The sequence below is a fragment of the Lactuca sativa genome, chromosome 9, assembly GCF_002870075.4.
Source record: "Lactuca sativa cultivar Salinas chromosome 9, Lsat_Salinas_v11, whole genome shotgun sequence".
NCBI lineage: Eukaryota > Viridiplantae > Streptophyta > Magnoliopsida > Asterales > Asteraceae > Lactuca > Lactuca sativa.
In genome coordinates this window covers 47,982,327-48,054,415 of record NC_056631.2, presented here as the reverse complement: position 1 = coordinate 48,054,415, position 72,089 = coordinate 47,982,327, and the positions used below count along the sequence as shown (strand labels likewise).

General features: G+C 35.5%; 4 protein-coding genes and 1 long non-coding RNA gene across 7 annotated transcripts; 3 read left to right on the top strand and 2 right to left on the bottom strand.

Annotated features, from left to right (window-relative positions):
• Positions 1–7,952: 7,952 nt before the first annotated feature.
• Positions 7,953–12,419, top strand: LOC122195973 (probable WRKY transcription factor 50). Of its 2 annotated transcripts, none has more exons than XR_006187139.1 (2): positions 7,953–8,620; positions 8,784–9,381. XR_006187139.1 is itself a non-coding variant. In XM_042898259.1 (2 exons), exons 1-2 carry the CDS (start codon positions 8,493–8,495, stop codon positions 12,135–12,137), a joined length of 252 nt encoding a protein of 83 aa, XP_042754193.1. In that variant the 5' UTR covers positions 7,953–8,492; the 3' UTR covers positions 12,138–12,419. The 2 variants fall into 2 exon arrangements, 1 of the variants encoding a protein (XP_042754193.1); XM_042898259.1 differs by lacking the exon at positions 8,784–9,381 and adding an exon at positions 12,014–12,419.
• Positions 12,420–27,522: 15,103 nt separating this feature from the next.
• LOC122196030 (uncharacterized) lies at positions 27,523–28,782 on the bottom strand. The gene is made up of 3 exons (XR_006187294.2): positions 28,623–28,782; positions 28,169–28,452; positions 27,523–27,835 (listed from the first exon to the last, which is right to left on the bottom strand). It is a non-coding gene; the product is annotated as an uncharacterized LOC122196030 (long non-coding RNA).
• Positions 28,783–44,431: 15,649 nt separating this feature from the next.
• LOC111919541 (co-chaperone protein p23-1) lies at positions 44,432–46,315 on the top strand. The gene is made up of 5 exons (XM_023915108.2): positions 44,432–44,607; positions 45,346–45,532; positions 45,624–45,783; positions 45,853–45,890; positions 45,996–46,315. The coding sequence occupies exons 1-5, from the start codon at positions 44,603–44,605 to the stop codon at positions 46,143–46,145; spliced, it is 540 nt and encodes a 179-aa protein (XP_023770876.1). The 5' UTR covers positions 44,432–44,602; the 3' UTR covers positions 46,146–46,315.
• Positions 46,261–48,283, bottom strand: LOC111919540 (probable F-actin-capping protein subunit beta). Of its 2 annotated transcripts, XM_052767481.1 has the most exons (8): positions 48,133–48,283; positions 47,962–48,087; positions 47,456–47,526; positions 47,258–47,371; positions 47,053–47,138; positions 46,771–46,964; positions 46,550–46,645; positions 46,261–46,477 (listed from the first exon to the last, which is right to left on the bottom strand). In XM_052767481.1, exons 1-8 carry the CDS (start codon positions 48,133–48,135, stop codon positions 46,385–46,387), a joined length of 783 nt encoding a protein of 260 aa, XP_052623441.1. In that variant the 5' UTR covers positions 48,136–48,283; the 3' UTR covers positions 46,261–46,384. The 2 variants fall into 2 exon arrangements, with proteins under 2 accessions (XP_052623441.1, XP_023770874.1); XM_023915106.3 differs by having other exon boundaries at positions 47,962–48,266.
• Positions 48,284–54,011: 5,728 nt separating this feature from the next.
• LOC128128941 (uncharacterized) lies at positions 54,012–67,094 on the top strand. The gene is made up of 3 exons (XM_052767678.1): positions 54,012–54,651; positions 54,735–55,112; positions 66,817–67,094. Exons 1-3 carry the CDS (start codon positions 54,090–54,092, stop codon positions 67,092–67,094), a joined length of 1,218 nt encoding a protein of 405 aa, XP_052623638.1. The 5' UTR covers positions 54,012–54,089.
• Positions 67,095–72,089: the final 4,995 nt, after the last annotated feature.

The following is a 72,089-nucleotide window of genomic DNA, read 5'->3' as shown; positions in this document are numbered from 1 at the left end:
CTCTATCATGTATGCTATGACTTGTACTCGCCCTGATGTGGCCTTCGCTTTAAGCATGGTCAGCAGATATCAGGGGAATCCTGGTAGAGCACATTGGATTGCAGTTAAGAATATTCTTAAGTACCTTCGGAGGACCAAGGAATGGTTTCTAGTCCTCGGTGGGAGTGATGACTTAAGGGTACGAGGGTACAGTGATGCTAGTTTTCAGACGGATCGGGATAACTTCCGATCACAGTCGGGCTGGGTCTTTACCCTAAATGGAGGAGCAGTGACTTGGAAAAGTTCCAAGCAAGAGACCGTAGCTGATTCAACGTGCGAATCAGAGTATATTGCGGCGAGCGAAGCGTCAAAGGAGGCTATATGGTTGAAGAACTTCATTGGAGACCTTGGAGTTGTGCCATCCATAAAGGAGCCCGTGGAAATTTTCTGTGATAATGAAGGAGCGGTTGCCTTAACCAAGGAACCAAGGGATCATGGCAGATCTCGACATATGGACAGGAAATACCACTTTATTAGACATCGGGTAGAAGAGGGACTCCTCGTTGTGAAGAGGGTATCGTCAGAAGATAACCCAGCAGATCCCCTTACGAAGGGACTGAGTAGGGTCAAGCATTTGCAGCACGCTAGGAGCGTAGGGCTGAAGGACGATATTAGTTTAGATTAGATAGGTAGGAAACTTGTAATAGATAATGTCATATTCAACTAATGATGATTAAATAAAGGTGTGTTATTTATAAGAAAGGTTCTATCTTGTGTTGATTATTTATCTATTGTGTCGATTTTGCATGTTTTGACTTCCTGAATAATAAGATTATTCGAACAGTTCACAATCGCTCATATGTTGGAAGTAGATATGAAGGAAGATTGTCATAAATTTGTTTGTAGATTGTTTGAAAGGTTTTAGACATAGCAAAGGTTTGCTGCAAAGTTTATGAGTGCTTATGAAATTTGTATTGAGCATTGAAATAGACCCACACTTGCTGGTATTACTTCATGAATGTTATCACAAGTGATCGAAAGATGATAATATCATATAATCTTTAAACCTAGAGATATGGTTATTGTTTGCTGGTTGATTATACATTGATAATGCGAAAACGCATCAGTAACTTGATGTTATAAAACGTATTATTGTGTGTGGTTTAACTAGTAAATGATAAAGGCATATTAGTCGACGTTTTTCTGTTCCTTTTATTCTATGAGGATAAAAGCGATATCTCGGCCACTTGATGATTTGGTTTGACTTATGTGCCGGGCCCGGTCAAGATAAAGTTGATGTGTTCAACTGAGTTCTATGTCGAACAAATCAGAGATCAAGAAATAAAATGCTAGACAATAAGTATTGTTAGCATGATATCTAGAACAGAGGATTATACGATCCCTTATCTAAAGGACAGATTATTGGTCAGGGTTGACAGCGGCTATTGAAAGCTACGATTGCTATCGGGTACGAAAGTAATACGTGAGATATAGTTACTAGACTTATCCAAGTGGGAGACTGTTGGATTAATGTCTAAGTCAGTAACCATATTTGGTATATACTTGACCCGAGTGTGCATGGTCCTTTTGGGTTGCCTTCACCAAAGCAACTTGACAAGGTAATTTGATATGAGAGAGGAGATATTATGATTTATTAATATATTATAAGAATAATATATTAAAGGAGAAATCATATTTATTTAATTAGTATTAGTCATAAATTAATTAGGAATTAATTTGGTGACTAAAAGAGATTAATTAAATAAAGGGGTATAAACTGTCAAATGTGTGATAGTTGAGTTTTGGGCTAGGAAACCTAATGGACTAAGGGGGAACGAAATTATGATGAAGGATCATCATATTTTCGTCCAAGGCCTCATTCCATAAGGTTCCTTGGGCTGCTTGGTGGCTAAGCTGTCCATTAGGGTTTAGACTAAAACCCTAGCACCCTATAGCATAAATACATGCCCTATGCTTCAATTTGAGGCCACTTGATTCCAAGGGAACCCTAGGGCCGAAATTAGCATCATTCCCTTCTCTCTCTTAGTTGCCTTCTTGCTTCAAGGTGTTTGTGAGCCATTAGAGGCACTACAATTGTGGTGCTTGCTTTCAAGAGTTCAAGAGAGTTCAAGAGATCAAGGAAACTAGTTGTTATTGCTATATAACAACAAAGGTATGTCTACTACACTTCTATGTAATTTTCGAAAATTATAGAAGCATGCCAGGGTTTATTTTGTGTTCATAAAGTTGTATGTCTTATAGTGAAAACATAGATCCAACTAGGGTTGCATGCACACATAGGATTGTTTGTATTAAACCTATCAACTTTATGGAGGATTACGGATTGAGTTGAGCAATCGGTTGATAGAGGAGATGTCACTTTCCATGACCAGAGTTGTGTTATTTCCGTTTCCTGTGAGAAGCAGGAGGGCCATTGAGTTTCCACTTTCCGAGTTTGAAGGTAAACCCTATGGGGTAGCAATGATTGCGATCTTTTACTAGAGTATTTGGGCAGTATGTCAGCCGCAGGGTAATGTTATTATATGAGAGGGTCATTAGGGTTGACTGAGATGGTCAGGGACAAGAATATACCCTATTTGAGTATAGTAGGGCATGTGTTAGCAGCAGCATCAGGTGGTCAAGAGGAGTAAATTAGGGCAGTGGCTCTCATTGTCTGTGATGGATATTTAATGTGGGAGTAAGGTCTCTGCTATCATGATGATTCTCATGATGGGATGTTGGATGGGGAGTCAAAAATGAGGAGTATGATAGTTCATTAATGTTCAGACTGAGAGTTGTGACAATCACGTGATAGTTGAGATGTCTAGTAGTGTGTCAGTATGAGATTGAATGACATTGGGAGACTGGTCGAGGAATCAGAGACAAGGCACATGATAGTGCATTATTTCTAGATTGAGAGTCAAGATTGTTTCAGAATAGTCGGGGTAACCGGCAGTGCGTCGGTCTGGGGTATTCAATATGACCAGAGGCAGTCACGTTGCGAGGATTCTGAGGTGTTGTTTGAGATGCAGATATTTGGAGTTGCTTGGTCTCCATCGGGAAGATCATTGAATGACTGCGAGGTTGGTTTCAAGAGTCAAGTGAGATATACCTGGCGAAACAGTATATGGGTAGATTGTTAGTATGCCTGTGGTAATGGTTCGAACCCTGAGTGGGGGAGATCCGGGTATTTTATTGAAAGGATCAGGGACTTGTTCAGCGGCAGGTAGAGAAGTCGGATATCGAGACCTGCGTATCGAATGTATGAGACCAGGGTTATTGGTGGACGAGGCGACGTGCAGAGCGAGGTAATGCAAGATGTGCGTGTTCAGGAAAAGATGAGTGTCCCCACGGCAGGTGGCCGTTAGACAGATATCATGTGGTGGTTAGAAATTCTTCAAGGTTGTGATGGTAAATTCGAGACGATTGGTTTGAAAGGATAGCTTCGGCGGTGAAGAACTTTGGGGTTAGTGTTCAGTTTGTTATGTGCATTTTAGAAAGAGTAGAAGTGGATTGGGCAACTAACTTCAGGATCGGTATGGGTATACTTGCATGGGTTTTGAGCAATAGAGGAGGAGGTTTCGGATGTTCGTCAACGTGTTCTGAGTCGTTGAAGATTCGTCCGTGTTTCAAATGGGAGTTGGAATATTCCGAAGTTGTGTGTTGTGTGAAATAAAGATTAGTTATGAGATTCTGAAGGAATGCATTGTTGTATTTGTGTATGATGTCGTAAGTAGGAGATCAGTGGTTGTGGCAGGACATCGTGAGGTTCTGTGATGGTGTACTGAGGTATCCGTGTATGATGTTCTAAATTTCGGGTTATTTTGAGGTTTGAGTAATGAGATGGCGAGTGGTGTATCAGGTGTCTACGGTTCCAGTGGGAGCTCTTTCAGCTAATTAACATCAAGCGAGATTATCTGAGAATGTGAATTGCAGTGAGAAAAGTGTTTTGTTCCGACGGTGGTCGTCAGGAGTAGTGATGCTTAGCCTGGGTGGGTGGGTGTACCTATCTATGTTGGGTCGTAAGGTGTAAGTTAGTGAACGCGGTGAAGTAATAACCTGAGAATGAGATTGTGGGGTGTTAAGAGAAGGTGTTATGATACTGCGGGGTGCCGTAGTACTCACTAGTCAGCAAGTGGGTGTTGTGATACTGCGGGGAGCCGTAGTATTCACTAGTCAGTAAGAGGGTGTAGTGATACTGTGAGGAGCCGTAGTACTCACTAGTCAGCGAAAGGGTGATGTGATACTGCGGGGGGCCGTAGTACTCAATAGCCAGTGAGAAAGTATCGTGGGTTGCGGGGAGCCATGTTATTTGTTAGTCAGTGCATGATGCAGGAGAGTTCTTAGGCTGAAGTAGCCTTACCGAATTGAGTTTTCGGGAAACCGGTGGCCAAACTGGGAAAGAGACGAAGGTCTCCAAAATGGTCGGGGATCATTATATTCTGATTTATGCTATGGAGACCACAATCGGAAGGAATCGAAGAAGTGATGTACGCGTGGGTTGCGGGTCATGGGTCGCGAGTTGAGTATATCGTTGGGACGAGTGGTTCCAATTATGTGTCGGACCAAACTCTCAAGTGAGTTTGATTCTAGTGGTGTATTGAGTTGGCAGAATGAGATTCTGTATTTAGAAATGAATTTCATTATGGAAGGGGTATTGTTTCTCATCGGGTGTCCTAGACCTGAGTGGGTCAGTTCGTTGGTAGGGGAAAACCGCGAGACACATGAAATTAATGGGTAGTTGACGACAGAGGCCGAGGGTGAGATGATTTCAGTTGGGATTATAAGTAGTCAGTTGGAGTAAAGCGAGCTTCGTGATTTGTGTGTCATCGCGGGCCGAGATAGTTATTGTGAGAAGGAAGCCAGTGAGACATTTTGGAACATGCCGGGTAACCTTTGGAGGTTTAATCGCTGGGTTTGGAGATGACCTAGTGCTCAGTATTGAAGGGGATATCTAAGGAGGGAGTTGAGGTTTATGTTTGTTAGATGCCAGAGGATACTGCTGAGCAAGCGCGATCTTTTTCTTGTGTCTGAGGACAGGGTGTTGAGAGCTCATCGTTCAGATGGGTTTTGTTTGCAGTCCAATGGATGGGTCCTTGATGTGATGTGATCCTTTCAATTCTTTGAGTATGATTTGGATTGTTTAATATATCTGGTTTAAGTGATCAGCAACCGGTTTTTGGGCATTGTCTTGGGTTATCTGTCACTACGAGAGAATCAGAGGGGCAGTGAGTTATCGGGGTCGGTTATTCAAGGAGCAAATAACATGGTGATATCTTGAGAGGGCGGTTTGGCGGTGAGACAGGCCACTAGAGTTCCAGAGCCTGGAGAGTCAGAAAGGGTGTCGTAGCAGCAAAAAGGTCCGTCTTATTCCAAGTTTTGAAGTTTCGGTTTGGATTCAGGTGTCCATGGGGAAAGATAGCTGTGTGGTGTGAGATTCTTTAAGTATTGATTTTTGGTTATTGGGTTCGATCTATGTGTTGTTGAGGGGTGATTTCGAGGGCGAAATTAAATTCAAGTGGGGGAGAATTGTAACATCCAAAATTTTCAGGTATATTATTGTGTATTTTAATCGTGAGGTTCATGGAGAGACTCGACGAGTTGAGGGTCCAACTCGCCGAGTCGAGTCGAGTTGCTCGCGTGGATTTAATGAGTGGACTCGATGAGTCAGAGAACCGACTCGCCGAGTAGGTGTTGGGCAGAGAAACCCTAATTCTACGGGGTTGGGGCCTATATAAGGGAACTTATGCCCCCATTTCTGCCTCATTAGTTACCCTACATCCCTGAGAGCAAACCCTAATTGCTATTTGAGCTAGAGAGTGACAGAGAAGCTCATATTGTGGTTCTTGTGCATCATTTGAGGAATAGAATGAGGTTATCAAGCAAGGAGCTGGAGGTGAGGCTGTTGGATCCAGTGATTTCCTGTCTAGAGCTCTTGAGGAAGGTATGAAGTCTTTACATTTCTTCTTATTTTTGATAGATCTTATATCTATGGAGTTTTAGGGCTTTTTTTCCATCTTTTGTGTGGGTTTTTGAGTAGCATGAGTTATCAAAAAGTCTAGACCTCGGATCTGAACCTTGTGAGGTCCTTAGAGTCTAAGTGTCCCAGCTTTATTCACCCATATGAAGGTTTTTGGGCTTAATCATTTATGAAAGGCATGTATTAGCATTTTGGAGCAATAACATCATGCATGAACATAAAGATCGAAGCTTTACGTGATTATTGAGCCTTAGGATAACATATCTATTGTTTGGAGTAATGGATCTGTTTTGAATCGTCTGAATGAGCTTTGGGTCTAAATGAACTCGCCGAGTCGATGAGCCGACTCGACGAGTTGATTAGGGTTTGTCCCGAGGAGTTGAGTCATGCGATCGCTCGACGAGTTGGGAGTCAACTCGACGAGCCGAGTCAACCTCCATGAAACTTCTGAGTAAAACGATGGGACTCGACGAGTCACAAAGGTGCACTCGGCGAGTCAGGTCAAATCCGGACTTTGACTCGAGTGTTGACTTCTGTTGACTTTGGAGTTTTGGTCAACATGAGTAATTGAGACCATGGAGGGGTAAAATGGTGTTTTATCCACTTCAATGAGTTAGAGAGAGAAAGTATAGCCCTCATTTATTTGAGTCGTGAAAAGAGTATTAATTAGAGATATTCATCCTTAGTGTTAGGCGGAGGCTAGTTTGAGATCCGAGTGCGATGTTCTTTGCTCACCTGCTTGCGAGGTGAGTCTTCTCACTATACTTTACCTAGAGTGGTACTTATGTATGACCGGATGGTCTTATGTGCTTACATTGAGTATTATGTTATCCTGCTTTTGTGATATGATGTGCATTATTTCTTTGTGATTTATGTTGTGTATTACTCAGAGTTTACAGTTTTAGGACCGGAGGGTCCACAGAGTTAGGACCAGAGGGTCCATCAGAGTTGTGAGACTAGAGGGTCCCACTGAGACACATTGACCAGAGGGTCTTACAGAGCTATAGCCTTGAGTGACTAATTATATGTGCGTGGTATTTGGGGAACTCGCTAAGCTTCGTGCTTACCGTGTTATGTGTTGTGTTTCAGGTTTTCCTCAGGATCGCGGGAAGACACCGACTTGATTGTACACACCAGTGAAAAAGTTATGCTTTTGAGGATCCTGGATTTTAATCAAACAAATATGGAGTTGCAAATTGTAAATTAAATAAAAGAGATATTTATGAAATGTTTTATGAGGATTTGGCAATTCTAAATGAAAATTTTGTTTCGAAAATTTACGGTGTTACAAAAATTACATTCAAATTTTATTTTTCCCCGACTAAATAGAATATAAAATTGGATTATAATTTCTAATTGATTCTAACTCTTTTATACATTCTAATAAATTTTTTTATAAACATTATGTGAAACAAACATATTAACCAGAAGCTAAGACTTTAAGTAAAGGATTATCATGTAAAATTATTTGTGGTATACCATTCATAAAGAGCAAACAAAATTTAAAAAGAAAATAACTACATGATCATTCATCTATTTAAGCAGTTGATCATAGAAAACCTTATTTTACACACACAATTTCCAACACTAAATGATTTTTAGTTCCATTGTAATTTGTAAGTTTAGTTCATTGTCCTATATTACTTTCATACTTTAGTTCATTTGACAAAATCGATCCTTTCATTTTTGCTCAAAGAACGCACGACCCTAATACTCTTCTTGTATTAACAGTACTTTAAATCATACGAAAGTTGCAGCACTAAGAAATGGAAGTTGGATTGCACTTTGCATCAACATGGGATATATCTTCACGATTTTTAAGGAAGGTGCTAACGAAAGTTCCCAAGCATCTCACATGATTAATTCATGAAAATAATAAACAATATTATATTAAAGCACTCGTACTGTCATGCACAATAAAAAAACATGAAAACGTTATAAAAAGAGCAGGACACCTTAATTAATCAACGTACATGATCTTAAATCTTGACATCTCTCCTAAAACTCCACTATGTTCCCCTCCTTTGCAGCACCAACAAGCCTTTCTCTTTCTCATGATCGAACGGCATATCAAAATCCTTCCTCTAATTCTTTTCAATACCATCCTGTGACCAACGATGATGACACAAATGAACATTTTTTTGAAGATATCTTGGATAATTATCATTCACTAATCGATCAACCAAGTTATCAAGACTCTATTCCTTTGGATTTTGCAGCCCATTTAAGTAGGAGTAATGAGCAAGCTCCAGTCTTGCAAGAAATGACCACAGTCGGAACTAGATATAACCAAGATTATAGTTGTTTGGATTTCGCAGACTATTTTAGAACAAATGACCAAAATATGCACTTCCAAGAAACAATCACAGCTGGTCCTTGTTTTGAAAATACAGACAACTCCATTAAAATTTCCTTCATGCCACGACCCAACAATTTTCACATGCAAGTGTTTTGTTGATTTCTCGCTTGTTATATATATGTATGTATCATATATATCTAACTTTTTTTTTTATCTTGCAACATTAGAGAGGTCATGAGAGAAAGGGTGCATGCCGGATTTAAGGTTGCCCTTCGTATGAAGACCAACCTTGAGGTCGTGGATGATGGATATAAATGGAGAAAGTATGGGAAGAAGAAGGTTAAAAGCAGTCCTTATCCAAGGTAAAGTGACCTAAAACTTCCTGTGTGCTCGCTCTTATCTAAATTAATGCAAAAAAATAGAATATTGATGTTAATACTTTGGTTTCAGTAAATGTTATGATATGGGTGCAGCATTTCCATAAGCAATTACTTATGCAAAACATTTGCTTCTTGATTGAATCAGCCTAGGGATTGAAGTGCGAAATTCCACATACGAAGGTCCATGTTTCAAGTTTTGCAATGCCCAAAATATTATGAGTGCTCCGACCTCCCATATAATGGACCTTGGGGCAGGTTCCGAATAATTTCTTTTGCAAACCATCCAATTAGTTGTTTTTCCTTTTATGGGAGGGAGGAGGAAAAAAAAAAAAAGGAGCAAAAAAAATAAGATACTACCTCATGTTTTTTAATACATAAGAATTATACCATCAATATGATTAATGTATGGATATTAACATATAACTCTTTTAAGCATAATGAGATATTAAAATGCATATCTTGATTCGGTCGAGATATATTCACATCATTAGGTTTTAGCCTTTTAGGTAACAAGTTATTCGGTGTCTTTTAACTGTGTCCAATTATTTCTACATTAGTTCAATCTCAATCTCTTTGAATAGTCCATTTTGCTACATCAATAACTAATTTATATTTTTAATAAATTTTTAATTATTTATAATTAGTAATTATTCGATAAATATATTTATATACCAACCGTCTTTTGTGTTTGAGTATTTTTATTTTTATTTATTGATGTGATTGATGTTAGGAAATAGCCTATGCCTATATTTCTTTTCCTTGTTTGTAACTTTCAATTAAGCTTTATGGTTTACATTTTAATTACATTTATAATAAATAAATTAGTTCAAGAAAATTAACATCAGAAATTTTATATTTTAAATATATAAATACATTTATATAGTAAATAAATTAGTTAAATCAATGTACTAAAGTGAAGAACAATATATATCCTGTCATTATCATTTGCAAGCATTTGGATATTTGCAAGATACAGATCTACATGGCTTGCGAATACATGTTAAATGCCTTGATCTCTTCAATAACTTTGTGATGAGATGCTGTTTTGTTGTTAAGTTGCAAGAGAAATGGTTAATTTGTAGTAGTTTTCTGTGACAAGCTAGGGAGCTGTCTTGTCGTGTTTGGGATTGCTAGAATTTCCAACCGTGGAGCAAAAAATTGGTCGTATATTATATGCTGACTTGACATACGCGTGGAATTAAATTGATGCAAAATCATCACTATTCGGAAATAATAAGTGTTTCTAATAACATAATATTTCAAATAAAATTGCATCTATAATTTAAAGATGTGTTTTTAGTGACCTAATTAAGTGATAAAATAACAAAATAATTAACCGTTAAATAACCTATTTATATGCATATTTAAAAGATAACACAGTTATGAACAATAAATTTATAGTTTTTTTTTTACACTTTTGCCTTAAATGTTTTATTGTTGGTATTTTTTTTCCTAAGCTTTTGTTTTTGACTTTTTTGGCTCAATTCTTTGCTCCTCCGCTTTTGCTTTAAATGGTCTTTAGGTTTTGTTGAATTTGTTTTGGTCCATTTTAGTTTTTTTATACATATTAAAGATTTTTGTAGTGTTTTCTATGAGAGAATTGACTTATTTTACATAAATGGTCTTTAGGTTTTGGTGAATTTGACATTTTAGGTCTATTTTTTGTTTTTTATATATCTTAAAGATTTTTTTAAGGAAATGGCTTTATTTACATGAATGGCACCTAGATATTGTTGAACTTGACACTTTTGGTCCTATTTTTGTTTAAAAAAAAAGTTTTGGGGGAAGCCGGAATCACCTACTAGTTTTATTAAAAATGATGCACCTGAATTTATACTATTAACAACTCTGTTATATTTGTTTAAACACATGCATTAATTGGTTAATGCTAATGCTATCTTCTAATATTTTAATATTATATATAGGGATATATACAGTAAAGTCCCAATATTTTCATCGATTTGACAAGAAAGTCCTAAACTTTATTTTTTTGACAATAAAGTCCAAATTACCGGCAGTTTTTGACACTTTTACCATTTTTTCCCGGTTAGCCGGTAATTAGGACTTTTTTGTCAACAAAATAAAAAGAATAGGACTTTCTTGTCAAATCGTCAATTAGGACTTTACTGTCAAAAAAATAAAGTTTAGGACTTTTTTGTCAAATCGTTGAAAATATTGGGACTTTAGTGTATATATAATTTTTTTGGTTAGAAATTTAATGGTATGATACTCTTTAAGCATAAGAGTTATTGAAACCTTCTCTAATCAGCTAGATCCTATTGAAATCCTTTACGTTTGCTTCTTGATAAATCGTTTTTTTAATCTCAACAAACAGACATTGAAAAAAATTGAGATAATCAAGAAAGAAAGAAAGAACCAGGGTTGTGTTGGCTTTTTGCAGTCTCAAAAATGGAGAAATTAGAAACCTAAAAGAACGAAATTGCCCTGGTTTTATACAAACACAAACAACACATATCTAGTCAAAAGGGTGTGAATGTGGAGAAAGGAAAGAATGACAATTTCGTTTTTTTTTGGTTTCTTATTTCTCCATTTTTTGAGTTGCAAAAAGTCAACACTACCCTGATTCTTTCTTTCTTTCTTTCTTGATTATCTCAATTTTTTTCAATGTCGGTTTCTTGAGATTAAAAAAACGATTTAACAAGAAGCAAAACGTTAAGGATTTCAATACGATCTAGCAGATTAGTAAAGGTTTCAATAACTCTTATGCTTAAAGAGTATCATACCATTAAATTTCTAACCAAAAAAAGTTATATATACACTAAAGTCCCAATATTTTCAACGATTTGACAAAAAAGTCCTAAACTTTATTTTTTTGACAGTAAAGTCCTAATTGACGATTTGACAAAAAAGTCCTAAACTTTATTTTTTTTGACAAAAAAATCCTAATTACCGGATAACCGAGAAAAAAGGGTAAAAGTGTCAAAAACTGCCGGTAATTTGGACTTTACTGTCAAAAAAATAAAGTTTAGGACTTTCTTGTCAAATCGATGAAAATATTGGGACTTTACTGTATATATCCCTTATATATATATATATATATATATTTATCCGTTAATTTTCACACACTATTTATTTGATAAATGAAATTTGAATAAGTCTAATAAAACATGCTAGATATAGAATTATATTATCATCTTTGTATGTTATATATTCACCAAAAACAAAAATCCATTTACAAAGTAGTCTTATGTTAATGTTACTAACAGGTTATTATTAGGGTTTGTACTTTAAATGACATTAAAATAATGCGCACAATTAAACTTTAATAGAAATTTACTGTTGCTTTGCTTGTATTATTTTAGTTTCTTAGAATTGCCAGGTCATAATTTGATTGAGTGGTTGCTGAAAACACAGGAACTATTTCAAATGCTCAAGTGAAGGATGCAGTGTTAAAAAAAGAATAGAAAGAGATAGAGACGATTCCAGCTATGTGATTACAACGTATGATGGGGTGCATCACCACCAAAGTTCCTCCTAAACTAAAGCAACAGTATTGATCGTACCAAGAACTAATTTTTAAGTGTTCATCACTTCATGCAACCATAAAACTTTACAAGACTTGTAAAATATTTGAAACTAGTTTTCACATAAATTAATGGCATGACAGATAAAGTAGAGTATCTTCAATACAAGATTATTCAACAGCTTTTCATTATTTAAAGTAGGGTCTTCGGAAAAATGACCTATAAATTCATTATCTGGTCGGCTGGTGTAATTCTTAAATTTCTTTTACCTTATTCGTGCTCATTTCAAATCTTATCATTTATGATAACAAAGCAAATGGGTTCACTAACCAAACTAACAAATCCATACTGCACGTTTTAATTATAATATCACAATATCTAGACACTGTTTTTGGAACTTCAGTTTTGCATGATCAACTAGAATATTAATAAGGGACACGATATTGAAGAAGAGGATGAAGAATGTTGGTTTAGGCCCTCTTTCACACAGCAAAAACCGAGTAAAAAGAGAGAGGATATGGGGTAATTTTTCTTATTCCAATCTTTCAATCAATCGATTACAAGCATATTTAAATAACATACTTTCAATTACTTATCCTAAAATGACTCACCTACTTCCCATCTAAATCTCTAAAGTCAACCGGCTATTTACTTAGTCATACTTGTAAATTTAGTCATACTCCTAACAAAAGACTAAATTACCCCTGCATAAAACACATGGCTTTGACCTGGTTTTTAACAACAACATTCACCCCCCACTACAAGAATAACCGGTAATAGCAGTGACGCCTTTAGTGGAGACAGAGACTTTTAGCGGTGACAAAAAACAACCGCAATTTTTGTCGCCAATAAAAGTATCATTCGCTGCTAATGGTGTCGCCGCTAAAGGCTTTTGTTAGCAATCTGTGTCATTTTAATCTCATCTATCGATTTAAGAGATGATCCTACAACTAGGATAACATAAGAAATCTCGTGTTGTTTTCCCTCCGGTGTGTTGCCGCTAAAGAGTGAGCGTCGTCGCTAGACGATACACGCCATTTCATTCACATCCGTCATTTTAAGCGATGATCCAATGATGTTGAAAACATGACGTTGTTTCCACTCCCATGTGTCGCCGCCAATTAGTACGCGTCGCCGTTAACGACCGTCGACAATAAAACCCTCTTCGTTCTCACTTTCTTTCCCAATCTTCTGTGTTTTCCCTTTTTCACTCTGTTCACCATCGTCGACCTCATCGGAATTTCACAGAAAACATTGCAATTTCACCCCTCTCTGCTCCATTTTTCTCTTTTTCTTTTCCTTTTCTCTTCTCCCTGCTAAATTTATAGCATTTGAGATGGTTGCCGGAATTTTAAGATCCCTCAACCTTCTCGTCGAAATATACCGCCACCACCACTGTTCTCGTCGAAATATTGATTTTGTAGATGTGTATTTTGTGTTTGTAGATATGGATGTGTATTTGTATGTGCATGTATATGTATATATGTATTTTGAATGTATTTTATGTAGGTATATGTGTTTTTGTATGTACAATTCTATGTATATATGTATTTTTAACTATATGTATGGGTGCATTTTCGTGTGTATATGCGTATTTTGTGTGTGTATTATGTATGTATATGTGAATTTGTATGAATAAAATACATATAAATAACGGCGACACCTTTAGTGGCGATGGAGAGCATTAGTGACAATGCATCTTTAGCAGCGACAGAAAGCAGTAGTGGCGACCGTTGAAGCATTAGCGTCGAACCAACAATGGCGACATGCCGCAACTAATACCTTTAGCGGCGGCATGTTAGACCTTTAGAGGCGACACCCATCGCCACTAAAGATCAAAATTATTGTAGTGCAATTAATCCAAATTGTTCCTGCCAAACTTCGTTCTTTCTGTCGGTCTCTCTTTCTCAGGCAACCCACACCTCCTTCGCTCTTTGTTCTTCAGTCTTCTCCTATTAAAGTGTTGATCGTGATTACTCTCCGGTCACGGTTGGCTTCTTTTATGCCATTCCTTACTCTTCATGCTATTCATGCTCTTCTCTTCTTGCGAACATTTCGAGTTCCAAAAACAAAACCCGAAACTTTTCACTTGCTATTGTTTGTTACTTGCTACAAACTTTTGGTTTGCTACTTGCTACAAACCTCTTTTTTGCTATCCTGCTTTTCTTGCTTGTAACCGGCCCTTGCTTGCTTCTTAATAACTTGTTGCTTGCTTCTTCTTTCTTACATGCTAACAAACAACAGACTTCTGCTGCTCCATCATTCTTCTGATTAACAAACATGATCTGGCTTGCTACTTATCTTTCATTCTTGCTTTCTTTCTTATCTGCTACTTGCTACAGACTACTTGTTTTTCTTGCTTCTTTCTTAATCTCTTTCTTTCCATTGCTGCCAATCAAACATTCTTTCTGTTGCCAACCTGTTACTTCTGATGCTTTCACTACCCTGCTGCCAAAGGCTCCTCCCACCAAAAGTCGACTCTCAAAACAGCCCTCTTCAACTTGCTTTGATACCAAATGTTGGTTCAGGTCCTGTTTCACATAGCAAAAATAGAGTAAAAAGAGAGGATATTGGGAAATTTTCCTGTGTTATTCCAATCTATCAATCAATCGATGACAAGGATATTTAAATAACACACTTCCAACTACTTATCCTAAAACGATTGCACCTACTGCCCATCTAAATCTCTAAAGCCAATGTGGCTATTTACTTAGTCATACTCCTAACAAAAGACTAAATTGCCCATGTATAAAACACATGGCTTTGACATGGTTCAAATTAACACCAACATTCACCGCCTTAATCCAAACTATTCATGCCAAACTTCTTTCTTTCTGTCGGTCTCTGTTTCTCAGGCAACCCACACCTTCTTTGGTCTTTGGTCTTCAGTCTTCTCCTATTGACGTGTCAATCTTGACAACTCTCTGATCATCATTGTTTTCTTCTAGGCCATTCCTTACTCTTCATGTTGTTCGTTCTCTTTTCTTTTGGCTAAAATTTCAAGTTCCAAAATTTCTAACTTCCAAGCAGACAATGTCACCCTCGTACATCAAACATGCTGACCAAAAGTCATTCATTCATTCACACACACACACACACACACACACACACACACATATATATATATATATATATATATATATATATATATATATATATATATATATATATATATATATATATATATATATGGGTTAGGATTAAATGTGGATCACAATTATTGTGTGAATATATAATTAAATTATGACCATTAGATTAAAATAACGAAAGAATATGATCTTAAGGTACATGCTATTAACATGGACTAGCATTTATAATATAATTACACGTAATTAATTATAAATGTAGATATGAGTTTTTATTAAGAGAGAGAAAATAAAATTATTTATATTTTAGCAAAATAAGTTAAGTTAATTAATAAATAAATCAAACAATTAAATATCCTAATCATCATTTTTTTTTAAATTAAACAAGTTATAAGAAAATCATAAAATTTAAACGTATCAGTTCTTCAAAATCTAATCACCGGTTATTAGAGACATTCTTAACGAATATTAGATATCAATTTTTGAGAACGATTATATTTAATTTTTTATTTAAGTAAACATTTTTTTTCAATGATTAAGAATCAATTTTTTTAGTTATAAAATAGTTAAACTTTCATGCTTGTTGAAAAGAATCGTTTAAAATATATTCACGTAAGACGATTTTGAATAATCATAATTTATTCTTTATGAATCAAAGTTAATTCTTTAAGAATACATTGAATGATAAACGTATTTGAACCATTAAACCAACATTTTCATAAGAAAAAGAAATCAAAACATAGCTAGACATCTATGTTTTTACCGTGAAAAACCTCTATATTTTGATACATTCTCAAAGAATAATGCATTGATTGTCAAAAAACAACAAAATTGAACAAAAAAAAACCCTTTACATGATGATGCATTCGAAAAGAATAATAGTGCAGATATTCTTAAAAAATAATTTAACATTCTTGACACAAAACAATTCTTAAATAATTTAGAATTTAGAAAATATAAAATATTCTTAAAGAATTACCTTTTGGTTCTCTAGTAAGAATAAAATATATTTACTATTAGTTTTATTTTTGGAATACAGTAGCAGCTTGAAGAAACACAATAGATTTTTTTGGCATGTATATCCCTTTTCCCCCAACCTATGCTTGTATCTTTTATGAACCATCGTCAACTATAAGAAGGAAAAGCAAAAGGATTTATTGGTTATGATTATGTGGTGCGTGATTCATGAAGGGCGGGGAGAAACCCCTAGCCATTGATTCAAGAAACAAAAATAGAGTGATGTGATTTCTTTCTCGAGGCTGTATCTCGATTTTTTTTAAACTAATTTGGATTTGATTCAAAAAGCAAAAAAAATAGTTATGTGGATGCAACTACTTACCATAATTATAGGTATTTAATTTGAGATGATAAATTAACTTAATTAATAATTTCCTAAATTATCTATATAAAATGATTGTAGCACCTGGTTTCCGGTATGTGAATTTTATTTGTGCATTGCCCTAATTTAGCCTTAGACTCGGCGAGTCATAGGGTCCGACTCGCCGAGTAGGGACGAGACTCAGGACGCGTTTTAAGTAGGCGACTCGACGAGTCCATGTCCTGGACTCGGCGAGTCACCGCTGCGGGATGAAACCCTAAGTTTCAAGGGTTTGCACCCTATTTAAACTCTCATTCCGCCCCAACTCGTCCCCATTCACCCCCAGAACTCCCCCTACATCGTTTTCCCTTGTTTCCTTGAGAGTTTGAGGTGTTTTGGTGTGTCCTTGAAGGTTTTGAAGAGTAAGAAGGGTAGATCAAGAAGAGGAGAAGGAGATCAGCCATCCTTGTGTCATTTCAACATTTCCTTTGAGGTATAACCCGTTTTCCCCTTGATTCTATGCTTAAAACTTCATTTGGGTCCTTCTTGGTCAATTCCCCAAGTTTGCATGTTCATTATATGTTGTAATAAGGCGTTTGGCCTTTGGATCTATGTAAGATTGAGCTCCAGGAGCTCAGATCTGTTAGCTTTTTGGCCTCATGAGGCTTGTTAGCCCTAGATCTACCATTTTGAGACATTTTGAGCCTTATAATCCATATTGGTGAATATCCACACGTAAAGTTGGAAACTTTACGTGTGATTCGTGTCCTAGAAGTCCAGATCTATGAATGGCATGGTCTGGAACCGAGCAAATCGGTATATTTAAGGAGTGCATGGCGGCGACTCGGCGAGTCGCATAGGTGACTCGGCGAGTCTGGTCGCGAGTCACCGAATTGGTCCCTTCTTCATGTGTCGAGTTGAGCCTTGAGTCACAGGGGGGTGACTCGGTGAGTTGGGAGCTGAACTCACCCATGTTAGGACTCGGCGAGTCAATGCCCTGACTCGGCGAGTCCAAGGCAATCTTCATAGCTCAAGAACAGACTCGGCGAGTTGTTCATACAACTCGGTGAGTCTTAGCATAAAGTGTTCATCGGATGAAGATGAACTCGACGAGTTGTTCATACAACTCGGCGAGTAGGATGAAGGTGTTGAATGACAGATAGAAGGTGAACTCGTCGAGTCATAGCCCGACTCGACGAGTAGAACCAGGGACCCAGGACATTGGTTTGCTAGGGACTCGGCGAGTGGTGATCCACTCGGCGAGTCGGGTCAACTGAAAGTTGACTCCAGCTTTGGCTTAGAGTTAATCCAGGGGTAAAATGGTCATTTTACCTAAAGGACAGCTAGCAGTGTTTGATTGAGTATGTCGTGGAAATTGCAGCCGGAGGACTCCCGGAGCAGCAGCAGTCAGTTAGTTCCCGATCAGTTCAGCAGCTACTTTGAGGTGAGTTACCTTCCAGTAGCGGTGGGTCTAAGGCCACAATGCCGACCCACCAGTAGGAGTTGTATGATAGATGATTGTCTTTGTGATATCATCCAAGTTCGCTAGTATCTGACATGTTATATGCTAGCATGATATGCTGTATGTGATAGTAGTAGAGTTTGGTTGTTCGGACCAAAGGGTAGTCAGACACCCCAGATACGTCTGACAGTATGTGACGATATGTATGCATGCTGGCTTGTTATGTTATATGTGATCGTAGTAGTAGGGGTGAAATAGTCCCCGAGGATCGGTTGTTAGGACCGATGGGTAGTCAGCACCCCAGAATGGCTTGACACGGGTAAGACGGCACCCCAGAATGGCCGTATGGGTAGGTCGGCACCCCAGAATGGCCGTACCGGGTAGTTAGGCACCCCAGAATAGCCTGGCAGTATATATGTTATGTGTTCGTATGGTATGCGGTACGTTGGGGGAACTCACTAAGCTTTGTGCTTACGTTTACAGTTTTGTTTTCAGGTACCTCTGCATCGAAGGGGAAGGAGCCGGCGCGGTAGCGGCATGTCATACACACACTCTTCGGTTTCCGCATTTATGAGATTTACTGGGATTGTACTCTGATATTTTGATGGGATGTACGGTTTGGCTTTTGAGAACATGGTTGCAATGTGTTATGGTGTGAACAAACAATGTTTCTTTTTATTTAGACAATGTTTTTATTTATTAATGTTTTTCTAAAGTAATATCAAAAAAAAAAAAATTGGGTCGTTACAGATTGGTTAAGAATTAGTTATACATTCATACAATAGTTAAGGTTTATATATGAACCTAACTCATATATATATATAATCCAACCAAAACTTCCCTGACCTTACATTATCCTACTAATAACTGAAGAATGGAATACACGACCTACTGCTGAAACCAACAACCTCACACACAAACGCACAATAGAACTCCAAACCAAATCCAAACAAACAAAGGATAACCTAGCTTATACATCAACACAGCTCTAAAATCCATAAAGTTTGAACAAAGGAACGACTAAACATACAACAACAGGACTGCTTTAATCCAAGTGAATGTTACGGGCCAAATCGTAGTCTTACATCACTCTCGACCTATTTCAGCCAACGGTCTATTCCAACCACATAAATGATGTGGTCCTCCTACGGTCTTACAACACTTTCGATCTATTTCATTCATATGAATGTTATCTTCCTCCCACAGTCTTACAACATTTCCGCAATTGTCATGGGATCGCTCATGGTCTTCTAAACAAACCTACAAAGAGAGAAACAGAAATTGGCATGATATGGACCCCTAGTCTAATAGACCCTATCAGGTGTTTGATCTGTGCTTCAAAACCGAAAGCCTTTATCAGACAAGAACAAGAAGGGAGTCCTTCACACAACCATCAACCTAAACCTAGACACTAACCCAAACTTACACCATTGCCGATGCTTCAAACCCTCAGACGAGTTAACCTTGAATCCTCAACTTCTATTTCCTTGATCACATATGGCTGCTGAACATCATTCCTTTCATAAGCTTCATTCCTACCAAACACTCGAACCTTCTACCCTTTGTTGTCAAATAAGAAACTTGGGGATGACATGCACCTTCAAATCCTTTAATCCGAGAAATGATTTTCCCCGTTTGGAATTGTCTAGAATCTGATGACTCTAAAACCATTCAAAACTCTAAACTAACTCAAAACATTACCACTTGGTTCTAATAACCACACCTAACATCACCAAGCATAAGGGAATCTAAATTCTTCAAACAAAACTCAAGAGCTCTAGCATATGACTACAACCCATAAAAACAAGACCCAAAGAGTTCCAACACACATTTATAACCTCACTATAACAACAATCCAACCATACATAATCATTCAAGATAGATCCAAAGTTGACATGATCAATACCATTCAACATATCATCTAAGATTACAACTGAAACAACGAAAACATAAATAAAAGCAACTAAAAAACCAAGGATTATTGTATCCTACCGAACTGAAGAATCTTCTACTCAAATCCCGACACTTGGGACTCTAGTTGTCCCCTGTCACCCATCAGGCAGTTGCCAAGCTAAAGGTGTCGAGTCCAAAATTATCCCATCCGATATCAGAGGACAATAAACCATACTATGGTCTAGCCGACTGCGAGAGAAGCATACTCTTTCCTCCCTCGGACTACATTCTTGGTTGTAATAACCCTCCTAACCACATCTGAAACATCCAAAAACTGGCGCCCGACAACTACCCTGATGAGTCTCCAAATCCAACTCTGTTTTCCTGGTTGCCTCCACCAAACCTAAAAGAGTCTTATAACTCGCGATACTCATGTGCTCCTGGATCTCCATCCTCAACATATCATGGTAGCGAGCCATCCTTATTTCCTTTGAAGCCACATACTAAGGAAAAACATCAATCTCTCTATGAACATGGTGTTGATCTCAGCCACAATCTTCGTAGTCTGCTCAAGTGCCAAAAACTCCCGAGCTAGCTATTAAAACTGAATTGACGGCGTAAAATCCCTCTTGGATTTGGTGAGGAAATCCTCCCATGACAAAGACTCAACCGCATCAGGTTTAAGCTCTGGACAACTTCGCACCACTAATCCCTAGCTCTGTCATGAAAAATACATATCACAAATCTGACCTTGGACTTCGTCAGACAAAAGCTGACATGAAAGGCATTCTCTATATTGGCAATCCAATGCATACTGATGATCGACTCCCTACTCCGATAGAAATGAGGAGCTCCACAAGCATCAAACTCCTTGACTCTACGACCCCATGGAAAACTATCCTCTAGGCGCTCGTCCACCACTACGATTAACTTTGACAGTGCCAATCAACATATGCAAATCCTCTCTCATAAACCTCAAAATATTTGCAACTATGTTGTTGCAAAAATGCCTCTCACACAGATATGAACCTTCAACATGAAAGGTCGCCATACTAAATCTAAAAGATAATGAGAACTCATCAAAATCAATGCACACTGCAAACCCACACTATGTATACTCGCCGATTCCAAAAACAACTCGTCGAGTCCCCACGAGCAGATCTCCTGCTCGCTTCCAAATCCTCCCCAGAGCATCTTTTTTTGAGGATTTGGGTTTCTGGGACTATTGCTACACGCTAAATTGCTAATTCTGCATGCAGATACGAAGGGTTGGACCTCCAACACTTTAACCCCTCTCACTCAGTAACAGTTCATCTGACTTGCCGAGTTTGAAGAACAACTCGTCGAGTACCAGGAAATATTCATAGGAATCGCCGAGTTGTTCATCCAACTCGCCAAGTCTAAGGCCATCTTCATAGAACTCGCCGAGTCCCTTGACCCATTTACCATATAGACCAAATCTGAGACATGCAACGCTTCAAAACCATAGATCTATGTTCCTAGGGCATGCTTATCACGTAAAGTTGCAAACTTTACGTGCATGCATGGCCCTACAAGCTCCAAAAGGCAAATCCAAGCTTTTTATGAGGTCATACACTCAATGGGTACCTCAATCACTCCAACCACAAAAGCTTTATACTTCTAATACGTCCATAATGTCTAGATCTAAAGTCCTTTCGGATCATTAAGCACAAACACAAGGAGTATGGTGTTTTAGGGCTTGAAAACCACCAGTTTAGGGACAAAAGGGGTATCTAAAGAACTAGTGATCAAGGTAGGGGCTTTTCTACCTGAATGGAAGCCTCTTGCAGTGTAGATTCCGGATCTACCTCCCCTCCTTGTACACTACAACCTCTTTCTTCTTCTTCTAAGCTCCAAACCTTCTTCACAAAGCCAAAATCACTCTCAAGAACAAAATGGGGGCTAGGGTTTCGCTCTTCAGCTCTTTGGAAGTGTTAGGGACAAAGGAGGTCAAGTTAGAGCGTTTAAATAGGGTGCAAACAACCGGATTAGGGTTTTTGCCCAAACAGGGTCTACTTGCCGAGTCCAAGAACCGACTCGCTGAGTCCAAAGTTCAGTCCCCACGTCTTATCCCGCTCCTACTCAGCGAGTTGGTCCATCAACTCACCGAGTCCAAGGCAAAAATGCATTATCCTAAAAATGTTAATTACAAGGAGTATGTACCGAGAACCAGGTGCTACACTAATGTATAAAAACAAAAAAATCTCCTCCTTACACATTGTAAAAAACGTAAGGTGCTCCACCGCCTCAATACTAACTCCAATCCCATATAGGCTAGACTTTTAAAGATTGATCTTTAGACCAAAAGTCGACAAAGACAGTGTAATGGAAGCATAATTTTTGTAATATTCTAAGATATACAATCCCCCAAGAATAGAGTATCATAAATATATAATAAATATGATAAAATTACACCACTACAACCAACCTTTTATCCTGTGTAAAAATCGGTCAAACTCATATCTTCAAATGCCACATGAAGGCCTCCATATGATAAATGAAAAGGGAGAAAGTGGATCTTTTTGATGCAAGCCCCTTCGAAGATTAAACTTTTTGGTAGGACTACCATTTACTAGGATAGAAATGCGAGAAGATTGCAAACATACTCTAATCCAACTAATCCATAACGATCCAAACCCTAAAAATTGCATTATCTGTTCAAGATAATACCAACTTATTGAGTCGTAATCCTTTCAAAATTGATATAAAAATCAAATATGTTTCTTATTTTTCTTATACTGATCAATCAGCTCATTCAACATTAAATATCTGTTAAAGATTTGATAATTCCTGATAAAAACATGTATGTTTTATTTTACATTAGGAAATTTTATTTATATATCAAATGTTATTTTAAATTAGATAAATTCTCTAATAAATAAAGGGTTTTTTTTGCCACATGTCTCATTCTTATTCATTTTGCCACATGGTATTTTCTAGAATTTTTTCTTTTCCACTTTTCATTTTATTGTAATTTTCATTTTATTAAATTAAAATTCCACATTTAATATGTAAGTTAATATATATATATATATATATATATATATATATATATATATATATATATATATAAGGTATTTATTAGAAAGACTTTATATATATAATGTATTCAATGTATTAAAACCTCATTAATTCTAATAATTCAAAAATTTTCTTATTTTTCTAATAAATTCAAATTCTTAAATTTTTGAAATTTCATATATATATATATTTTTTAAATAAACTCATATAATACATGAGTCTCACACCTAGTAAAATAATAATTTAGACTTTAACTTATTATTTTTTATGTTTATAAGCATATTGATATAGATTATGAAATAAAGTTTTCTTATACTAGTTTTTTTATTTGGAAACTTTGACCTATAATCATCTAAAAGTTAAGTTCAAACGTAATTAATATTTTATATAAATAATAAATTATGTGAAATAATTTAGTTATTGTGGTAGATGTATTGTTTTCATTATGTTTTTACGATGTTGATCTTAGAAAGTCTTATACCTTGAAGTAAATACTTGTGTCAAATAATTTCTGACAAATAAACAAAATTATTCATGTTATGTACTTATGTAAATGAAGTAATTCTCTTAAAAATGTTTTTCAAATTAAGGAATTATTTTAGATAGAATTTACAGTTAATACTTAATAGTTTATTTTTACCAAAAGATAATGCTAACGGGCGGCAAAAGGAAAGTTCCTAATAATTTTCATGTAATGGACCTCGCCCATAAGTCATTTATACATATCAAAAACTTTCTTCCCGTTCCACAAACAAAATATTAATTAATTGAATTTGGATATTTGCGTGTTTTTATAATAATGTGGCCAGAGTTTCACAACCTCCTACCACCTTCTCTAATAAAAAAAATATGATACTTTAACTTTTATATATCGTTAATTTACTTAATTGTATACCTTAACAAAACGGTAATTACATGTAATAGCTCACAGAGAGAAAAAAGAAGTTTAATATATTATTTGTTGAGATTTTTACATTTATCAAATTTAAAAAAAAAAATTATAAAAAAAACTTTATATATTGGGTTTTCTTTATCAAACTTCAACTTATCTTCTTTTTTTTTTTTTTTTTTTTTTTTTTTTTTTTGCATTTTTTCATTTTTTTCGGAAAGACCCTAAATTTATTAATTATTTCTAGAAAAAACTTACATTTTACAAGTTTTTTCGAAAAAAAATAACTATTAACATGGTCCGATCGAAAAAAAATGAAAGAATGCAAGGTCTTTTTTTTTATTTAACTTGAGAAAAAAAAGACATAATATAAATAATTACAAATCGTGATTGCTCGAGAAATTGTATTATTTAGGAGGAGGAAACTTATATTTTTGTAACATGTATCTTAAGAAACTCTTTCGCTTGAAAGTTATATCAACAATTTCAGCTAGCTAGTCTAGTACACATAAACTTTACCAAATGGTAAAATCAAAGAACCATAAAAGTAAACCACGATCCCGTATCATAACGATATATTCTACTTTTTATATTGTAATGGGTTTGACAATATTAACATCATTTATGATGAAAAAACTATCCATATGCATCTATCATTATCTTTCGGTGATTGTTTTACAACTTGTCAGGTAACAATCATGTTGTCACTCTGAATATATAGACAATTTGTCAAAATCTACATCGTATAACCAGGAAATTTGTTCAAGAGAAACAAACATTATTGGTTTCACAAAAGTCTATCCATTCTCACCAAAAGAGTGCATGGGAATACTGCTCTTGTATTAAAACTATTTTTTTAAATCAAAATAACCAGGAAATTTGTTAAATAGAAAGAAAAGTATAACTTTATTCTATTATTGTTAAGATGGGATGAAAGCTCCAAAGTACGATTATACACACACAATTTTGGAAGTTAAATATGAGAAAAGGGTTAGACTTCAAAACAATTTCATTAATGGTAACTACTATGAAATGACCATTACTTATTGAATGGTTACATTGTTGATAAAACTCCAACAAGAGAGGAGAGAAAGAAGATGAAGGAATGAAAATAAAGACATCTAGCATGCTCCTGAATGCACTTGCAAAGTAAAATCATTACATTAGTCAAATAAGGACAAAAGGGTTTCTAGCCCAGTGATATTAAATATTGTCGTTCTTAAGGTCGAGGTTCAAGTCTTATCGTTGACATAAGTGCAATTAAGGAGTGGTTTATAAGTAAATTAGATTTGTCGTTCAAAAAAATAATTTTGGACATAAGTGAATTAAAGTTTAGTTTAGGAGTAGATTTGTCGTTAAAAAAACATTACTCAAATAAAGCTCTATCCAAAATTAGAGATGATATATTAAAGAGGTAAAAACTTCAAACCAAATTTCATATGGTATAAATGTCTTTCAACCAAAATACATTTTGGTACAATCATACTTGAAAAATACATTTTCGGTATTAAAATCTTGAAAATACCGAAAACTATTAAATTCTTGAAAATTTTGAACAATCTTTAAATTTATTTTCTTCAACGAACAAGTAATAAAATACAGGGATCCCAACACTCCCAAAGGTTCAAAATTTCAATCTCCAATGAAGTCTCAACTCCAATAGTTTTAGAAAAGGTTCCTTACGTGAGATGATCTATTAGTTTTCATTTCAATGGTTCGAGTCTAGAACCTTAAGCTAAAACTCAACTCTGTTGATTGGCTAAAAAATCATTCGTTGGCTATTCCCTTGTAATTTTTGTTAGTTTTCTAGCATGGTGTCGTTTTATTCTAGGGTAAATGGCACAAAAAACACTATTTTTACACAGAAATTCGATTTTGACACCGTGTTATTTTTTGTGTCAATTTTGACACTGTGTTTTCCAATTCGTTACAATTCTGACCACTTGACCGGTTAACCGGGTTACATGCTGACGTGGCATGATGACGTGTCAGTTTTGATGACGTGACATGCTGACATGATATGCTGATGTGTCAAAATTGAATTTTTTTCTCACAAAAAACACTAAGTTTTCATTTTTTTTTTTCGATTTTGACACTACGTTTAATTTTTTCTTTCAACTTTGACACTATGTTTTTTTGTTCCAAATCGAACATCATTTTTTCCAATTTTATTCAATGTTGACAATTTTCTATTTGAAACCGTATAAATATTTTTTTAATACATTTAAACCGTATAAATATGTTTTTTTTTTTCATTTAAAAACCATAGTTTTGTATAAATACATTTTTTTTACACTCAAACCATATTTTTATGTATAAATATGTATTAACTATATAAAAATTGTATTTTATATTAATGTGCAACTTTAAAATGTGTTTGAAGGTTTATAGGCGTGTAGTTGATCAAAATTTGGATATCAAGTTTGCAACTCATCAAATTTTTACATCTTATTAGAAGCTTATGGTTAGTTTGATTCTCATGATATAACTAATGCTTTGAATGTAAGAAAAAAACACCTTGTATTTAAATAAAAATGTGGTTTTTAAACGAAAAGAATATGTTATACGGTTTAAAATGTAATAAAAAAAATATATTTATACGGTTTCAAATGGAAAATAGACAAAATTGAACAAAATTCGATAAATGATGTTCGATTGGAACAAAAAAAACATAGTGTCAAAATTGAAATAAAAAATTAAACTTAGTGTCAAAATAAAAAAAAAAGTGAAAACTTAGTGTTTTTTGTGGAAAAAAAATCAATTTTGACACGTCAGCATATCATGTCAGCATGCCACATCATCAAAACTGACACGTCATCATGCCACGTCAGCATGTAACCTGGTTAACCGGTCAAGTGGTCAGAATTGTAACGAATTGGAAAACACAGTGTCAAAATTGACACAAAAAATAACACGGTGTCAAAATCGAATTTCTGTGTAAAAATAGTGTTTTTTGTGCCATTTACCCTTTATTCTAATAAAAAAATATGTTTATTTTTCTATTGAAAAGTGTCGTACTATTAAAAATCATCATCATTTCTAATAAATGAAAGTTTTTGCCACTTGTCATACTCATTCAATTTGCCAAATATCATTTGTGGTTATTTTAAATTAATTTTTTTCCCACCATTTTATGAGTTTTTCTATTTTATTAAATTTCGTATAATATTTTAATGTAATAATAGTAATAAATGTAGTAATAAGTGAATATCATTCTCATTAATGAACTTACATTTTAATTTTAAAATTCCTAAAATTAAAGCTCATTAGTTTTTTATTTATTTAAATTATTTGTTTAAATTTAAAAGATAAAAAACATCTTCATTATAATAATTCATTATTTTTTTTATTTTCTTATAAATTCAAAGTTCTTAAATATTTTGATATTTATATTTAACTTTTTCTTTTTAAATAACTCATATAATATATGAGTCTCACAACTAGTTAATATTATATTTCACCCACTTGTCAACATATTAATTATTCATTATAAATTTCTCATTTTAATTACATTAAATTAATTATTGATTCTTCATTTTAAATTTCAAAATTTAAATTTTCTTACTTTAATGATATTAAATTAATAACATTAAATTAAAATTTTAAATTAAATTAATACAAATTATAAGTTGATTTAACTTCACGTATTTATTTAAATCAACGGCTAGAATTTTATATAACTAAAAAATGTCTCTTAGATTATAATTTATTTAAAATAATTGATTACTGATTTTAATTTTTTAATATAAAATTTTCATTAATTTTATAACTATAGTTTTTACGGTTGTAACCTAAAATAATTATATATAAATACTTAGGAAAAAAAACAATTAAGTCTAGTTGAACATGGATTCCAGACGTCAGACATCAGACATGTGTCTCTTCCAAACTAATCCACTCACATCTTCATAATCTGCTTTAACCATAAGATATATTTCTTTGTTTGCCAAAAATAAAAGTTTGTGCCAAGATCTGGAAACGGAAGATGATTTTTTTTACTGTAGTCATCGGATACACACAACCTGTGGGATGGATTTGAAAACAAAAAATGATTTTAAAAAATGTTTTAATGGCTTAAGAAAAATAGTAAACAAGACCCGTAACCCGTTTATTGCTTGAAAAGGGCTTAAGAAAAACGATTGTTGGGTTCATGAACAGGTTTAGATATAACTTATTCGGGAAAATGACACTGTAGCATGTTAAGGTTTCATCATTTTTCCGATTTAGTCACTAAATTAATTTTCTTGCGCATTAGACCACTAAACTCATATTTGACCTGTCAATTAAATCATTTTTGTCAAAATTAACCGGTTACCAGGTCACAAAGCTAATGTAGCATTTAATAATTAATTTACCTTTATTATTTGGCAGCCACGTAATTTAATGGAAGTGAATTACTTCTTGAATTGGACAACTTCAATCCCCCGAAATCTTGAATTTGGCAAACAACACCCTCTCAGGTTCCATTCCCGATTTATCTAACATTTCCACTTTGAAATACTTGAACTTTCATAAAAACCGGTTGACCGGCGAAATCCCACCGGAGCTACTCCGGCTTCTAGAGCTCCGGAATCTTGATCTTTTAAGTAACAATTTTTTAGGAAACATTATCATTTGTCTCAGTTTAAACATGGTGAACCTGTAAATCAAAAAAAAAAATGTCTAATGAAATCTCCTCTTTGCTACTCAAAATAACGAGTTTAAAAAAAAATAATCACCACTACCACTACAGTCTACCACCGCTGTCCACCACAAAATTCGGAGACTCAAAACAATGACCCTTCAAGAAAAATAATGCAGATCGATTACCTTCAACATCTTGCCAATAAATCCTTTTCTGCACAATGTAATCAAAATGCCTTTCTCAAAGAAACCCATATCTAGATCGATGCTAATGAAGAAGATTAGTTATCACCATCATCCACCACCCAGATCGATCGCTGATGAAGACAACCACCGTGAAACTGAAATCGATTTTGTAACAGCCCAAAATCTCAAGTATTGTTAAGTTGCATTTTGGGGGTGTTTTAAAGGGGAGACTCGACGAGTTGGAGCCAGACTCGCCGAGTAGGGTCGCAGGTTTGGTCGCGGGTTCACGACTGGACTCGACGAGTCCAGATATGGACTCGGCGAGTGGATGCTGTTCAGCGGAAACCCTAGCCGTTCAGTATTGGGTCGTATATAAGGGTTATTATGCCGTCATTTCACGACTTTGGATCGATTGGGAAGAACCCTAGGCGACTGGGGCGGCTAGAGCAAGTTTGAAGGCCATTGGTGACCTTGAAGGAATTGTTGTGCAAGGAGGAGAAGGGTTTTGGCTAAAGGAACTGCAGGGAGTTCGAGTTCTGAAGTTTGGGGACATGGAAGGTGCATCATTCAGGTAATAATTCGGATTACATTCTCCTGTGATTGATGTGTATATAGATTTAAGGTTTATGGAACCCATTTGGAGCCTAGATGGATTGTTGTGTTGCTATTCAACGTTTATAACCCTGTATTAGTACCCTTAGAGGTCCAGAGGGTCCTATGTTTGTATAATCGGGAAAATATGTATCTCAGGAAGCAGTTTGATCGACTGCATGGCGTGGACTCGCCGAGTCGGATGATCAGACTCGGCGAGTAGCTTGAAGATTTACTGGGACTCGCCGAGTTGTTCTTCAGACTCGGCGAGTGGAGTCGGGGTGGCCCCGCGATTCTTTCAGGAGTGACTCGTCGAGTCAAAGAGGATACTCGACGAGTAGAAGGGGAATCTTAGAGGATTGAAGGACGACCAGACTCGCCGAGTCGCCAGGGAACTCGTCGAGTCCAGTCGAGCTGTCAATGGACTGTTGACCAGAGTTGACTGGTGTGATTTCTTAGGGTCAGTTAACGTGGAAGATAGAAGTATTAATAAGGGATATATGATGTTACAGGGAGCTTGTAGCTCGGAGGATCAAGTGCAAGGGACTTTAGGAGTTGCTATCTTCCAGTGTCCGCGAGGTGAGTCTTCTCACTATACTTCACCCGGAAGGGTTTGATTGTGTGACCGGAAGGTCAAGTATGTTATGTGTTATGTCTATATGCTATAAATGGAAAGTTAGCTGCTACGCGTGATATACATGCTTATATATGGGCCGGAAGGCAAAGTATTATGTGACAGAAAGGTCAGGTATGATATGTGGTGTATGTGCTTTATGTGTTAGAGTATTTGTATTATGTGTTACATATGTGTATGGGCCGGAAGGCAATTATCTTATGGGCCGGAAGGCAAATATCTTATGGGCCGGAAGGCGAGTATCTCATGGGCCGGAAGGCATTGTACAGTTGACCGCAAGGTCAGGGCCTGGAAAGGCGTATGTGCGTAAGGTATATTGGGGAACTCACTAAGCTTCGTGCTTACGTTGTTTATGTTATGTTGTTTCAGGTTCTTTCAGTAACGCGGGATGGCAACGGTTCGATTGTACACACCGAAGAAAGAGTTGTATATTGGAGGATCCTGGTTGTCTATTCAAATGGAAATGGAACTATGTTTTGTAATTCGAATAAGAATAAGATTTTAAACAAGTGTTTTAATATTAAATTGATTATTTAAATGAAAATTTGTTTTTGGAAATCACGGTGTTACAAATTGGTATCAGAGCCTTGGTTTGAGGGATTCGGACGCGCCTACGGGTGAGTCTGGACTCAAACTGAGGGATTAAGAAAAGGTTTTCAAATAAATGGTTTTCTAAAAGTGAATAAGAGTTCAAAGAGAAAGCAAGAAAGAGCAGTGTGTACAATCAGCCAGAGCCAAACGGTGATTTCCCAAAATACCCTTACTTTTGTAATATGAAATATCTATTATGAACTTTATGAGATATTATTGCATGCTAGAGACAGGCTAGGTATTTCATATCTTAGGACTAGAGTGGCCTGATTTGTGATGCCTTAGTCTAGGGTTTGCTGTTATATGTGCGTTATGCTTTTGTGTGTATGTGATGAATGAGAGTATCTAGTTAGAACGCACAAGGGGTAAAGCTACGGGGTACAGAGGTACTTCCGAGGATGAGCTGAGAAGGTGGAACTACCACAGATGGGGAGTCCTATGTATGCTTCAATGCTCGAATGCTGCTTGCTTTGTGCTTTGTGGAGTTATCGATGATGGGAGTCAGCTACTAAGTGAGTATGACGATACTCAGGGGGTAGAGGGCTGGCATCATTAGTAACTCTTCAGCAGCTGATAGCAAGGAAGTGGGAGGACAGCGGAAGGGACTAGGGAGTAAACCTAGCCAGATGAGTGCGCTGGTAGAGTAGAGGATTTCGCTGGAAAGCGAGCACGCGCGATGAGATGGGTGAAAGAGCAGGTTTATCAGCTACTTAGGAACTCTGGGATGGTCCGTGTGGAAAGTATGGGTAGATGTGGCAGGTAGTATGGGCCCGTACTACTGAAAGCAGAGGACCCATACTTGATACAGGGGGCATCCTAAAGGTCCTAAGGAACAGATTGAGGGGTGATGTTATGGTTCGGATACCATACATCGGAGCGGATACCGAGTGATGTTATGGTCCGGGCACCATACATCGGAACAGATTGAGATAGATGTTGTGGTCTGAGTGCTATACGTTGGAGCAGATTGGGGAGTGGTGCTATGGTTCAGGTACCATACACCGAAGCATGTTGAGGAGGGATGTCATGGGATGAGTACCATGGTTCGTAGTGGATGATGCTTGTGGCTATCTTGTTATCCGGTTATGACCGATGAGGTAGAGACTGGACGCTATGGGTTTCAAGCCTGTAGACCATGATTGAGTACGGAGAGGCGTTCCTCGAGGGGAAAGACAAGTGCCTATCAGAGTATTTTGGTAAGAGTCAAAGACAGGGGAGAATAACAGGTTGGGTTAGTGGCGGCAGTGAAGAGTTCAGATGAGTTTTGCAGTGCGGAGAGTTGTCGTCTATGTTGAGAGTAAGTCCCTGTTCTTGGGACAAATCCGGCGTTGGATACGGATTGATGAGTTGAGATGAGAGGAACGATGATGCTGCGGCGCAGTCTGCGAGCCAGATATGTTGTCGAGCAGTGCAGGTGCTTAGTATTAGATCAGTATGGGATTTGGAACGATTAGAGGCAGCCGTGATGAGAAGTTCTTGGAGAATTAGCTAGAGGTTCAGAGTATAGGGGATTGATTGACTCCATAAGGGGAGGGACTATCGGGTGTTGCACAGCACTTTTTCTGGAGCAGATACGACTTCGCTGGTGAAAGATAGTCGTGGGTTGATTGTATACTAATTGGTGTTGGTTCGAACCTTAGTGGGGGAGAACCGGGTGCAGTATGTAAGAAAGCAAAAATTGTCAGAAGTAGTAATAAGTGGAGTATAAAGATGCAGTAGGAAATCTTGAGACCATAGGTGTCGATGGTCGAGTAAAAGGGGTTACATCGGAGCTTGCGGGTCCGGTGGTGCATGCCGCAAGTGCGGAAAGGAGGGGCACTGTGCACGGGATTGTTGGCAGTCAGTGCCAATTCGGGATTTGAGGAGGACAGGATGAAGCGGAGCCCCAGAGGGCTCAGGGTCGTGTTTATCTGCGTACGGCAGAGGGAGACGGAGCAGTGTCGGAGACAGCTGCGGGTATGATGCTTTCATGATGTCTTAATTGTCTTGCATTGATTTGGCGTATTGTTTGTGCTGGTATCTGGTATGGGTTTCGATGCGGTATTCGTTGTTCGCGGGTCTGGCATGGCTATGGATTGGTGCTTCAGGTTTTCGCTTTGGCATTCGTTATTCCCTGATGGTTGGGTATGGTTATAATTGGTGTTTTAGTGTCAGTAGTCTTGTGCGGTTCTCGATGTGGTGTTCATCCTTTGGGCAGATTGTGGGTTTGGTTATGGGTTATTGTCGAGAATTCCTTTGGTTATCGTTCGTGAGGGTTGTTAGGGAAGATGCGGCACTGGGTTGATTGTCGGGTAGCATCTACAGTCGTGGAGTGGATGATTGAAGGACTAGATTCTTGTGAGTGGGTCGATCAGGGAGGAGGTGTGTTTTGCTGAGGGTTGCTTGTGCTTGTGGGAAGCAGTCAGTGTGTAATTGTTCTCTTTGTACAGGATTATTCTGTAAGGTCGTTAATGACGATCGGTGGCGGTTAGTCAGTGTTTTAGTGGGGGAGAATTAGAAAATTCTCCGGGAGATCGATGAGTATGTGAGGGTGCCTAGCTGTTGGGATTCAGCAGTGTTTGTCAGCGCAGAGTATAGGCTGACGAGAGCGAGTGTCGGGTATGCGGGGCGGGATACAGACCTAGGGCATTCGATTGTGGAGGCCTGAGGGAAGGCTGGGATCAAGCTTGAGTAAGTAACCGGGGTTATGTGATCAGAGTATTGGTATGTCTGAGGTACGTGATGGGTTGTACTGCGTTAATCCCACGGGATTTATGTTGTGCATGTTTCTAGAGTTGGAACTGGAAGGTTCCCAGAGTTCAAACCTGAGGGTTCGCAGCGTTGGGTGTACGGACCCACAGGGATATAGCCTCGAGTGGCTAGTATGTGTTATGAGAGTCGGTCCAGTCATGCTGGAGACTCTGTTGGTATTGCTGGATCAGTTTGAGATTACGGATGGTGTACGTGCAGTGTGATTACATTGGAAGGTCGGGCCCCGGGATTGGCGATCTTGTTTAGCTGAGGCAGTGATCTTGATGAGTGGAGAGAGTGCATGAGAATGAGAGCCCCTGCAATGAGAACCAGAGTATGTGGATAGCGGTTACGCAAAAAGGGTGGTGTCGCTTGGGGCGAGCACCGTGGCACCGGTTGGAGTGGCATTATGGCCAAGAGGGTTCCTTGGAAAAAGGAAAAGAGGAAGGTGTGTAACTCCGAAGGGGTGCAAGTTCACGAAAGTGAAAGCTGCAGAGCAGAATTATGGTTAGAGTATTTCAAGTATGGTTTCGAGCATCGTGTTTGTGGCAGTGAAGTAGGAACCCATCCGGGTTGGGATGACTGACGAGACTCAAAAAGGATGCAAGGGAATAGAGAATCTTGAATTCTCAGTGTGAGTCTGATCAGGGTATAGGACGGATATTAGTAGTTCGTCTTGGGAGATGTTCGAGGATATCATCAGTGAATCGGGTTTTTCAACCTGCGAGTGTTGGGACTAGTTCAGTATCTGTATGTGATGGCAAGAGGGAACTTGTGAGAGTTGATCTGAGAAGGAGAACGGATCTCTCAGTTGGTCCGGAATGGGCAAAGTGGGCTTTGGATCGGGGATCCGATGGTTCAGGGTTTCCTAACCCTTATGGGTTGAGTGATCGTTGAGATTTGGAGCAGAGTGCATCTTGGGTAATTTCCGACTACAGAGAGTGATGAGCAGTTCAGAGTTCGTACTTTAGTTGACAGGGCAGACTCAGCAGGTTAAAGAGAGTTAGTGATCGTCTAGAGTTAACAGGAAAGTTATGCAGGCAGACGCCGCTGCGAGCATGTGATTCAGGTCGGCGACTTCGTATTTCTGACGGAGTGTTTCGATTTAGGAAGAGGGGTAAATGGGGGGCCCCGGTATGTTGGGTCTTTTCGCGAAGGTGCGAAGGTAGGAAGGGTGGCCTACCGTTTGGAGCTGCCAACGGAATTGGGACGGATCCATGACACTTGTATGTGTCGCAATTGAAGAGGTGTATAGCGGAAGAGTCAGCAGTGGTTCTACTAGAGAACGATTAGGTGGATGCGAGCCTGTGTTACGTCGAGAGGCCAGTGGCCGTCGGAGATCGGAAGATCAAGGTTCTGAGGAACAAGGAGGTACCTCTGGTATTGGTTCAGTAGCGGCCTCGGGAGAGATCGGTAGTGTCTAGGGAAGCCGAAACGTGAGATGCGGGAGCAGCAGCCAGAACTATTTTCAGAGTGAGACTTCGAGGGCGAAGTCTAATTCTAGTGGGGGAGAATTGTAACAGCCCAAAATCTCAAGTATTGTTAAGTTGCATTTTGGGGGTGTTTTAAAGGGGAGACTCGACGAGTTGGAGCCAGACTCGCCGAGTAGGGTCGCAGGTTTGGTCGCGGGTTCACGACTGGACTCGACGAGTCCAGATATGGACTCGGCGAGTGGATGCTGTTCAGCGGAAACCCTAGCCGTTCAGTATTGGGTCGTATATAAGGGTTATTATGCCGTCATTTCACGACTTTGGATCGATTGGGAAGAACCCTAGGCGACTGGGGCGGCTAGAGCAAGTTTGAAGGCCATTGGTGACCTTGAAGGAATTGTTGTGCAAGGAGGAGAAGGGTTTTGGCTAAAGGAACTGCAGGGAGTTCGAGTTCTGAAGTTTGGGGACATGGAAGGTGCATCATTCAGGTAATAATTCGGATTACATTCTCCTGTGATTGATGTGTATATAGATTTAAGGTTTATGGAACCCATTTGGAGCCTAGATGGATTGTTGTGTTGCTATTCAACGTTTATAACCCTGTATTAGTACCCTTAGAGGTCCAGAGGGTCCTATGTTTGTATAATCGGGAAAATATGTATCTCAGGAAGCAGTTTGATCGACTGCATGGCGTGGACTCGCCGAGTCGGATGATCAGACTCGGCGAGTAGCTTGAAGATTTACTGGGACTCGCCGAGTTGTTCTTCAGACTCGGCGAGTGGAGTCGGGGTGGCCCCGCGATTCTTTCAGGAGTGACTCGTCGAGTCAAAGAGGATACTCGACGAGTAGAAGGGGAATCTTAGAGGATTGAAGGACGACCAGACTCGCCGAGTCGCCAGGGAACTCGTCGAGTCCAGTCGAGCTGTCAATGGACTGTTGACCAGAGTTGACTGGTGTGATTTCTTAGGGTCAGTTAACGTGGAAGATAGAAGTATTAATAAGGGATATATGATGTTACAGGGAGCTTGTAGCTCGGAGGATCAAGTGCAAGGGACTTTAGGAGTTGCTATCTTCCAGTGTCCGCGAGGTGAGTCTTCTCACTATACTTCACCCGGAAGGGTTTGATTGTGTGACCGGAAGGTCAAGTATGTTATGTGTTATGTCTATATGCTATAAATGGAAAGTTAGCTGCTACGCGTGATATACATGCTTATATATGGGCCGGAAGGCAAAGTATTATGTGACAGAAAGGTCAGGTATGATATGTGGTGTATGTGCTTTATGTGTTAGAGTATTTGTATTATGTGTTACATATGTGTATGGGCCGGAAGGCAATTATCTTATGGGCCGGAAGGCAAATATCTTATGGGCCGGAAGGCGAGTATCTCATGGGCCGGAAGGCATTGTACAGTTGACCGCAAGGTCAGGGCCTGGAAAGGCGTATGTGCGTAAGGTATATTGGGGAACTCACTAAGCTTCGTGCTTACGTTGTTTATGTTATGTTGTTTCAGGTTCTTTCAGTAACGCGGGATGGCAACGGTTCGATTGTACACACCGAAGAAAGAGTTGTATATTGGAGGATCCTGGTTGTCTATTCAAATGGAAATGGAACTATGTTTTGTAATTCGAATAAGAATAAGATTTTAAACAAGTGTTTTAATATTAAATTGATTATTTAAATGAAAATTTGTTTTTGGAAATCACGGTGTTACAGATTTGGACTCTGAGCTGTTGACGATGGGAAGGAATCCACCATCGTGAAACTGAAATCAAATATGGATGTCGAGATCCGGAAGGAATCTACCACCCTTGACGATGAGAAGGAATCCACCATCGTGATGTTAACAAGAACTGATTTGGTGGCTCCTCAAGATCGATTGTAACAAGAACTTATTGTAATCGATCGATTACACAAATCGATTCTTACATCAAGAAAAGTAAAAAACAAAGAACACAAATTGATTTGGTGGCTCCTCAAGATCGATCGATTACAACAAAAACTTATTGTAATTGATTGATTGCACAAATCGATTCTAACATCAAGAAAAACAAAGAACACAAAACTAAATCCATATCGTCTTCGGCTTATGACGGGTAAATCCATATCCATCACTTTCCAATCGTAAATTCATTATGAACCAACACTAAATTAGGGTTTTCGACGACACAGGCGACACAGTTTAGGGCGATATTGGCACTGTTTGTGGTGGTTTTGGGTGGGCGATTGTTGTTTACGGTGTTTGGGTATGTGGACTCGTTGGTGAACGAAGAAACGAAGGGATGAAGAAAACTGTGATTTGTTTTCTTTTCTTTTCTTTTTCTTTTTGGTTTTTGTATTTATTTAATTAATCAGGATATTCCTGCCACGTAGGCATTTTGACCGGGTAACCTGTGAAAATTGAGCAGAATGACCAATTTAACAGGTTAAACGTGACTTTAGTGTCCTATTGCGCACAAAATTAACATAAGTGACCAATCCGGGAAAAAACAAAAACTTCGTTGTGCTACAGTGTCATTATCCCAACTTATTACTGGGCTGGTAAAACAGCTTGGGAAAAACGATTATAATGATAGTAAACAACCTTGGAAAAATTGACTAATGGTTGGTAATAAAATAAAAACGATTATATAAGGATTTTATGGTTTAAAAAAGTTCCCGATTTGATTGGTGAACTGTTAAAAGTGATTTGAATAAATAGTTTGGGTTATCTTCTTTGTTGTGAATGATTTAAAGATAATTTCTCGAGATAGCTTCTTATTTATTTGTAGTGCTAGTGTTTTGATATTTTTTTTTATTCATAATACTTCGAGTAACAATGATATTATGGTTTATGAATGCTAGTGTCTTATTGTTTTTTTGCCACTAGTAACCACTTATGTATCAGAACAAATATGTCTGTTCTTAATGGTTTTGTAAATTATCAAAATTATTTTTGATATGAATTTATGTTTGCATCACTAAGTCTAATGGTTTTGTATTCTCATTGCATCAAAATTATTCTTAATTTGAATGTTAAACGGGGTTCCCCGTTACCCCGTTGGGATACCCACAGATTCGATAGTGTTTGGTAAACGGGTACCCGTTGGGAATCGGGTCGGTGACGGGATCGATTTTCATATTCGAGGATGGGGCGGGATTACCAAAACTCGTCTCAAACCCGCCCCGTTGCCATCCTTCGTTTATTGTGTTGGGGCTTAAACCAATTATATGGTCTAGTTTAATGGGTATAGAGTGATAAAATGAAATGTTTTTTTAAGGTATTCACTTATTGTGGCTTAAAAAATGATAATACAAGTTGTTTATCGATAAAAAATAAATAAATAAATAAGACGGTCGGCTTAAATAGGGTTTGAGAAAATAGATGACATTGGGTGTATAAAACTGAAGATTTGAATAATATGAGGGTGTTTAGCGAGCTTCAAGTTTTTAACTTCTTTTTAGAAAAAAAAAAACTAAAAAACTATATTAAATTTTAGCTAAAACAAAATGTTTCAAATCTAAAAACAACTTCAAGCTCGCTAAACACCCCCATGCTAGTCAGATCACTTCCGACTTCTAGATACTCACTACTACCTTCCAGCTATTTTTAAAATCAATCACTTATTTTAGTTAAGTCATTTTATGTAATTTTACATGTTTAAAAGTTTTCAATTACTTTTGTCGAATACTCATACAAATAAAAATACAGCTTCCAACTTCTAGATGAGAAATTAATTATCTTCCTACTTTTTGTGCCTAATATCCTCCTACCTATTTTAGATAGTGACAAGTGTCATTTAATTTGATTTAAATTTGAATGAAATGTTAAATTTGTACACTTGTCATCATCTTAAATATGTAGGAAGAAAATTAGAAACAAAAGGTAGGAGGATATTTAATTTCTCCTTCTAGATACTCACTACTAGCTTCCAACTAATTTTGCTGAACACGCGCTATGTCGATAAACAACAAAGAAAAGAAAAAACAGCTAATGAAAAACTTTTTACCGTTCAAGAAATGCAAAGATGTAGAATTAAATAAATAAGACATCCAAATGACTTTATATACTAGCATTACAAATATTTCTAAATTCTAAACATACTATAAAACCGGTAACAAATAAAAAACATTCATAATATATTGTTAATTTTAGAGCCAAAGGGTTTCTAAGCATCTTCGACTATACCCTAATTGGTAATCATTCTATTTACATCATTTCAATCAGCATATCTACCTTGCTTGCATTCCACATCAATACCCGATGAGGAAGAATGGAAACCAAAGAATTCTTAGATAACATGTACACAGGTTGAATAGCAATTATAAAAACGTTGTGACCTCATCTATATACATATCATCCAAAAGGTACTTCAATGCACATCTACAATCACTTATACTTAATAACCAACACATACATATATAATCAAATTGAACATTGCATGTGACATATAACTAAGAGAAGATGAAGATGATGATGAACGATATGAACAAAATTGGAACAACCATAAACTGATACCATGTTACTGATCGGACTTTGAGAAACATATGAATTTGTAAGAGTCTTATTGATTGAATGAATCAATGACATGGCTACTCATCTAATAAATACATCAATTTACAGAAGCTGGAGAAAGATTAACTATCTAACAATAATCTAAGACAAACTACCAGAATGCCCTTGGTTAGTTAAGCTAGAATAACTAACGGGATTTATGAAGCTAACAAGAAAGTCTATACGTTCACTTGGAGAACTTTTGAGATAAGAGAATACTATGAATTTGAGGTTTACAAATCATTTAGAAGAAGGAGAGCTGATTGATCTGTTGATGATTGCATCACAAATTAGTTCATGTAATTGCATGTAGAAAAGAAGAATGTTATAATTGCATATGTGAATTCATTCTACTTGTTAAGAAGGTACAACAAATATTCTTGAGTCTTGACTCAACCAATTCTTGAAGAACTCCATGTGTAACAACTTTGTCACCTGTCCCAAACTTTATTGCGGTTGAAACACCAAATTTTGTGAGGGTCCAACGTATATGTGAGGGTCCCACGTATATCAGATACCATTATAGATGAAGCATCCAACTCATGTTTTGGAATGAGAAATAAATATATACAATGGCATAGTTAATAAGTATGAAGGATTGAAAATGTGGGAATATTCATCTAAGTGTGAAATATGAAGAAAATATTTTAAAAAGTGATATCACATTTTAAGTATCATGTTCAAATTTTGATGGCAAACTGGATTCCAGTTCCCAGATAAAATTTTGGTGGATAATATGAATATAGAAAGTTAAAGTAATTCATTAATGGAACATGATAAGATTGCAAGAAATATAAGTAGGTATCAAAGCTGTAACGCCCCAAAAATACCGGTTAAAAATTTCATTTTTAATTTAGGTTAAAACATAAAAACATCATTTCAAAACATTCATAATAATAATTCATGTCTAAAAACCGGTAATGTCATAGTAATAATTCAGAGTACATCCCAGAGATCCATAGTGCGGAAAACAAGAGTGTGTGTGATATGTCGCTACCGCGCCGGCTCCTTTCCCTTAGCTGAAGAGGTACCTGAAATCAAAACTGAAAACTGTAAGCACAAAGCTTAGTGAGCTCCCCCATAATACCTCATACCATACAAGCATACAACATACAACATGAAGCTAGGATTTACGGGCCTCGCCCACACCCACGAAGATACGGGCCTTGCCCACACTCCGCTAGCCAGAAGATACGGGCCTCGCCCACACTCTACTATTTGGGAGATACGGGCCTAGCCCACACTCCATTCTCGGAGAGATACGGGCCTTGCCCACACTCAACCGCTACCCATAATATACAAGTATCACACAGACAACAAGTATAGACAACTCTATCATACTGGCACATATCATAATCAGCTCAACCAAGAGATACGGGCTCGACCCACACTCTAATACTAACGTTTCGTCTATACAGGCCGGCCTTGGTGCCTTAGACCCGTTCCTACTGGAAGGAAACTCACCTCGAAATAGTTGCTGGCCTGTGTGGGAATTGACTGTCTACTGCTGCTACTGCTGCTCCGGAAATCCTCCGGCTATAATTCCCACAAAACACTCAATCAAACACCGCTAACTGACCCTTGGGTAAAATGACCATTTTACCCTTGATCAAGTCAAAAGACAAAGCCAGAGTCAATTTTCAGTTGACCCGACTCGCCGAGTTGGCTCTCCAACTCGCCGAGTCCCTATCCAATCGATTGTCCTGCAACCCGTCTCTACTCGTCGAGTTGGGCGTTAACTTGACGAGTTCTCCTTCTAAACTGATGTCCAAGTCCTTCATCCTACTCGCCGAGTTGTATGAACAACTCGCCGAGTTCATCTTCATCCGATGAACACTTTATGTTGTGACTCACCGAGTTGTATGAACAACTCGCCGAGTCTGTTCTTGATCTAAGAAGATTGCCTTGAACTCGCCGAGTCAGGGCATTGACTCGCCGAGTTCCTTCATGGGTGAGTTCGGCTCCCAACTCCTCGAGTCCACCCAGGACTCACTACTCTACTCGACACAACGAAAAGGGGACAAACTCGGAGACTCACGACTCGACTCGCCGAGTCAGATGAGCGACTCGCCGAGTCTGCTTCATGCAAAAGCCATATATGTGATTTTGCTTGAATCCAGTCCATGCCATTCATAGATCTGGGCTCCTAGGGCCTGGTTTACACGTAAAGTTTCCAACTTTACGTGTAGATCATCACCAATGAAGGTTTTAAGGCTCAAAGTGCACCAAAAGGGGTAGATCTAGGACTTGTGTGCAACATGACTCCATAAAGACAGTAGATCCAAGCTCCAGGGACTGAATAGTGCCTAGATCTAAAGGCTAACAACTTAATACGACCCACAATGCACAAACAAGCTTGGGAAATGGCTCAAGAAGGACCTTCATGAAGCTATTTGGGACTACAAGCTCAAAAACAGAGGGGAAATGAGCTATACCTCAGGGAAAACGTTGGGATGACACAGAGATGCTTGGCCTCCTTCTCCTCTTCTTGATCTTCTCTTCTTGCTCCTCAACAACTTCAAAAACACACCCAAATACTTCAATCTCTCAAGGAAAAAGGGCAAGGACGATGTTGGGGGCTCTGAGGGTGAATAGGGGCGAGTTTGGGGCGGAATGAGGGATTAAATAGGGTGCAAACCCCTGAAACTTAGGGTTTCATCAAACAGCGGTGACTCGCCGAGTCTAGGATACGGACTCGCCGAGTCGCCAACTTAAAACGTGTCCCGGGTCCCGTCCCTACTCGGCGAGTCGGACCTACAACTCGCCGAGTCCAAGGCTAAAATGAAAATACTCAAATGAAATTTACGTACCAGGAACCAGGTGCTACAAAAGCAAGGAAACACCTTTGGTATAAAGAGGAAAATGTTTATCTTATTGGTCGGAAATGAAAATAAATAATTCAAGTATGAATGGGCAATAAGGGAGTGATGAGATAAACTTATGGATTGTGTCATTGGAAATTAGAATGCCTCATAGACTGTTAAGAATTGAACTAGTTTAAGAAAATTGGATAAATGGGAAAAATTGAAGATACTAAGTTGTGAAGTAAGATTGATTATATAAATTATAAGAATGTTAATAATGATAATCCTTTCATACTATGGATAGGTAAGAAGCAAAAGTTTAAACATATGGAAAAGGGAAATCTTCAAAAAAATCCTAAAATTTTACGCTAATTTACGAAAAAGTCTCAAACTAAAATTTGTTTACAAAAAAACATTCATTACTAGTAAAAATGGGGATTTGACCCATTTTTCCTGGTTTACCGGTTTCATTACTTATCTGGTTTCATTAAAGTCTTGTTATTTTACCATAATTTACAAATAACTCCCAAACTAAAATTTAGTGATGATTTGACATTTTTCTCCATGTAACATACATTTGACCGGTTTTATTGTTGAACTAGATGCCTAGTTATTAAATGAGGTGATGATATGGATATTTTGGATTATATAATGCTATATTTACCATAAAATTTGATATCCTGATGCGTTGTATATTCTTTTGGAATATAAAATGCATCCAACGAAGACTGCAATAATTAAATAAAGTAGCAACAACTTCGTCATTTTTATGTTTATAAGAAATTTCAAATTGTCTATCTAAACATATGTAACTCAATATATCTATCTCATCAGAGATCAACTCATTTCCTGTTATTTTTTTTCCTAGAAACACACATTTTATTGGTTTCATTATTGACCTAGATACATAGTCATAAATAAGTCGATGAGATGGATATCAAATTTTACAGTAAATATAGTATTATATAACCCATCGTATCCATCTTATCAGCTAATTTAATAACTAGGTGTTCAAGTCAACAATAAAACCGATAAAATGTATGTTACATGGAGAAAATTGTCAAATCATCACTAAATTATAGTTTGGGACTTATTCGTAAATTATGGTAAAATAATGAGACTTTAATGAAACAGGTAAGTAATGAAACTGGTCAACTAGAAAATTTGGTTAAATCGCCATTTTTACCGGTAATTAATGTTTTTTCGTAAACGAATTTTAGTTTGAGATTTTTTCATAAATTAAGGTAAAATTTTATGAGTTTTTCGAAGATTTCCCTATGGAAAATAAGGTTATAACTTATAAGGAAGAAGTAGTCCACAACATACTTACTTACAAAGTATGTCACTTCAGTTTCACATCATTTTTACTAATAATTATTTTACTTAGTAAATACTCAAATACTCACCACTCCATATCATTAAATATTTTTATTTTTTATTTTTTAAATACTTAATTTTAATAAAAATACAAGATTTTTAAAAGAAAATTAAAATTCCATTAAACCAAAGTAAAAGTACACTGCTAAATGTAAAAATAAAAATTACATTAAAAAACTTTAAAAACATAAAATTTAAAATAACATTATGCTTAAATTAAAAATTACATTAAAACCTACAAACTATAAATCCTTCTACTTGACTTTCATCTTGCGTTGGAGCATGTTCGAAAAGTTTGAGTTGATCGAGTGGAAGATTCGACTGTAGCGGTGTGTTTATCATTTTCAAGTCGTTGATCGACTAACCCAAATACGATTTGTTGGCCCAACTAACACCTCAACATATAAAAAAGATTTCCTTCAAGTGTCCTAGTAGGTTTCAATTGTAAGGTATTCAAAATATTCAGAACCACAAAACTGAAGCTAATATAAATCCCAAATTTAATGGTTTGTAGGAATTGTTGGCTTAAGGGGAGAGACGAAACAACAATAAAGATTAATGACTTAATGGACATGATTTGCGGGTGAAGACGATTTAGATCCGGTCAAAATGTATTTATCCTTTAGCCAGACCTTTGGTATAAAAATATATTATATGTTTTTTACAATATTACACTTTATTAGCAAACTAACCTATACTACCATTAATGTACATGATGATGAACATTTGGTATAAAACACTCTAAAATAAAATTAATCTAGACTCAATTCTAATTTGATTCAATTTTAAAACGTTATCAATTTTTTTTAAAATAACAGACTAACCGATTGTTGTCTAAAATTCATCACTAACGACACCTATTGAAGATTTCATCAATATTTAATATTGATATCAAGTTACAACTACAGAGGGAGTCTTCTATAGTAATGACATTTGTTAGAAATAATAAATCATTGGTATATATCTAAAAAATTAAGTCAATAAATATGATATGAAACACATAAATGAAAAGTATAAATGAATGAGGCATAAATATAAGCATTGTATAATATAATAAAAAGATATTTTACGGCTGCTAAAAAGTTTATATCTATATTTTTGTAGCAAAAGTGATCAAGTTTCGGTTAGAGAGTCGGAAGCATCTAGATGCCACGGCCTTCTTCTATCCGCACCCTAGCTATAAATACTCGAGTGAATCATTTGCAGTTTCCGTATCCAATCGCCAAGTGCAGATAAACGATTGCTTTTAAAGGATTATCTTTACAGTTAGGAACCGCGAAAATCAATCAAAATGAGGTATGAATTCTGTCCGCTTTCTGTTTTCCTTTTTAAATTACTATAAACTGCTACATGATGCACTCGATTTGATGAATAAATTCCGTTAGGATTGATTTCTTCTCTCCGCATTAAGTGAAATGAAACTGTAGAATTACTCTGAATTTGATGATTCGATTCATCAAGCGATCGCACATTAGTGTGTATTGAGCAGGTTGTTATGGATTGACGATTTTTCGGTGATTTTTTTTTCAAATTTCGTTTTGTTTAGTAATCTACGTAGATCCGTCGATAAATTGCTGTGTGATTGTTACGGTTTTTCATGATAGTACTCGTTACTATCGGACTGGAGGAATTCGACCAGTCATGATCATGATCATACATGCATGCTTGTTTATGGTAACGGATTTTTTAATTCGTTATTAAAGATATAGTAGCAGGTTACAGTTCTGGTGTGATTTTAAAGTTCTATTGTTAACTTCGTAGGTGTTATTCTCTTCCAATCGCAAAGCCACTCATGTTTTGCTTCCGATTACGATTTTCGTAGCTCTATTGATAATTTTGGAGAAGTAATAATATATGTCTCCAGTTTTAGGGTTTTATACCATTACAACTTGTGTTCTTTTGTTCTGATCGGATCTGCAGTATTCATAGTTGTAATCAATGCAAGCTCGTTCACAAAAAAAAAAATTGAAATGTTTTGGTGATTTGTAAGTTATTAGCCTTTATAATCTGGTTCTGTTTCTATGTGTTTATTAGCCGACATCCTACCTTGAAGTGGGCCCAGAGGGCTGATGTGCTCTTCATCACCATTGATCTACCTGATGCCAAAAATGTGAAGCTTAAGTTGGAGCCTGAGGGTAAATTCTACTTCTCTGCAACTGCTGGAGCTGAGAATTTACCTTATGAAATTGACATCAACCTTCACGACAAGGTGGACGTGGATGTAAGTGAATAATTGTTTTTACTTTTACAAATTACATGTTTTATTTGTTTAAACCAAAAGCAAAATGATAATTAATCAAATAAAATTACAGAAAAGCAAGGCAAGCGTTGGACCACGAACTATTGTTTACCTTATAAAGAAGGAAGAAAGCAAATGGTGGAACAGGCTTTTGAAGGAAGAGGGAAAAACTCCAATGTTTGTGAAATGTGATTGGGACAAATGGCTAGATGAAGATGAACAGGAGGAAAAGGGTTAGTCAATCTTTTTCTATTTTGATCTATTTTTCATTTATTCTAATGTGGTATTGATTATATATACAGTTGGAGGTGATATGGACTTTGGTGACATTGATTTCTCCGTAAGTACACAACTTCTATTATAGATTTATACCAACAACAACTGATTCATAGCAAAATCTTTCAAGAGTCTTAACATTTTGATGATTATATCATTTGTGATGCAGAAACTTAACATGGGAGGTGGTGGAGAGTTTGATGAAGATGATAGCGACACAGAAGAAGAAATCAACAAGGAAGAAGAAGAAGCAATTGAGAAGAAGATGGAAACTGCAACTGCACTACCTGTTAGCAATGGAGTTGAGGCAACAGCTTGAGCTATTATCATATGATTTGGTTAGCATTTTAATCCAACTGTTTTGGTTTAAATTTGATGGATTACTTCTAGTAGCCTTTATTCACTCTATCTAGCAAATTACCTTGAAACATAAATGAAGATTGTACAATCTTTTACTACTTGCAATGATGAAAAAAAAATCCAAACAAATGTGTAAATGAAGAACAACCAGTAGTAAGTAACAATTTAAACATCTCAAACAGAATCTTAATTAACTTTTTATGGCTTTATATTCTCTGGTAGTGCCATGGATGGTAGGTCAGGAGAAGGGCGCAAAGTGCATACCATCTCCTTTGTTTTCCCAAAATACACCTGAAATTGGCATCATGATTAGTATAATGAACCATGGTTGGGTTTAATTGATGGGCAAAATTGGAATTTTACCTGGTCAAGTTGATTCCTGAGCTTTCCTTCCAACTCTTCTATCATCTTACCCATATTGCATAGATGACCATCTTCAACAGGAAGGTCTGCTTTCATCTATTCAACAAAGATTAAAAGAAATAAGAACATACTTCACTCATTTTACTTAATATAGGCAATTTACTTTATTTTTTAATCTATAATAACAATATGCATACATTTAGTTGCATGATATATATTACCTGTCTCCTTATTGATCCTGACAAATTAAATGTTCCAGATTCGTCACTATTTGTAGTGAGTGAGAGCATTATGGTACTTGTTAAACAGTAGTTTGCGTTTCCTTCCTGTTCTGGGCCCACCTGGATAACATGTATAGCTTCCCAACCACCTTCATTCAGATACCCTCTTTTACCATGTGCATCTTTTGATCCATCTGAGTAGGTAGTAACAAATTTTGCTTAATAGTTCATGTGAGATGAAAGATGAAAGATGGAGTAATTAATTTGAACAAAATTTGGAACCTTTTTTAATTAAAAAGCATGCGACAAAGCCTTGTTTGTCATCTTCTTCCCACAAATAGACTGATGAAATACCACCTTCGTAATACCTGACAATAGATTAAGACACAAATATTTAAAGTTGGGTAAAAGGAATAAACAATGATTTAAGGGATTAGATTTCTAAAAAGGCGGTAAGGTGAGTACTGAGTAGAGTAAAGGACCTCACTGGTCACGATATATTGTAAAAATGTCATTTGCTTCGATTTCAAGCTTCCTTAATTCAGAAGATGGAAGCATCCCGTCTTCCAATGAAGGATGGTATTTGTTTGACCAAGGTGACCTGCATATTTAATAAGATGTGAGAATCAAAACTAAAAAGGAGGTAGCAAACAAAATATGATGAGGAATAGGAATAGGATAATACCTGTAAGAATCAGCATCTCTGTTGTACTCGCATAAGATGAACTCTTTCTCATTTTCCCCATCACGTAGGACCTGTTTTGCATAGTAACAAGACCGATTGAGATTGATTGACTACAGACATCCATCATCCATGGAAGTAAAGATGAACATTCTTATATTAGTTTAATTATTATGTTAAAAATGAGATTGGGTGCACATCGGCAGCAAGTGTTCTATTTAGTCTCTGTAATTGCACTGTTCTTTATCCTCTCTATTTTAAAGTCAACGCCACCAACTCTAATCTAACCCACCCAAAATGCTAGATTCATTTAACGGGCCGAAACTCCACTGAATCTGGCCAGATTTCTAACCCTACTCACAAATCACAATAGAGCACCATAACTTAAAAGAATGAAAAAACACAGAATAGCAGATTTACGCATGCAAATCCACCGGAGATCGGGACAGATCATCAATGGAATGAACACAGAAAGTTAGGGTTTAAATGAATTTGTGAACAAACCAAACCTTAAGAGGCTGATCAACTTGAGAGAGTAGATCGGAGGAGTGGCCGGGCAAGAGGCTGAGGAGGGCGGTGAGAGCCGTCTCTGTGTGTTTTGGAGGCATCCTTCTCATCAATCCCATTGCTGCTTCTCCTCCAGTTCGATTATGATTCTTGACTTGACTTATTATAAAAACCATTACAACCGAGGACAACTCAACTCAACTCAACTCAACAAAATTAATCGTTTTGATCTAAAACTCAAACTTTCCCTCTCAGGACAGGGTAGGAGTAGGATCAGGACAAAGAATAAAAATAGGTTGGTGTATAATCTGGCTATCATTTGAAATTTTAATTGGGTACTTATTTGTAAATTATCAAATGGTCCCTGGCTATTCCTCCTTCACTATTTACTCCTTTAGTATATATATTTTTTTCTTTTCCGAAAACAAAATATTTTTATTACAAATTTGGTTATATAATAGTATATTAGATTAGCAACACAACCCAACCTAAATATTTATTAAAAAACTATTTTCTCTATCTTCTACATACACAACCTAACTATCCATAAATTTTTACCCATAATAGCAACCCAACCCAATCTTTTATTTTATTTTTAAAAAATTATCAAAAAATATATCAACATTAGAGGCTCATTTTGTAGATAATTTTATTTTATGTATTTTAATATATTTTATTTATTTTTAAAAATAATACCACGCCTAATTTTTTAATAAAATAAATGAAATATAAAATAGAAAATAGGAGAGAGAAAGATGGTGAATTATGATGAGCTAGGTTGTGGGGCAATCTGCTCATACCATTTTCTTTCTTTTTAATTTATTTTTTTAATTTTTTTAGGTGAGTTATGATGAGATGCTCATCAATGGGGATAGTCTTAATATATAACTTTGCATATATTTATCATTTTTGTTATAAGATTCAATAAAAAGCATCTAAGTTTGAAAACATTATTAGAAATTATAGAAATAATTGTTGAGACTTGATACACTTTTCTTTTTTTAAATAGATTTTTCAAATGTTTTCATCATAAATTTGTAATGGTCAAAAAAACACGATAGAATTGTATACAAGATATACAATATAGTTTCTATGCGAAGAAAACTTGTTTTAACAATTATTTCTTCCATCATATAGTACTATCATTTTGGTATTCTATGAAAAGTATAGTGTCCAATTTATAAGAATTTTTATGAAGTTATTGAATGCTAGTGTTTGTTGCTTCTTCTATATCACTATATGTATCATGTGTCATAGAGAATTTAGTGTATGGTGTTTGGTGATGATTGGAAACCAAACCCACTACATGATGATGTTGATTGCTTGCTTGTTTTCAAAGAGATCCAACCTTCAATCTAAATTTATTTATTCATATTATTTTCAACTAATACAGTTGCATAAAATATAATTGACTTTACATAGGGTTTTTTTTAATTATTATTATATACTTGCAAAATATACTTTAAAACTCTTCTCCCGTATGTTCATGTTTCCCCATTAAATTAAAATAGTTGAATAGAGTATAAAATGGTGCATTCCCGTCGACTTGAAGTCTATATATAATAGTTCTAATTTTGTGTATTTAGTAAATTATAAACTCTATTCGGATCATTTTACTAGTGTTAACTTTTTTCTTCTGACAAATTATTAAAGTTCTATTACATTAATCATGTGCTATCAATTATTTTGGGAAAAAGTAGCAAAAATTCGAAATTGCAATTATAGCCAACACATGAAATTGTCAACCAAACATGTTCTATGATTCCACTTTACTCTTGCTAAACAAAAAAGGATCCAAAAACACGTCTTCGCCAGTTTTGTAGTACCGTTTAATTTTCACGTTTAGTTTCAATTTACTTATATAAAATAAATAACATAAATTGTTCGTATATTTTATAAAAAAGAGAATTTCGTATACGCCCTTCCTAAACAGTTAAATATCGTATTTGCCCGACCTAAATTATAAATATCGTATTTGCTCTTGTTAAAGTTTTTTAATATCATAAATACCCAAATCTATTTTTTTGATTTTTTTTATTGATTTATAATTTTTTTTACAATTTTAAAATCACTAAAGCTAAAAAAAACATTTGAAGTAGACAATTTTGCCCTTGTTCCTAAATTCCAAAATTCATACCCACGTGAAAAGAAAGAAATCGCAGATTCACGTCCTGCTTCATCAATCGGCTTCCCTTGCATCTTCGTCGATCAACAATCACGCACATAATCCTTCCGATCGTCGACCAGCAATCCCTCGTCGAACATCGTTGTTGCCTTGTCGCCTATTCATTGTTGCAATCGGCTACAGGTTATTTTTGGTTTTCTTTGTATACTGAACATTCAATTCATGATTATATGCGTGATAAACCAAAGCCGACCTTATTCCTATTTTCCCTTTCTTTAATTTCATTTTTGATGTTGCTTAATTTGTTCGCGTGACTATTTTGAAACCCTGCTATATTTGATGTTTCAAACTACATTATTTACAATCTTGAATTACAACTGACAGAGATGTAAATGCAAGTATTTTCACGGTTTAAAAAACTGTAATTAATGAGAATAATGTGTTGAAACTTATACTTGATTACATTGAATTCTTTGCATTGTGTCAATTTTTTGTGAGTTTAATGTTTGAAGCTACTAAATTTACAATCTTGAATTACAACTATCTTGAATGCTTGAAGTCATGTTAGTGAGGGGCCCACTTCAATGCAATCCATTAATTCTTTACGTTTATTTACGCATACAATTGGTATTTGTTATACCTTTATATCTGTTTTTCTTATTGCCGATTTAGCATTATGTTTTAGACGCGACACAAACCAATGTCAGAAGATCATTCTCAAACAGAAGATATTACCCTTGATGACACATCAAAACCAATATGGGAAAGCAGGGCTACATCTCCAATAATCGAGTATGTTTATGTGAATATCTTAATTTTAATTTATTAAACCTTTACAAAATTGTATGATTGTTTCTCTAATTAATTTGAATTTCAGGCATATACCAACATCCAAGTTCAAGTTAAAATTGAAATATGGGGGTTACTTTCGGCTAACGAAGAACAGTTGTAGGCAAATATATTGCTTTGGCTCTCAAAAATGTATCCACATAGACACAACTTTATACAAGTTAAGTAAACTACATGAAGAAGTGATAAAGCATTATTCATCAATGAACAACCCAAAATTTTCTATTCTTTATGTTGACAAGTATGCACCAGACAAGTCGTTTATTGAGCTTGATTCTAATGAAAAGTTCATGGACATGCTTAGCATGTATGGAAGCGAGAAACAAGTAACCATTTATGTGACAACAGAGAATAACCTCGGCTCCAATATTCGTACTAACTATTTGTGTGCCAACAGAGATGAACCACAAGATGAGTGTGATGCAGACCTTTGTCCTAGTGAAGAAAGCTATCATAGTCATCTCAGTTCTGATAATGAAGACGGTCTAATGAACGATGATGATGAAGTTAACTCATTTAGTAAGAATAGTATGAGAATGGAAGTCGGCTCAAAATTTGAAAACGTGGTTGATTTTAGGAGAGCTTTGAATCACTTTGCAGTCACAAATGAGTTTAAATACTACATCCAGAAAAGTGATCCGACACGATTCACAGCAAGGTGTGAAAACCTAGAATATGAGTGGAGAATTCATGCTTCTATTACACAAGATGAAGTTACCTTTGAAGTAAGTGTACGCATTAAGTTATATTTAACATGCTTTATATTAAAAATATATTTATGTTTATTTAATTCTTTTTTTAGGTTAAAAAATGGTAGAAGTACATACTTGCACTCGAAGCAACAAGGGTGGCAATAAGTGTGTCACTCAAAGTTGGATTGCTAATGTAGTAACTGACAAGCTAAAATATGATAGGGATGTCTCTCTATATGAGCTTAGAAATTGGATTATGAAAACTTACAATGTTGACGTGCCGTACCTAAAAGTTTTTAGAGGGAAAGAACAAGCTTATACAGACATGTATGGTAAATTTAAAGACCAGGGACCAAACTGTAATAAGTGCAAATTTTAAAATCCAGGGGACCAAACTATCATAAGTGTTAATTTAAAGACCAGGGACCAAACTGTAATAAGTGCAAATTTGAAATCCAGGGACCAAACTGTAATAAGTGCAAATTTTAAATCTAGGGACCAAACTGTCATAAGTGCAAATTTTAAAATCCAAGGACCAAACTGTCATAAGTGTAAATTTAAAGACCAGAGACCAAACTGTAATAAGTGCAAATTTTAAATTCAGGGACCAACCTCTAATAATTGCAAAATTAAAAAGTATAAGGACCATATAGTAATTAGTGTAAATTTAAAAAGTATAAGCACCAAAATGTAATAAGTGATAAATTTACAAAAAGAGGTATCAAACTATAATTAATTCTAAATATATTATTTAGAGAAAATGACAAAAATAGTCATTTACACTAATTGCATTACAAAAATAGCCAAAAAAAATCGAAATTACAAAAATGGCCACCCATTTCGCAGATGAGAAGGTCCCATCTGCGAAAGTACAAGTACCTAAAGCACAACTGTGCTTTAGGTACTTGTACTTTCGCAGATGAGAATTTTTTTTTTTTTAATTTTTTTTCTGTATAAATAGGGTTAATTTCGCAGATGGAATAGGGCCATCTGCGAAATCCTCTGAGCCTATCTGCGAAATGGATTTTCTGAGCTCGCTTTGATATTTTCTGAGTATATTAGTTATAGTGATTTTGTATCTTTGGTAAGAAGCAAAATTGGTTTGTTAGACAAATATAGAATTAGTCTTCGTTTCCACCATTCTGAATTAAATTATTATATAGCTATAGTTGAAGACGTGGATGTTAGAATGTTGATAAACGTAATCAAATGTAGTGGAGGAAGGGTTGTGAAAGTGTTTGTGGTGGTTGATGAAGTTGAGGAGGTTAATAGGGGTGGTGAAATTGGAAACCAACTTGTTGGTAATTTATGCAGTTATAAAGGGAGCAACGATCCGAAAATGTTAATGTTAGTTATTCACCTATTCACTATGTGGATCCCGAGAATTACAAGTCTGTTGGTGATGATGATGTTGGTACATATCTTAATCATGTGGGTGGTCGTTGTGATGATGTTGCTGAACAAGAAGTTAAACTTATGAATAGGCGTGTGGTAGATAAAACTAAAAAGAAAAAAAAATTCAACTCAAAAAAATGAAAAAAATCATGTTTACGGGCATTATGTTGATGTTGGTGATGTATGTTTAGATATAACCGAGCTACAAAGTAATTCCGATAGAGATGAGTTGGGTGATGAAGTTAAAGCTAAGTATCCCGATAACCTTTTTCACGGTATGCCCCCTGTACCAGCATGGCCAGTTGATCTTAATGAAGATATCCCAACACAGATGGTAGACATTAATCTTCAAAAGATTCAATGTGAGAGTATATTTAAAAACAAAGAACTTTTAAAGCGGTGTATTGGTAAAAAATGTCTTCGAGAAGGTTTCCAGACGAGGACAAGTAGATCCACCAAATCAAGGTATGAAGCTGTGTGTGTTTCGAAAAATTGTTCTTGGTTACTAAGAGCAAAAGCAATTAAAAATTCTGATGGACTTTTCCAAGTGAATAAATTTGTTGATGTACACACATGTTCTTCAACATTGTTGCAACCTAATCATCGACAAGCAAACAAATATGTTTTGGGTGAATATGTTGCTGATGTTTTGGCTGAAGACTATAGTAGAGTTTATCGGGGAAAAGAAATTGTTAATGATATGAATGCTCAATTGAATATCAATATCTCATACCATCAGGCATGGCGTGCGAAGCAATATGCATTGTTGTCGTTAAGGGGTACGAAAGAGGATTCTTTTACCAAACTTCCGGTGTATTGTCACAACTTGGCCAAACATAATCTGGGTACTGTCACACATATTAAAACAGATGCTGATGATCGCTTTGAGTTTTTGTACGTCGCACTCGGTTGCTCGGTTAGTATTATCATGTCCTAATTTTTTTTTAATATTTATTTTGGTGTATTTGAATAGATATACAATGTATTGTAGGTACGAGCTTTTGTCAATTTTTGTAAGCCGACCCTAGTAGTAGATGGAGCTCACCTAAAGGGCGAGTTCAAAGGTACCATGTTACTTGCAGTTACTAAGGACGGACAAAATCAAATATTACCGGTTGCATATGGTATATGCAAAAATGAGTGTACTGATTCTTGGACATGGTTTTTTCAAAAACTACGTGATTGCATAGGAAATATGCAGGAGCTTACAATTATATCTGATAGGTCTCCATCTATAGCAACATCTGTTGCCAACATTTTTCCTCACGCTCATCATGGAATATGTGGTGTCCATTTGTATTTCAACATAGTATCTAGATTCGGCAAGAGTAAGACGGTTAAAGGAATTTTTTGGGAGGCGTGTAGGGCGTACACAGTTGATGCTTTTGATGCTGCCATGGATGTTATGAAAAAGACAAAAGAACCAGTATGGGAGTACTTAAAAAGTATAAATCCAGAAACCTGGTCAAGGGCACATTTTAAAGGGAACCGATACAATCTTATGTCGTCCAACAGTGCGGAGTCGATAAATGCATTATCTAGACACGCACGTAAGGTGCCAATACTTATGTTGATTGATTTTTTTCGTGCTACAATGCAACAATGGTGGTTTCAAAGACGTAACTTTGCAGGTATTACGTGAATTTGTAATATTAATGTTTTATTAGTTTTGATGTTATTGATCTTAACTTCTTCATTTTGGCTGTTTTTTTAGCGGAAGCAACAACAACACTTACCCCTTGGGCGGATGAAGTTGTAAAAGAAAACAAGAAAACTTTTACGAAATGGGATGTTCGCATGATCTCAAATACGAAATGCGAGGTCAAAAAGGGGGCACAAAATGTGATTGTTGATTTTCAACATATGACATGTACATGTAGGCATTGGCAACTTGATGGGATACCTTGTGGTCATGTCATAAGATGTTTAACAGTGAACAATTACCAAGACTGCTCGAGGTTTGCATTAAATGCTTACCTTACCGAAACACTGAGGAAAACATATGAGGAATCAATAAACCCTCTGCCGAAGCCATCCGAATGGGAGATCCCCGATGATTTGATGATTGTTAAGCCACATATAAGGGATAAACGTCAGCCAGGCAGGCCAAGAAACACAGACCGCATTCCATCCCAAGGCGAGGGTCCAATTATAAAAGAGTGTTCTACATGTGGTCAACTAGGACACACGAGAAATAATTGTACTGGAAGGGCGTCTGGTAGCAGAGCAGGTGACATAATTTCTACTCCAGAAATGGCATATAATATTGGTGGTTCAGCGGGTTGCTCACAAACCCATAACGCTGATTTTGATATAAAACAACCTTGAAATTAAGAGTAATGACGAGTTGTTAGCTTATTATGTATTGTAATATTTTTATTAACTCTTACAAGACATTGCTATGCTCTCATATTTTAGTTAATTTTGTTGATTATAACAATGAATGAAGCCTTTATATTATAAAATATAGTTTGCAGATTTATTTTAACAGTTACAACATGTTATTTAAAAAAAACAACAAACGATCATTTGGCAACCTAATCTGTTTCATGATAATATTACAACAACTTTATAACTAATTTTTAAACTCAGGGAACTGCAACGGGTACTTCTCTTTCTCCATTGTTATATAGTCATCCCTAATTCTCATTTTGTCTTCGAAACAATCCTTTTTTACCATAATGTGTATCAACTGCTCATCCTTCTCAGCAAGCCGTTTTTCAGTCGTTTTGATTGCCTTCTTACTCTTTTTTATCCAATCTTTATGCTTTTTGATTTTGTTTTTATTGAGGTCAATCCATTCTTGAGCTTGTTTGCATTCCGAATCTATATCATTAGCAAGTTGAGTGAGAATTCGGGATGACTCTTTGTCCTCTTCTTGTTGTGCTTCAGCCTTCTTTAATTCTTCAAAATTTTCATGTGACATATATGGCCCGGCTGAAGAGGGTGTAAAAAAAGGGTCTACCGAATCACAGTAGTAACAATCTACTTCGTTGCATGAGCAAATTTCGAATTTGTGTGAGGAACTCATAATAAAGTCGACATTGTATTAAACTGGAGCAATAAGTGGTATTTATACATACTAGACAGTAATGAGATGTCCAACTTTGAAATGACTAGACGGTAATGACAAGTCACTGTAGTAACCTGCACATCCCAGTGGGATCCTTAAGTGACAAGAGATAAATGACAGTTTGACATAACAAAACACTGCATAAAGCTGAAAATGGTAGTCCAAATATTACCATTTCGTAGTCAAAGTATTAATTCATAGTCTATTTATTTATATAAATAGATGTTTAAGGTCTATAAACCAAACACCCAAATCACCTAAACGAAACGAATTCCCATTATTAGAAATGTCGTCAAATGCAGCAAGTTCTTCGAATGAAGTACCTGGTTCCAATTCTGAAAGGCCATGGACGACAAACGAGGTGTTACTTCTAACACGATGCTGGCTAAGTGTTAAGGATGGTGAACCGTTACTTGCTCCCCCGCATTGCCTAATTGGTGATGAATGGAGTCGCCTCACATCTTTGTTTAACCATGAGATGGGAGAAGGACAAAAAAGAGAAAAATCAGATGTTGTTACTAAGTGGACGGATGTAAAGGAAGAAGTGACATGGTTCAATCGAGCATGTAGTTATGCGAAACGTAACAATGTTCGTTATCGTGACGAAGAAGAGTTCTTGGAAGTTGTTACAGAGTTTTACATCTGTGAGCATGACGGCAGAGACTTCGAATACGAGGAATTTTGGAAGGTTGTTAGAGATAAACAGTATTTCAAGTAGACCGCTCTAATTTGTGTTAAGAATAACCCATGGACTTGTGTTTTACGTTAATGCTTTGTTCGTATTATGTTGTTGTTTTTCATGTAATTGTTGTGATGTTTTAATGGTTCATGGAATCCTTGTTACTAATGTATTCTAATATATTGTGATAACTAATGCAATGGTCATTTATTAACTCAAGTTAATGATACGAGTTGCTCACATAATAAACTAAAATAGATTTTAAACAAACGAAATACATACGGAATACATCAGAAAAACATGAAAATAACTTAGTACATGAAAATAACCTAGTACTCAAATAATAAACTAAAATAGATTTTAAACAAACGGGATATATTTCAAGATATTCTAAGGGGCTTCAAACTGGAATTCCAACCCGTTACTTAATGACTTGTATTCCTCCTTAGCAGCTTCCAAGATGATATCCTCAGTAGCATTTAAACGTGTGTCGTCAATTTTGGTATAAAGATCGTTGAATAATAGAACTTCGGTTTTCATTTCATACCATCTTGCTAAGATGTCTAGTTCGTCACGATCGTTTCTTGTAGCCATTCGGTTTTCAGCATTGAAAATATTTGTTAAACGGCTCCAAAACATTGGATCGTTCAACTTGCTTGTCTCGTACACATGAATATAAGCATGTGTAAGAACCAAGAACTCTTCATTGCTCCATGATATAGAAGTCATTTGGATTGAAACAAAGAGAGTAGAATCTAAAAAACAATATTTGAACAACTATATTGGTTAATTTAATAAAGTATCGCATGTAACTTAAGGTCAATTCATAGTAGTTTCTACACAAAATCGCAGTCCAATCTTCTAATATGTCTGCAATTCATAGTCAAAATTAACTGACGAATGCAGTGTACTATACTTATAACACAACAGATCACTGTTCGAGTTGACAATTCATCCCGGGTTGAATGACAACACAATACATTGCTGTTTGAGTTGACAAGTCATTGCACCGGGAAAGTAACGAGTCGTTATAAATAGATTTCAATATCCGTTGTAATTGTATTCTATTACTTCCCTCCTTGCAATTATGGACTCACCACGTATATGGAGGAACGCAGAGGAGGTGGCTTTGGTTCAAGCTTGGATTACAACTGTAGAGGTGGATTTTCCACCGGGTCCCCCACAAGTTCGTGCTGGATCATTTTGGTCTCGTGTCTGTCATTTGTTTCACCATTTAATGAACCGCACTCAATATCGAAGAAGAAGAGATGTCAAAGCGAAGTTTCTGGATATGAAAATGAAGGTGAAACAATTTCAACGTATTTATAACGAGTTGGATAACGAACATGCAAATACGGATGAAGACATTCTACGGCAGGTGGCTTTGGAACTATACCGTTTTCAATATGATGGTAGCGAGTTTACCCACTTAGATGCATAGAATCTTTTAAAGAATGTCCCTTATTTTTAATATGCATGTTGGTTAAGTTAATTGTTTTTCGTTATTTAAGTTGCTTGTTGTTGTATGTGTCTAGTCGTTACTATTTAATAAACGTCCATTTCTTTTAATGTATGTTGTTTCCTCAATAGCCAATATTTAGAACGCAATAAAATATAAATGGGGTACATAAATAACTAACACATAATACGACATAAAAAATAAACTGGGTACATGGATAACTAATACGTAACACAGCACTAAAATAAAAACGGGGTACATAAAAAACTAATACATAATACTACATAAAACATAAAGGTGCTACATGAATAACTACTGCATTGAGGGAGGTAACAGGACCACCGTTTCATTTGGTATTTCCCAATGCTCATATGATGGTATACCATTCACCAACTCAGATCCATATGCAACTCGATACACATAATTAGTGAACTTGTAATCAACCATTCTCTGAATGGACTCAGATGTACGGGTTCTTAGACACGCTATAGCGTGGCCACATGGTATATCGCTTTTTTGCCATTTACCACAACTACATACCCTTCGTTCAAGTTGTACGTTGCTAGTGGCAAAAGTGTCATCGACATCAAATGTATCCCCATACAAACGTCTTGCATTACAATTATAAGACTTGTTGAGACTTTTTTGAACCTTACTCTCAACGTAAGGGGTCAACCCATCAGACAACCTCCCTGTAAAATTTGATATTTTAATAAAAATAGCAGCACAATAAAAAAAACAAAATATAACAATCTCCCTTACCAGCCAGTTCGGCCCGTTCAGCATACTTTGATTTTATCGACGTGGTGGTTAACTCAATTATCGTTGTTATAAGAAACTCACGTGAGGATATAATTTGCAAAATTTCAGGGACGTCAATCGATTTAACATTGTAACGTATTTTTGGGAAAAATGCTCTTGTCCATTTTGAAATCGGTATATCGTCAAGCTAGTAAATTGGACTCATAAGCAAGGTGCAGAAAGGTGGTTGCCTACATGTACTTTGCAACCTTTCTAAACACAAGTAAAAATCATCAACGCTATATGCATTGCATGACTTCCAAAACAACGATTCGACTTCCGTATTGTTATGTCCGACAGACTCATGTATCTTTCGAGCTATATCTTTAGGACAATATCCATGATAGGAATCCGAGTAGGCACTCTCAACACCAAAGTCTATGTTACCACACAGGTTGCTTATGAAACCAACCTCTATGTCCTCACCTAAACAATCTCTTAACCTCATCATGAACCATCTCCATGATTCTTCACACTGTAAGGTTCCCAAACCAATTGCTAAGAGTAGTGGTTCATGATTTCCATCTAAAGCCACTGCGAAGTACATTGTTGTCAAAAAGCTCCCAAGAAGGGGTAAATAACCCACATATATCAGCGGTATCATGCACCTAAGGAAGGTACGAATCTACATAAAAACGAACACATATTAGTGATAAGTAACAACTAATCGAGATACATTACCATGAAATATTGTATAACTCAATAAAAGAAGTATGTTATACCACGCAACCTAAAGCCACAAAACAGAATTGAAAGCGGTTGGTATCGGTTTTCTTAATGGCTGTGAAGGTATTAGGATTTGTTCTTTGAAGGTTATGCAAGAAAATTGGTAGTTGAGAAAAGGTTCTTTCGCTGTAACTACTCATTTTCAATACCGATGATTGTGCTCTACAATGATCACACAAATGCAATTATAAATAGAAAATATTGTATCTCTACTGATCAAAATTCATAGTTTAACCTTTTAAATTCATAGTTGAACATTTTGAATTCATAGTCAAACCAGTTCATTTCATAGTCAAATTTCACTGACCGACATGACAATACTACAGAATGTACTTGTCTGCATTTCATAGTTGAACTTTTTGAATTCATAGTCAAACTAGTTCATTTCATAGTCAAATTTCACTGACCGACATGACAATACTACATAATGTACTTGTCTGCATTTCATAGTTGAACTTTTTGAATTCATAGTCAAACCAGTTCATTTCATAGTCAAAAAGAATTGTCGGTAATATGATTTATTCTATAAATGGGTGTCACTCATTATGAAAAAATTTAACTGAGAAAGTAACTCCGATTTAAAAGAATAAGAAGGCTAATGGCATACTGCAATTGCGGAGGAGAACGTATCGTTAGGATTTCGGGTACAACTAAAAACCCAGGAAGATTGTTTTACGCTTGCCCGTATTTGGTATCATGTTCTTACCATCATTCAAATTTAAACCCTCGTGTTTACATCACACAAATTTATTTTCTTACTGTGAATATTAAATTTAACAGGGACCAAAATGCGGGTTTATCAGTTGGGTTGATGAAGAGAAGGACCAATCTTCTATGGTAATAGCTAAAGTATCTAACTCTAATAAGCTCTTTCAATCAGAAAATAAGAAGTTAAAGATAGCGTTGGTTTGTAGTTGGGTATTGTTCTTGGCAGTTCTTGTTTACAAGTTGTAAGCTTTTCAATATTGTTTTTATGGTTTTGAAGTTGTTAGGTCAATAAATTGTTGTATTTGTAACGTTAAAACAAATGTTGTAGTCGTTCTTATGTTGTATGTATTGATAAGTAATTAGTAGGTCATTAAATTGTTGTAATTGTCGTAACGTTATATTTTTTGTCATCCGTTGAGTAAACTCTAAAAATAAACTAATAATGAAATCCAACATTAATTTGTATATACATTTATATAATCCAACTACATAGGAGCAAGACTAGACCCCCAAATAATTTTTGCCATCCGGAGACGGAACTCTAAAGCTGCGTTCTTTGGGTCAATAAGAACACGTATTGGTTGACCTGAAACCAATTGCTCCATAAACATACAAAGAAAAACACCGCAATCTCCCAAATGACTACTTTGTTGGGGAACGTTTTCTTCATAAATGAATTGCATATTCAATGGAATCCTTTGGATGTTCCTCCGGGCCCAATACTTAATCTTGTCCAAATAATTTGCCACCCGACGTTCAAATTTGGAAAAGATTCCTTCGGATTGGAATTTTTCATAAGCACCTCTACCAAGACTGTCATAAATATGCACTTCCATTGACGCTAATCGTAGTTCCCCAAATAGCCAATGATTAGGGGATGAATGAATCGGCAATAAGACCTGTATAAGGATCAGAAAATAAAATTATGTTTATTTACATCACAATACAAAAACATCACAATACAAAAACATAACAAAAAAACGATATTATTTTCAATATAAACTATTAAGTTTACCGTATCAACATCCCACCAAGCAACCATGAAGTTGGGGTACGTAGCAATACCAGCCATAAACGCCCTCCAGTCCTGTCCTTCTTCCAAAGCATGAGAAACAAAAAAATTTGGAGGCATTATTGTATGTCGGTCGCTCTCAAACCGTCTCTCCATCAAAAGTCGGTACCAAATGGTTATATGTTGCACACATGATACTTTTGTTATTGACTAAAAAACAATTAACTTTTAAAAGAATTAATTAACAATTTATTTACCGCTGACTCCAACCATCCGTCGTGTGTATGCCCAAACAATGAGCTCCAAAAATCTCTATCTAACACGAAATTAAACAAACGATGCTGCACATCATATGAATGCAATACATAATTTTGGATGACATCCTCACCGCCTGCTACGTAAGGTTGCAGGCGCAATATGGAGAAGTCATGAGCAACACCAAAAACTGGAGGAGGAATGGGGCTTGTTGATTTCATATCAACCTTCTTTTTTGTTCTTCTTTTTTGCTTCGGTGTCGTGTGCAACTAAAAACAATATTCAAATGTTTAAATCTATATCTTTCAGATAATTCACATAAACATAAAATCATCAGTTTATAAATAAAACGAATACCTCGGTGTAAGGAGGGCACAAATATTGTGATGGTTTTCGACTCCTCGGTTTATCGGGTGTAACTTCTTTGTCATCATCATCATCATGAAAATAATCTACATTTCCCGTTATTATTAGTTCGTCTTCGTCCGGCACATCATCATCAAATTTGTTCCCTGCATTGTCATTCCTCTCCTCCCACTCCTACATTAAAAATAATACTTTATACTTAATAACGAAATACACATAATTTAATAAGCAATAATATCTAAATAAACAAAATATTTATATTAATGTAACTATAATAACCTCTTTAACTTCACTATAATCGTTTACATCAAACACATCATCATCAAATTTGTTCCCTGCATACTGATTACTCTCCTCCAACACCTACATTAAAAATATAACTTTTTACTTAATAACGAAATACATTTTATTAAAAAGTAATTATTAAAATCGTAAAGGTAACATCTATAACAACCTTGTCGTCTTGAGTATCACCAAAAACATTTTGAGTTGTATTGTTTTTATTCATCACTTCATCTTGCACAACCTATATTTTCAAATATAAAATATGAACACATGTATTCATATATGTTAATAAAATTTAATAAATAATGTAGCGTGTAACTAACCTGTTCATCATAATTTCTTTGTGACACTGTCGTATCATAAAAAAAAATGTTGTTCCAAAATTGGTCATTATTCACTTCTTCAACAAAAACCTCTGTAGGTTGTCGGTTCATAAACACATGCTGCTCCAGTGCATGTAGCCGTTTCAACACCTCGTCTAGCTTGTGTTTCCCACTGCCCCGATCTCTACCATGAGAGCGACCACTGGACGACATACTAGACGAAGATTCGTCTTGTCTCCTAAAATGGTCTCGTACTGGGGATGGAACTGCTTTCCCTTCACCATATACATACTCTTGAAGTGACATATAATAAAAAGATGTCATCTCACCATCACCCGGTAACATGTTTTGTCTTGGTGGTAGCCCCTCCTAAAAAATTAAACATATTAAAAATGCATATAAAAGTATAATAATCAACTTTATTAATAATAAACGAAATATTTTTAAACCTGCATCTTTGACCAAATCTTGTTCACGTCAACCCATTTCAATTTTTTTGTTCCACTCCATCTTTTCATCCGAGGCAATTCTTTATTTTTTTCTCGATGCAAATCCACATGCACGAACAGCCGGAATCATCTCATATATCCATATCTATAATTTTTTACAATTACAATAATAAAAGTTAAAATTAAAATAAAAAACATAACAATAAAACAATTTAAATATAAGAAAATTTTTATACCCTTATTGGAGCCGTAAATCCTGAGACGGAATACTTTAAAGTTTGACCACGCTCAGGAAGTGATAAATAATTATGTATCTTATTCCATGTATCCTCAAGGTCAACATAAGTAAAATCCCAGAGATAGCTACCCCAAGCGAAGCTAACAAAACAAAAAAACAAAATTGATTATTATATAAATTATAACTTTAATAAAATAGAACTTTTAACGTAAAGATAATATACGTATTCTAGAGATCCAAATTCTCAGCCAAATAAAACCAATCTTGTGGCACCCGATCGTTAACTTCTTTGCCCAAAAAACTTCACACAAAATGTATATCAAACATACTCTAACTGCATCAAAGTCGTCAAGTGCTAGGAATGTTTGATTTAAAATTAAACTTTTCAGGTCGCCGATTTTCACCGAACTATTAGTATGGTCCGGAAATAGCCGTTCACGCAGTAAACATCTTTTTTTACTGCTTATTAATTTTTCCGACCATTTTCTCCCAATGTTTTTTGGATACTCCCCAAAATTGAAGCCGGTAATCAAACAAAACTCTTCTGGCCCATAAACCATTTTGGTATTGCCTACTCGAAAATATAAACGTTTTATTCCATCTGGAGATAAAACAGGGTCCGGCCGGATCTGATGAAGGAACATTTTATGAAACAATAAAGCGTCCCCTTGTAAACGAGGGACATCAATAAAATAGCCAAAGACGGTATCTCTGAAAATAGCACGTCGGGCATCATCTAAAACTTCAAATACTTCCCATATGTTACCGCCAGAGCCTTTTAGGTTCGCAAAGGCTTTCGTATTCATTAAACTAAAATGATGCTGCAAAAAAAACACAAAAACAAATTAGATAACTAAAAAATATTTTTTTTTTAAATATATGATTACGAACTGCAAATACAATTTCTTAATTACTAATATATATATATATATATATATATATATATATATATATATATATATATATATATATATATATATATCCGATAAAAAACAATAACATACACATATATAAACAATTTTCCAAGTTATACAACAAATATATTTATGATAGAAAACAATATCATACATAATTATATAAATATTTTATTAAACATATTTTCAACTTAAACGACAAATATATCAACGACAAATTTTCAACTTAAACGACAAATATATAAACAATTTTCCAAGTTATACAACAAATATATTTACGATAGAAAACAATATCATACATAATTATATAAATATTTTATTAAACATATTTTCAACTTAAACGACAAATATATCAACGACAAATTTTCAACTTAAACAAATTTTCAACTTAAACGACAAATATATAAACAATTTTTATCTTTCTAATTAAAACTAACATTTTATAACCATATAAACAAAAAAATTTAAAAATAAAACGACAACCAAACTAACAATTTTACAAGTTATACGACAACTTTATACAAATTTTCAACTTACACGACAAATACAAACAATTTCTAACAATATATATACGGCAAATTTTCAACTTATACAAATGTTATACTTATACGACAAACACAAACAATTTCTAACAATATATATACGACAAATTTTCAACTAATACAAATGTTATACTTATACGACAAATATATATACAAACGACTATTTTGCACTTTATATAAACAATTATACGATAAGAATATACAAGATTTCAGGTTATACAACAACTAAAAAAACAACAAAAATAACACAACAAATAATACAACAAATGATAAAATATAGAGATTGTTGACATTAAAATAGTTAAAATCTAACCATATTTGCGGGATTGTTGACATAATCCTCCATTTTCTTCAAAAACTAGCAAAAATTCCGAGAGAAGCCCAAAGTTAGAGAGAGTTTTTGTGTAGAGAATGGTGAAAAATGAAAAAAAAAAAAAAGTTTTTATAGTCAAAACGAGAGCATTTCGCAGATGAGGAAGCAATTTCGCAGATGGGGCTTCTCATCTGCGAAAGTACAAGTACCTAAACAGTTGTGCTTTAGGTACTTGTACTTTCGCAGATGAGAAGCCCATTTCGCAGATGGGACCTTCTCATCTGCGAAATGGGTGGCCATTTTTGTAATTTCGATTTTTTTTTGGCTATTTTTGTAATGCAATTAGTGTAAATGACTATTTTTGTCATTTTCTCTATTATTTATGGACAAAAATTGTATATATTACAATTAAAAAGTACTGAGATAAAAAATATAGCTAATGTAATTAACTATTACAAAATTAAGAAAGTTCAATGCTATATCTTATGAACTTCTCAAAGTACAATGCTATTTCTTGAATTTAGCCCTTCTTTTATATCTCTTCATTTGATGAGTAATGGATCAAATTATTGAGTGAATGCTCTTTGATACAATATACAGGAAACCCTTCATTACCAGGAAAAAGGTAATGCAAAGACTCCCCCAAAAATTAATTTGTTGGTGTAGTGAATTTGAGGGTATTAGGTATGTTTTTTTGTGGCTTGTAACCCAACTTCAACTTTAGTAGCCGGTCAAATAGTTTATGTTTTGGATGTCAAACCTACAACAGCAGCAACAAAGAAACATGTAAAACTTAATAATTAAGGATGACAAGATTACTAAGTAAAACAAAATACATATGATGTCATCTTCTTTAATGAAATTGTTAACTAGTTGACTGGCTGCTAACAAGGCATTACTAGTTTTCAACAACTTCAGTAGTGTTTCTTGCAGCATAGCCAAGACCAGGTTTGTGATGTCGACCTAACCCATAATACTTCCCCACCTAATGACAATGAAGGATCATACTCTTCAAACATAATATTACCCACAAGAAATTGTTGATATAAAAAAACTAAAAAAAGCAATATAAATTAATATCTAAAATTTAAAGGATGAGGGATCTTTTACCTGGATATAACTAGCTCCAAGGAGGCCACCATTTCCTAGTTGGAACTGTGTTATGTAATCACTACCTTGCATTAAGAAAAACAACTGACCATAACAAATTGGATTTTTTTCATCAAAACAAATAGGACACTAAAATGAATTTAAAGGTACAATGTAATTCAAGAACATAAATTACAAGATGAATAATGTACCTTATAGTCAAAGTTAAACATTCCATGTGACATGTGAGGCTAATTTGTAAGCTGATCTAATACCAAAATCGAAATAAAACATACTTTTAAAGATTTAATAATCAACAAAATACATGGTAAGCTTATGTAATACCAAAATCCAATTAACAAAACAATTACTTGCGAAGAACTTCATACTGGATTGGCTTGATTGGGGTCAAAGCTCGGTTGAATATCATAGGGAAAAATAAGCGTTCGAAGCTCACTGGAAAGGCAAAATTAAACTTGATCGTAGCTCAAATCAAAACAACTAAGCTATCAAATACAACATAACTAAGCTGATTGTTAAAAGAATTTGAACAATTGAAACTAGGAACCCTAAAAACGAAATTGAAGAAATGGAAAGCTGCAATCGGAGCAATTGAACAATCGACATTACCTGATGTGACAATGAGAGTGTACGACAACAGGGGGAAGAAAGACGTTGTGTGTTGCGATTGGAAGGACGCTGCAAGACCGAAGGAAGATGCGATCGGAAGGATTGTGTGCGTGATTGTTGATCGACAAAGATGCAAGGGAAGCCGATTGATGAAGCAGGACGTGAATCTGCGATTTCTTTCTTTTCATGTGGGTATGAATTTTGGAATTTAGGAACAAGGGCAAAATTGTCTATTTCAAATGTTTTTTTAGCTTTAATGATTTTAAAATTGTAAAAAGATTATAAATCAATAAAAATAATGAAAAAAATAGATTTGGGTATTTATGATATTAAAAAACGTTAACAAGGGCAAATACGATATTTAGAATTTAGATCGGGCAAATACGATATTTAGCTGTTTAGGAATGGCGTATACAAAATTCTCCCTTTTATAAAAAATTGTAAGTTTGGTTTATGATTTTAAAATATTTGAAAATTTTCCACTTTTGTTGCATAATGATTAATGATAGAAATATTCAGAGTTACATCTTATAGAAGTGCCCTTATGCTATACAAAAATATATAAACAGCATATAAGTGTATAAATCTAACACCTTCGTAGTTGGAACATGAGGATCTCGAATGTTCAAACTATCTCTAAAATCTAAGAATAGTTGTACGAGTAGACCTCAGGGCTGTCCCAAAACGATTTGAGGTTCGGAACAAAATAAAAAATAGGGTCTTGCACGATAGATATTTAGATATAATATATTTTTTTGGTAAATGAGTCTAGCACCTCTCAAAATTTTATTAATCAGAAAAAAAATACAATTGCAAGCTAGGGACTCCATACATATAGAAAGGAAAAAAGCTTCGGGACAAACCACATAAGTCAAACAACCTAAAATTATTAATACAATGCAACAAAATAAAAAGGTTATAACATGCTTTGAACCCTGTTACATACACATAACAAAGAAAAATCACAAAAACTTACATTTACGAGCTTTTTTAAGAAGCAAAGTTATCATAAATAGTATCAAGGTCAATTTTGCCCGACATGTCTTTTTTTATGCATAACATAGCCAAATCATTCAATCTTTCTTCTGACATAGAAGATCTCAAATAACTTTTCAATAACTTTAATTTGAAAAATTTCTTCCCGTTGATGCTATAGTAACAGTCATAGTTAATAATATTCGATATGCAATGAAAAAATTTGGATAATAATCTTTAATTTTAACAAACTCTAGAATTTCAACAGTGGACATAAAAACGTTTGGCAAAGTCATTTGCAATATTTTAAGTGCAGAAACCAAATAGTTTGAATCTACATCACACAAGTTATTATGAGAAAACTGTTTTGTGAAATGAGTACAATTTTTTTAAGTTCAGTGTCATCCAATGATTTTAACTTTTATGACTCATATAAATCCAAAAATATTTTCAAAAACCGTTAATTGCTCAAAGATACTCTTTAATGAAACAATTGTCACATCAACAACAACCATAAAATATTCAATTCTAAATGATTCTTTAGATAACTATAATTCTTGTGTATTATTATTTTCATCTAATTGTCTCTTTCTAGTAATTTGACGTCTTCTTGAAATTGTAGGTTCGACATCCATATCAATTGTTATGGTTTCATTATCTAAACTAAGGGCAAATCTTTCATTTCTATATTTCTCAAAAAACACATTATATTTTTTAATTGATTTTTTAGAAACGACAAACATTTTAATTAAAAGTCTACTTGCAATATTTCAGCGAGCACCCCGCGTTCAAGCTCATTTATAGGGCAAACTCAGCTCTCATAGGGATTTCCAAAGAAAAATTCCCCACATGTGGTACCACCAGAGGTAGTATAAAGGAATCGAACTCCCAACCTCATGCCCCACATGAATATAAAACTCAATGCATCTTGTTTTTAATTGATTAATGATGACATCAATACACATAGATTGGATTTGACACTTTTTATTTTCCATATTAATAACAAATAAAATGTCATACCAAATGACTATTCCAAGTAGAAATTCATAACTTTCTATGACACTAATTAACCTTTATGCTTTACTTTTTGATTTAGCAAAAATACACCTAAAAAATACCATTATTGTAGGGATGAGCATATGGACTGGGGAACCGGCCGGAACCGGTCCCGGAACCGGTCGGGCCGGGACCGATACTATAATTTCGTCAATTTTTAGAACCGGGACCCGAACCGGTCGTTGGAACCGGCCCAAAACCGGAAACCGGACCGGATAATCTTTAAAAAAACCCATGCCTTTTTTTGGAATTGGACGTAAACAAAAAACTGATCTTCGAGACTTCGACTATGTTTCTTCTATTTCTATTATATTATAATGAGATTTTCAGGTTCTATTGTTATTGTTGTTGTAGGCATATATTAACATTTGTATAACTATAAATTATATGTAATTTTAGTTTCCAATTTTAAACCAATGTCTATCTATTCTATATTTCGGTAAAGATATTTAACAGTTAAAATTATCAATATTCTAATTAATAAATAACAATTCTACATTTTAGTTTTCGATAATTTTCCAAAACGTGACCTCCAAACAAAAAGTTTAAAAACAAACGAGGACATGCATGAAAATACGGCTACGTCTTCAATTTTGACGTAAATTATAGATAATCTAACTTTTCACCTTCGACCTTATAATAATCAATTTCAAAGCATATTCCAAACAACGTTAAAACACAATCCAACTTATGTTAGGGAAAAAGAAAAAAACTCATCCAAAAATACGTTGCTATTTCTCGAAAACCGGTTCCAAAATCGAAAACCCGGTAAAAACCAGACCTGGAACTGGAACCGGTAAAGCTAGAACCAGTAGAACCGCCGGGTCGGTTCGGTTCTTGATTTTGGCCGAAGCCGGTTCCTGGGTTGGGTCCGGGTCAGTCCGGTTCCGGCCGGTTCGGTCTGTTTGCTCATCCCTATATTATTGTCTTAATTAAGTTTCTCGTTAGACATCCAAAAAGCCAATTTGTATTTGGATAAATAATTCACGACAACACTTATTCTTGTTCAAACTTGTCTCCATTGTTTTTATTTCTATTATATTTTTTTGTTGTATGCTCTTATCAATAGTTTCATTCTTACCCAAACTTACTCTTATGTTTTTTTTTTCTATTATACATTTTTGTTGTGTGTCCTTATCATAGTTTCATTCTTACCCAATCTTACTCTTAGGTCATTCCCAAGATCGCACACATAAAATATGTTGAGCACCATTTTTATATTCATCAAGTTTTTCATAAAGGTGTTTCCAATTATTAAATCTATTATTTGCCAAAGAAATTTGATTTATTATTATTAATAGGTTTAAACAATTTACAACAAAAACAGTAAACTTTATTTACTTGTTTAGAATAAATTAACCATTTACAATCTCGGTTGTTTCACTGTTACTTAGATTTCTAGTATAACTCTATAAACACCATAAAAAAATGTCTAGATAAACAATCGTTACGGAACACAATATTTAAATCTCTAGTTGGTCATGTTCAACTAAAATTCCTATAATTTATTGTCAATATTATACCAATTACTTGGATCATAAATATTTAATCGGATTCTTGTTGTTGTCTTTTTCCTCCCAACGGCCTAGATGTAGATCACATCTTCTTCCTCAATTTAGACCAGCAAAAACCCGATTTTTTTAACGACATTTGATCCCTAACTCTTTTGTACTCGACCCTTGGCTGTTATGATGCAGTTTCCGCTCTCATTTGAGCCATATAATCGAGAGAAACAATGTAGAAAGAAGAAGCTATCGGTTAGGTTTTATTTATTTATTTTTTAAAGAGACTTCTAATCTTGCTACCCCGACTCTCTGACCACCACAGGTATGAATTGACATTCCCTAACTCAAAGCTTGTCTCTCCTCCTTTCCCCATCGATGTGGAGGCCGAGTTGCCTCTGGGAGCCCCAAAATCGTCGAAAAGCACAAAGTTGCGGGATTCCCCTATTCTAAAATGTTTATGTCGATTTTGTTGAGTTTTGGACCTTATTAGATATTGTTAAAGTTGCATTGTAGTACCTTTAACATGTGAGATCAAGTTTTGACAACTAGAATAAATAATATCACCTTGAAATATATTAAAATCTCCATGTGAACTCATATTTCAGGATTTTTGTTAATGTATGATTTTGGTTCTTTTTCTAAGCTTATGGATTTGTTCTAGACCTTATTGAAGGTTGTTGGGACTAGTTCTTAGCATCCTTAACCTCTTTAGTCTGGTGTTGAAGTCCCGAACCAAGAAAAACAAATTTTACTTGAGTTTTGTCCCATAGAAGACGAAAAGCTACACTTTTTGAATGACTTTGGTCGATTAAATCTAATTTTGAACTAGGTTTTGTTGTTAATACATAAATCATATCATGTATTACAAGTTTGGTTGGGTGTGTGTGTTTAAAACAAGAAGTAAGCCCACAATTTAGGGTTATATGTGTGTTTAGTGTGTGTAAACCTAAGAATATGTTTGGAATCATACATACCCTAATATTTGCACAAATGATAAATAAAATATGGAGAAAATATGAATAAAAGGTGTGTGTACAACATAATAGTACAAGAAGGATTATGGAAGCAAAAGTATAAATAAAGTACAATATACATATTATCATGAAATAATCTAAGTAGAGTTATTGGTATGGGGTATAGGTGTTCGGAGAGGGAGAAGTTCATCTAGCTCACATCAGCAGTGCTGTTAAAATTCTACTTATTGTATTTGGGTGAGTCTTCTCACTATACTCTAGGACACTAGGTGTCATTGTATACTCGTTTTCTTTGTGACTCTTGCATGAAAGTTTATATTTTGTTAGGTGAGGCCCGTTTATATATATTGTTAGGCAAGACCCGCTTATATGTTTGTTGGGCGAGGCTTGTTTACACGTTTGTTGGTCGAGGCTCGTTATGGTATCTGATATATTGGGAAACTCTCTAAGTTTTATGCTTACAGTTTTAAGTTTAAATGTTTTAGGTACTTCTAGCAATAAAGGGAAAGGCGCGACTTGATTGTATCGCATCCATCGGAGATTCCACATTTTATGATTTTGTGTTTATTACTCTGATATCTGGTTTTGGGATTTGAACTTATATGTTAACTATCTTTTATTAGGTTTGAAACATGAGATAGTTCTTATTATGTTTTAAAAAGATAAATTTTCCTTTGAAAATTTGGATGTTTCACTT

What these genes read in the sequence shown, in the direction of transcription:
- LOC111919541 (XM_023915108.2), top strand. An exon ending in AGATGAACAGGAGGAAAAGG is followed by an intron (nt 45,784 to 45,852) that starts GTTAGTCAATCT and finishes TTATATATACAG; the next exon opens with TTGGAGGTGATATGGACTTT. An exon ending in TTGGTGACATTGATTTCTCC is followed by an intron (nt 45,891 to 45,995) that starts GTAAGTACACAA and finishes TTTGTGATGCAG; the next exon opens with AAACTTAACATGGGAGGTGG.
- LOC122195973 (XM_042898259.1), top strand. Translation starts at nt 8,493, where the DNA reads ATGAGAGAAAGGGTGCATGCCGGATTTAAGGTTGCCCTTCGTATGAAG. An exon ending in AAAAGCAGTCCTTATCCAAG is followed by an intron (nt 8,621 to 12,013) that starts GTAAAGTGACCT and finishes CTGAAAACACAG; the next exon opens with GAACTATTTCAAATGCTCAA.
- LOC111919540 (XM_023915106.3), bottom strand. Translation starts at nt 48,135, where the DNA reads ATGGTTTTTATAATAAGTCAAGTCAAGAATCATAATCGAACTGGAGGA. An exon ending in AAGTTGATCAGCCTCTTAAG is followed by an intron (nt 47,527 to 47,961) that starts GTTTGGTTTGTT and finishes TATGCAAAACAG; the next exon opens with GTCCTACGTGATGGGGAAAA. An exon ending in ATGCTTTTTAATTAAAAAAG is followed by an intron (nt 46,965 to 47,052) that starts GTTCCAAATTTT and finishes CTACCTACTCAG; the next exon opens with ATGGATCAAAAGATGCACAT.
- LOC128128941 (XM_052767678.1), top strand. Translation starts at nt 54,090, where the DNA reads ATGTTACTTGCAGTTACTAAGGACGGACAAAATCAAATATTACCGGTT. An exon ending in TCAAAGACGTAACTTTGCAG is followed by an intron (nt 54,652 to 54,734) that starts GTATTACGTGAA and finishes CTGTTTTTTTAG; the next exon opens with CGGAAGCAACAACAACACTT. An exon ending in GCCACATATAAGGGATAAAC is followed by an intron (nt 55,113 to 66,816) that starts GTCAGCCAGGCA and finishes AATTGAAACTAG; the next exon opens with GAACCCTAAAAACGAAATTG.